The sequence below is a fragment of the Lactuca serriola genome, chromosome 6, assembly GCF_051521515.1.
Source record: "Lactuca serriola cultivar US96UC23 chromosome 6, Lser_US96UC23_V15, whole genome shotgun sequence".
NCBI classification, from domain to species: Eukaryota; Viridiplantae; Streptophyta; class Magnoliopsida; order Asterales; family Asteraceae; genus Lactuca; species Lactuca serriola.
Window position 1 is genome coordinate 95,827,072 of NC_136413.1, and position 72,089 is coordinate 95,899,160.

The 72,089-nt window shown below is 37.0% G+C and overlaps 2 protein-coding genes across 2 annotated transcripts; one reads left to right on the plus strand and one right to left on the minus strand.

Moving 5' to 3' along the window:
• Positions 1-17,821: 17,821 nt before the first annotated feature.
• LOC145060026 (uncharacterized) lies at positions 17,822-19,635 on the minus strand. The gene is made up of 3 exons (XM_079007763.1): positions 19,626-19,635; positions 19,480-19,530; positions 17,822-18,609 (listed from the first exon to the last, which is right to left on the minus strand). Exons 1-3 carry the CDS (start codon positions 19,633-19,635, stop codon positions 17,822-17,824), a joined length of 849 nt encoding a protein of 282 aa, XP_078863889.1.
• Positions 19,636-19,863: 228 nt separating this feature from the next.
• Positions 19,864-24,586, plus strand: HCAR (coenzyme F420 hydrogenase family / dehydrogenase, beta subunit family). Its single transcript, XM_079004236.1, has 18 exons — positions 19,864-20,021; positions 20,100-20,196; positions 20,372-20,456; positions 20,524-20,635; positions 20,919-21,003; positions 21,409-21,450; positions 21,592-21,722; positions 21,900-21,962; positions 22,117-22,214; positions 22,363-22,398; positions 22,495-22,556; positions 22,669-22,696; positions 22,914-22,993; positions 23,311-23,380; positions 23,788-23,845; positions 23,972-24,036; positions 24,128-24,222; positions 24,302-24,586. Exons 1-18 carry the CDS (start codon positions 19,949-19,951, stop codon positions 24,390-24,392), a joined length of 1,371 nt encoding a protein of 456 aa, XP_078860362.1. The 5' UTR covers positions 19,864-19,948; the 3' UTR covers positions 24,393-24,586.
• Positions 24,587-72,089: the final 47,503 nt, after the last annotated feature.

Sequence of the window (72,089 nt, forward strand, 5' to 3'; positions counted from 1 at the left end):
GTCCGTACATCAAAGAAAAGTTGAACCATTGTTCTAGATGTGTTTTAATTTAGAGTATCTTGTGGGTTACCGTATTTATCTCACTACTTAATCTATCCGAGCGTCGTATGGTCAATCCAAACAATCCTAACTAAATCCACACTGTCAAATCCTTCGTGCCTACCAGCATATTGAATACAGATTCTAGACAATTCAGATTCAGCCCTTTACACATGTTTTAGATTTCCCGTTATCACATTCTTGATATCACTTCCCAACAGACACCTACTAAAGAAAAACTATAAAAGATTGTCTTTAAAATGAATCAGGTTAAGATAAACTCAAGAGTATAGAGAAGAAAACGCAAACCGTAATTCACCAATTGAATTTTCATTCAGAAAGTCTGAGAACAGCACGTATAATCTCAGAACAGATCCGAAAATTCTTCATGTCGTTAAGCACAAACCCCATGAGTGATACCTTCCTTTCTTCCTTTCCCGTAAAGGACACATGCTCTCAAACAAAGTTCTGAGTGTTGCACAGTAGAGAGATGTGTCCTATCATGTGCCTAGAACAACTACTACCAACAAACTGAAGTCCGATGATATACCTCCATAGCTGCTCCGACACCGAGCGAGATCAGTTGGTCTTTGGAACCCATTCCATTTTGAAACTAGGTTGACCTTTTTCATCCTTACACGGTACTCTCTACCATGACATATCATGTTTATCACAAACAGAAGATGAAGAAATATTAGAGTCATTAGGTGATTTGGGAGATTGATCCTTCGGAACCCATTTGTAGTTGGGCTTAACCCATTTCTTTTTTGATATGATGGGTAGCTTGGTACTTGCTTTTGAGTTTGATGTCGGCCGTTGATATGGCTTTGATCTAACTGGTCTTGGCTTCACTGGAGCATCTCTTGGAATGGGATTCTTGGCCAACATTCCCTTCTTGCCCTTTGGATTCGGATTCTTGTGGGTTTGATTATTGGCCTTCTGCGAGTTCCAGTCAATATTGTCTGAACGTGACCTTGAGGGGTTTCTTTTGGACTATCTCCCTCTTGGCGCGTTTTGCAATCCTTGTGCGTAGTAGGGAACGTATGCGTGATTTGGACAGTTTCGAGCAATGTGATCAGGTGTTCTAGAGTGAAAACAAGTCTTTTTGTTCACTGAGAAATTGTTTCTTCCTGCCCCTGGTGGCGTGTCCATGCCTTGTCTCTTGTTGTTCCTATAAGCACAATTACAACAAGTCGTCGGTTTCGCTTGTTTTGGTGGCTTGTATTTCTCAACAGCAGGTTTAGAAGTAACTGAGTTAGAAGCAATAGATTCAGAGTTCAAGGAAACATTTGTTTGTTCAATAGTATTCTCCTTGTTCTTATCTTCTGCTACTTTACCTGCACAGGAAGTAGAAACATCAGTATTCTTCACCTCAACACCCTCAGTTGGCCCTGATTGTTTAGTCTTAACAGATGCTGGAGCAGGGGTTTCGCCATACTAAGCAGACATTTCTTCTTCATTGGTCTCAAGGGGTGGGTTATAGTTGTCATTAAAAGGCGGTGGAACACTGTGACACCCTAGACCCTTGTTTTGATTATCTTTGAATTTTAATTGCTTCTCAATCATCGAGGCAACTACCTCACTTGACACATCGTATTTTCTAAAATTAAAATCTGCATTTTCAAATTTGTTTTTGAATGTGTCAAGCTCGGCAGTCACAGAAGCAAGTTGTCTCTTAATATAGTCATAATTTTCACATTTATTGCTAAATTCCTCTTGAAGTTTTCTAAAATCCTTAGTTTTGGCCTCTAGTTGAGCTTTTAAGGGTTTTTGACCTTTCCTTAGAGTATAGCCTTCATATTTAAGGTCCTCATTTTCCCTTTTTAGCAAATCAATTTGTTCACGAAGAAATTTAATCGTAGATTCACAAGATGGAGTACATGAAACTTCATTTACCGGAATGGATGATGAACTCATTTTTTATAATTTTATTATATATATATATATATATATATATATATATATATATATATATATATATATTATTTTATTTTATATATTTTGTTTGAATTGCCCTTTGACTTAAAAACTGAGAAATTCAACCTTAAAAATCAAATTTAAAAAGTCATACTAAAAAGTCAAACTCAAAAAGTCAAACTTAAAAGTCAAACCGAAAAGCTAAATTTGAAATTTTGAAACATAAATGAAAAAGTCAAAGTTTAAAGTCAAAAGTCAAACTAGAAAAGTCAAAGTAAAAAGTCAAAATTAAAAGACAAATTAAAAAATAAATTTTTGGGTTGAAAGTGGAAATTAAAAATAAAAGAAATTGATTTTTGGGGTTAAAATAGTCAAATTTCGAATGTTGGAACCAACAAGGACTTGTGTTAAATTAGTTTTCGAAGAAGAGAAACAAAGTGTCCGCTAGTCGAGTTGGTAAAGAGTTGTGTTGATCAACGAGAGGTCCCGGGTTCAATCCCCGACACCCTCAATTGCTCTTTACTTTTTTAATATGAAGCTACGATGCGAGGATGTCACATGTGATGCTGGCTGCACACCGAGGCCGCACACCAAGCCCCGCACACCGAGGACTGCACACTCCGCGGCCATACACCTTCAACTGGAAGCACACCTTCACCAGATTTGCGAAGAAAAATGACGTTTTTCACTATTTTTGCTCCAAAACTCGATCAAAAACTAGTTTTTATGAAAAATGCAAAGAACAAACCCCATTTATTTTGCCCCGATCTATCCAAAAATGAAAAAATCCTTTCAATATAAGATCAAATAAGCTCCATAGCTGACAAAATTGACTGATACAATCCAAACCCTGATACCAGTTGTAAGTCCCTAAAATGCTTGAGTATCAATCAGATCCGTTTGATAGTGCGGAATCCCAATCAAACAGATGATGTCGGATCAAAATAAAAGAGAAGGAGAAGAAGAAGATGATGATCTTGTATTATTTGATGATTATAATGTAGATCCAAATACAAGATTCACACACACTCACTTCTTCTCTCTAACTTTCTCTCTTTACAATATGCTCTCCTCTCATATTCTTCTAGCCGTACACTCACATGACTCCTCACCGTATATATATGAGACACCAGCCTTACACTCGTGTACGACCGTACACAGGTGTGCAGCTGTACACAAGTACGGCCGTACACAACCACCAAATTACATATTACATTATAGAAAAATATTTTGCTAGAAAAGCAAAGTATAAACCAATATTTTGACCCAACAAAAGAGGAATCGTGAATTGTTGAGATGGTTAAATCAAGAAAATGAATCATACTTCATTCCAAATCAAGTCTTAAAGTCATACTCCAAGATTGCGCCTTGAGTGACATAATCTTAAGAAAGGTTTATAACACTTATCAAATGTAGAGTAAAATGTTTTCTACTCCTGTACATTTGAAATTGGTAAGTTGTGATGTTTTAGATAAAACAAAGACCAACTAAGGCCAATTGTGTGAAGTATTTGTCTTGATAAGAATCCATACTAACTCTTGAATATTTGTTTCTTAGGGAATGGTTCTTCACAAGAGAATTTTATATGTCAAGAGGTCAGTGGGAGTCTTAAAGATCTTGAAAATTTTCAAGAACAAATCAAGAATAAAACCTGTTGTTTATCACTAGCACACGACTTGAGGTTTATAGCCTATCGTGTTGACATATTCTTGTTTCTATGCCCATTACAGTTAAAGTTGACTATGCATGTGAGTTTTATAAGTTCTCAGTTGTTTGCATAGATATTTGGAATCAATCGTAGGCTCTTGTGCTTCCAGGTGGTAAGAAGTTAAGGTTGAGCAAGTTCAGTCCATATGAGTTTTGATTTGTCACTAACCTTGTCTTGTGATTATGGTTATGACAAATTCACATGGATAAGAACACATACACCATAAAATCTAAGTGCCATAAGGTTTCTCTCCAATTCATGAAAATGATGGTGAGGAAATGCTTTTGCTAAATAGATTTTACGTAGATAGCAATTGTGATATTTGCATTCTCAAAGTCGTTAGTGGAATGTGTGTGGTTAACCGTTACACTGAAATGGATTTGTGAGAAATGGAAAAGGTCTAAACAATTGAGATTATGATTATGTCATCCCTTTTCATAGTTCTACAAATTATTTAGACACACATGTGAGCTATCTAAGAAAAGGTTTATTATTTTTGATAGAGTCTTATCAAAGCATCTCATATCAGAAATCTGAACTTTGGTAAGAAGTCAATAAAGTATTGATTTCGAGAAGTCAAGCTGTTTTCTGAATACATTTCAACGCTAGTGGGAGCATAATTGTTATGCTAGTAATTATTAGGCTAGTGGGAGCATAATCAATTATTATAAGTGTTACAAGTTAGCAATATTAATTATAGAAAACAAAAGTTTCAATTGGGAAAAGTTGTTCTGCTATAATTAAGGGAGAGGAAATTATACTTCATTTCAATTCTAAACGCTTAGATTGAGATTTTAATCATCTTTAGTCAAGGATATATATGGATTTTAGGTTGGAATGGTTCAACATAAGGAAATTCTATATATATTGCGTTCTCGAAATTCGGTTATTATTACAACATACCTCTTCATAGTCGAATTATGCAAACATGGAAAATACAAAATATTGTAGCAAAAGACTGGTCTAGGATCATGTCTTTATGTGAGACATCATGAATCATGTCTCATATGCTTTGGGTATAGGATCGATTACATGTGCTATAATATTTATCCTATCTAAATTTTCCAATTGCCTAGGGCATTAAGAGGGGAAAAGGTCTAGAATTGGATATGACTAAAATGATTAAGCAATTGTCGACGACAATCTAAGGTTTACCAAAGATTGGTTGCTCATGGACAGTTAGAAGTATGGTGTTAGTTTTGGAATGACCATATTGACATATTCTGAAAGGAGTCAACTCTTGTTCAGAAGTTATAGTCAAAATGGGAATGTGGAAATGTTTCCATAGGTGGAAGTTATTCATTAAATATGTGTAAGATTAGAAAACTTAATGCAAGAAGGATATTCAAAGAAATGTACTTTGAATTTGAGACTTCTTTTCCGTGGAATTGATCTCCATTGGAATACTTTGTAAATTTATGTTGTCAAGCCTTTGTGATTTTGTGCATAGTCATTACAAGAGGATCAATACATATAAGTTTAGAATGTAACAAATTTCGGTAAATGGCAGGAATTTGGAATTCTTACATTTATGATAAGGATTTGGGATTGTGAAATGGGAATCATTGGAATTATGTTCAATTAATCTATTTCACAAAGTAAGGATCATAGACAAACATAGTGTGCATACTTGGAGTATGGCATAGCTATTGTTTGGACAAACATAGTGTGCATGCATGGAGCATCGCATGACTATTGTTTTTTATTCAAATATAAAGTTGATTATTTGAAACATTATACAATGAATAATGATTAATAAATATGGTGTTTAAATAAAAGGTGTTTTATTTATTCTCAAAAGTGGTTGGGGCCATATAGGATTAGTATTATTCTTGTGTTTCACTTTGCATGTTTTGGCTTCCCGAATAACTAGGTTATTCAGACTCTCCATAGTCACTCATACTTTTGAAGTAGGTATTGAGGCAAGACTATCATGAATGGGTTTGTAGTTTGTCTAGGTGGCCTAGACATAGCTGAAGTATTCATGAATGCTCCTAGAATAAGATTTAAGTATTAGATTAAGCCCACACTCATTTGACTCACTTAATGGATTTTATCACGAGTGATCATGAGACGATAATATCTTATATTTTTCAAAAGGAGACGTGTGAGTTGTAGTTACGCATCGATTGCACATTGACATATGAAAATGCAACCAGTAACTTGGTTGTTATAAAACATATCATTGTGTGTAATTTGATGAGTAAGTACAATCGAACATTTGGGTAGAATTTTATCCATTCCTTTTACCCTTGGAGGGACAAAAATGATATTTGTAGGCCCCTCGAGGATTTAGTGATGACAAACGTAAGTGCTCGGCTGGGCCTGGACTGATATTATTTGTTTAATTAGTCAGTCGTCATAAATCAGAAATCGGGACACAACAGATGGACAGAGAGAATGATTATAATCCATGTCTCAGTCCATATAATACCTAGAATAGAGGAATATATGATCCCTTATCTAATGGACATGTCATTGACTAGGTCAGAGTTCGACAGTGGCTTTTAAGAGCTATTATTGCTAGCCGAGATTTTAGAGTCATATTTGCAATAATAGTTTTAGACTTATCCTAATGGGAGACTGTTGGATTAGATGTCTAAGCCCATAACTATTGTTGGTATATACTCGAGCCAAGAGTAGCATGGTCCATTTGGGTTGCATAACACCATGACAGTTTGTTAGGATGGACTCTTGAGGGAAGGTTATATATGATTTATTAAAATATTATAAGTTCTAATATATTAATATCAAATCATACGTTTTAATTAGTATTGATCAAGAATTAATTTGGAATTAATTTAGTGATCAAAAAAGACTAATTAAATCTATAGGGACTAATTATGGTAATTAGTTATATTTATATGTATTGGGCTTATGATCCATGTTGGACCAAGTTTATGTATGGATACATACAGAGTTGGGACACATGAACCACGGATCATAAAATTCATGGATATGGATACGGGTTATACCCATGACCCTTGGAATCCAACATATAAATATGTTAGTTCATGACCAGAAACGTGTGCTTTTTCTTAGAGAAACATTGAGGTGTTTTCGTGCATGGAATTCTCTCTTAAGAGTCGCCTTTGTTCTAGGTGACTTGTGATTCCCTTTGAGGTGCAACACTCGGGGCACTAAGTTTTTAAAGGCCAAAGTCTTTCTAGCAACACCAAATACATCATGACTTCAAGCCATTTAAAGGTATGTTACTCTAACTAGTATCTTGTATTAATCATGAAAAATGGCATGCTAGATATTGTCTTAATACCTTAGAAACACCTTTGCATGTATAATTAGTGAAAACATAGATCCAAGGTATTTAGGGTTGTATGTGCACCGTAGGATGTTGTAGAATACTAAAACCCATCACATGCTAGTACTGATTAGTCAGTGATATGATGGCATGTGTAGGATATGCTCTACTATGGTTACTCAATGCTCGAATGATGCTTGCTTTGTGCTTTTAGGAGTTGTATCTATCTTTAACTAACTAGTAAATGAATACGCTAAGTTACATATTACGAGGACTAAATAATTTCAGAAGGTTAGGTTTATCCTTATTTCGCAACTCTTGGCTGAGTCCAACTTTTGTAGGGAGAGACCTCTCATTCGAAGAATTATCTGGTCTTAGTAATATGTAATGGTATTCGCGAGCTAGTTAGGGGAGATAGCAGGTGTTGGATTAATGTCTAAGTCCATAACTATAATTGGTAAGACTTGACCCGACCCGACATTGTCCATTTGGGTTGCATGGCATCATGCACTTGGATAGACTATAATGAGAGAAATAACACTTAAGGTTGATTAATATATTATAAGTTCTAATATATTAATAGGATTATTTAATTAGTATTGATCAAGAATTAATCTAGAATTAATTAAGTGATCAAAAGAAGACTAATTAAATATATGGGTTGATTGTCTAAATCATCCATACTTGTATAGTCGGCTAATGCTCCGTGGATAATCAAGTTGGGCTAAAACCCATAGGATGGTCCATGGATGCTCAATGGTGTATTTGAACCCATGGATCCAAGGAAATGGAAGACCATGACAATTAGGGTTTACCCTAATTGTAACAACTATATAAAATCATATTCTTTGGGAAAAACCGGCCACTATGAATAATAAGAAAGGGCTAGCCGATTTTAGGAGTGTTCAAGTTTCTCTCAAGTTATTCCAAGTGTATTTTGTGTTTTGTGAACCATTTGAGGTGTCACACTTGAGGCACTAGGCACTCAAGCTTCATGAAGACAATCTACATCAAAGAGGTGTGTATTCTATCTTGTTATATTCATTATTTTGTATGCTAGATTAGGATAATACCTTGGATGTTAATAATTGCATGTATAATAGAGAAAACATAGATCCAAGGTATTTAGGGTTGCATGTACACTTAGGAGTGTTAGAATGCTCAAAACCCAATAGTGGTATCAGAGACTAGGCTTGTTTTCTTGTTATACTTGCAAAACTCCTTAAAAAATCAAAGTTGTTTGCTGTCTGGGCATCAGACTAGGCGAGTCCATCAGGAGACTCGGCGAGTCCATGCCTAAAAAGTGATCAAAACGATCCAACTCGCCGAGTTGGTTCATGTACTCGACGAGTTGGACCCCCGGACAGCATATATTCAACTTTTTTGGTTGGAATTGGACTAGGAACATTACCCTAAGATGTTTTTAGACTTATAAACTTGTTTTTGATGTGGTAATGTTCATGCTAATCCAATTTCAAAGATAATTGTCAATAGATTCATGTTTTGTATTAGTTTAAGGTTTAGACTAGTTACATGAAAAAGTTTGATTTGAATTATCTTGTTCTTATGAGTTGCTTAGCTTAATAGGAAGTTATGTGAAATTGTTGTTTTCAATCCAAATTAATCTAAGAGTTGATTCTAAAATGTGTTTTTGTAACTTGTCCTCAAGTTATATGAAAAGTCACATTTAAGTTTCATAAAACTCATAAAAGTTGGCAATGGTTACAAAAAATGAAGAGTCGTGTCCTTAAGTTATGGAGGTTCAAGAGTCACTTCATTAAGTAATAAAATGTGTAACCTTAATTAGCTCCATAAGTTACAAAATAAGAAAAGTTACATTCTTTAATAATTTAAAGTCTTCCATAACTTGTCCTCAAGTTATGGAACTTGAATAGTTTTTGGATTAAAACTACTTTAAACACATAAGTTATGGAATTAATTAGTTTTGAATAGTTTCAAAACTTGCCCTCAAGTTTTGGAATTTGAAAAGTTTTCACTTATGAATAATTTAATTCCAAGTTAGCCCTTAGAATTTTAAAAGTTAAAATTCAACCCTTATACTTTATAATATTATAAGTTAATAATATATATATATATATATATATATATATATATATATATATATATGTATAAGAGTAAAGTCAGTCTTACCGTTAGTAGGCCTCATTCATGAAGCCGGTCTATAAGGGGGTATAAGGTTACTGCCTATAAAATGACAGTTTAATGGGTGTCCACTCGCACCTACCGCTTCCTTGACTGGTGGAGGGTCGTAAGCCGAACGGGTAGGACAAGGACTATAATTCTCCCTTCATTAAAAGTATTAATGATAAATACTATCAGGTGGATGCGAGCCTGAATTATGTCGAGAGACCAGTGGCCATCAGAGATCGGAGGATCAGGGTTTTGAGGAACAAGAAGGTACCTCTAGTGTTAGTTCAGTGGCAACACCGGAAGGGATCAGAGATGACCTAGGAGCCGGAGCGAGAGATGCGTGAGCAGCATCCGGAGCTATTTGCAGAGCGAGACTTCGAGGGCGAAGTCTAGTTATAGTGGGGGAGAATTGTAACAGCCCGAATTACCAGGTATCTTCTAATCATCTAATTTTTGGTGTTTTGTGAGGGGACTCGGCGAGTTGGAGCTCAAACTCGCCGAGTAGGATCGCGGTTTTAGACGCGGGTTCGCGCCTGGACTTGGCGAGTCCAGGGAATGGACTCGGCGAGTCCGCGCTGTTTAATGAAACCCTAATTTCCCGGTCCTAAGCCCTATTTAAAGGACCTTATGTCCCTTCATTGCGGCTACCTGGATCTTGAGAGCACCTAAGCAACTGAGGGTTTTGTGAGTGAGATAAGAAGCCTTTGTTCACCAAATTTGTGTGTTTTTGCAAGAAAGGGAGAGGAAAGTCAAGCTAGAAGAGTTGGGGAGCTTGAATCTACTTTCATTTCATCAGAAGAGGCTTCTTGAGGTATTATTCGGAGCTTATTCTCGTGTTATTGTTGATATGGTCAAATCTAGGGTTTCTTCTTGCCTTATTTGCCTTGTATTTGAAGTGTGAGAGCTCCCATGGGGATATGGTGCTTAGATCTGGAACTTAGTAGGTCCAGAGAGTCCCTAATGTCATGCTTTATGTCCTTCCATTTGGGTTAGAGACTAGGGTTGCCATCCTAGAGGTCATTTCTCCTAAAAGAGCCTTGTAAGTGTTGCATGGTAACCAAGATACGAACTTTACGTGATGTATGAGCTTAGGAGGGCCAGATCTATGAGTTGTTGAAGCAGATCTGACCTCAGAAGAAAGTATGAGTTAATGCATGGCATGGACTTGCCGAGTCTGAAGAACAGACTCGGCGAGTAGGATGAAGATTTCCCTTAAACACTCAGCGAGTGGTCCTACTGAGTTATGGGTTAACTCAGTGAGTCAGGGAGAGTTGGAGAGGGTTGTCAGGTGAACTGAGTCGAGCTGGAACTCGCCGAGTTGTTCTTGAGACTCGGCGAGTTGAGTCGTGGTGGCCCCGCGATTCTTGCCAGGTGGAACTCGTCGAGTCAGGGGCGTACTCGACGTGTCAAAAGAGAATCCTAGAGAGTTGGTAAAAGCGTGTAGACTCGCTGAGTCGCTTTAGCGCACTCGCCGAGTCCGGTCAAAGTTGACCATTGACCGTTGACCAGAGTTGACCAGTGTTGACTTGATAGGGGTAGTCAACCTTAGTGGTAGAAGTGTTAATTAGAGATGTGTTGTGTTATAGGATGACTTTAGCTCGGGGGATCGAGCACGAGTGATTTCCTGGATTCGCAAGTTATCGAGATATACGAGGTGAGTCTTCTCACTATACTTTACCTTACGTAGGTAATCAGAGTTATGATACAGTTCTTGTATGCTATGTATGTGTTATGTGTTGCATTGCATTATTTCGATATGATTTATGCTGTGCATGTTACAGAGTTAGAACCTGAGGGTTCGCAGAGCTTGGGTGCACGGACCCACAGAGTTATAGCCTCGAGTGGCTAATGTTTGTTATATGTGGTATTTTGGGGAACTCACTAAGCTTTGTGCTTACAATGTTAGTGTTGTTTGTTTCAGGTACTAGTGATGACCGTGGGAAGGCGCCGACTTGATCTGTACACACGCATGGGATTTTTTTTATGATATATGATCTTGGGGTTTTGTATGATGTGAATTGGCATTTTTAAACATGATGTTTTATGGAAATTAAATGAAAAATGTTTTTATATTATGCGAAAAATTATTTTGAAATTCTTGGTGTTACACGTACCCTTATTACTACGTTGTAGAAACATGTTTACTGTAGCTTCAATTTGTACAAAATGCATCTCATGTGCCATCAACTTCTTGTTCCATTCAAGAACCTCATTTTTCAATTCTATAATAATTTGTCCGTTGATGGTATAGTAATTGGTGGTAGTGGTGGGTCAGATGAACCTTTGGCAACATCTGGTCGTGGCTTCTTTTGTGGAGGATCATATGTGCCAGATGAATGAATGCGGTAACTACAGTAGGGTGTTGAATCCATGCGGAGCTAAAAGACCACCAATTAACATGGCTCTTATTTGTTGTCAGATCCAACTTCGTTGTAAGTCTATTATCATGCTAACAAAATTGTATAATTATAAATAATCATAAACTATATATATATATATATATATATATATATATATATATATATATATATATATATAGGTGAAAATTATAAATTATATAAATAATCATACCTCATCAACAATAAGAAACTTCTCGCAATGCTTCGCTTATAACTGTTTCAGTTTCGACAATCCAAAAGCCCGAGGGATCACATTCAGTTGTTGAGTACAAACAAACTACTCACATAAAAATCCATATATGAAGGAATCATGTATTAGAATATTAACAAATAAAATACGTTAAAGTGATAATCATGTATTTTACCTTAAATGTGTAAACAAATCCACTTAAGGTATACGACAATTTTTTGGTGTCGCTGTATGTATATGCTTCTCAACCTTATTGAATACAATGCATAACTAAGAATACAATTGATCCCAAATTCCACCCCCCCCCCCCCCCCCCCCCGCCGCCATATATCTACGACATAAAAAATGCATAATTAATTTAAAAAAAAAACATTAGTAATAATAATTATAAATTAACGACATGATACTTGTTGAATTCATCAATGTTGGATACCAAAGCCAAAATCTTATCTTTCACAGGCTGACAAGACAACCAACTATTGAAACCATTATCTAGGAAATATAGAAGACATACACGGACCGCATCTTCGTTCGATACCTCATGAAACGATCCTTCAAACACATCAACGAAATCTTTTAATTTGACGGAGTCATTATTCTTAACCATAGGAAATACATTGGAAGTCAGTGACGAGACAAAATTCTTTCTTACCAAAAGTCAGCCCGTACCCCTCGATCTCAAAAACTAATTCCTCTACTTCGCTTCGAGGACCTGTCATAACTTCTGTGAAAAAACATGTAATGTATAAGTAAAGGACCCCCTCTACTCTCGTATGAATATCTAACCATCTACAAAAACAAGTCTTTCGGAAACATAGCCTCACGTGGTGGTCTCTTCCTGAGTTTCGCAAGAATATCCGCATCAATTACAGGTTTGCAAGATAGTGTAATTGATGCATCAAAAATTTTGTTATGCTACAAATAAAACCAAACAGATTAATTTTAAGGTAATTCAGAAGTGTAAACGGTGTCCAAAACGAAATGCCATGAACATTCCAAAATTGTTCTGCACATTTGGAACATGTTTTTCGTGTTCTGGAATGGTTCTTCACATTCTGGACATGTTCGAAATTGCTTTTGTGTAGTTCTGGAGTACCACATTTTTAGGTATAATAGCCTAAGATACTAACTAAACTAGTGTTGGGTTGATCATAACACTAAATTAGGCCATCTACAACATAGTTCAGAACATGTTCTTAATGTTACAGATTTAATCTGTTACACCAATAGTATTGAAATTAAACAAATACAAACGTAGGACTGAAGAACTTACCTGTAAAAATTCAAAATCATTGGAATCATGTGCCATATATTCGTTGATTATTTAGTATGAAATATGTAGAAGGGCCAAATTGTGTCAAAATGGGTTTTGTACTTTGTGCTCCTGAATGTGTTGGAATAAAATCCGAAATAAGGTTTTGTAGTTTGTGCTCCATAACAAGTCGGAATGGGCCGGACCATATTCACATAATCAGAGATGGTATCTAAGGTGTTGTTTGTTTTTTAAGAGGTAAAATGTTTGCAGTCTGCAGACCACATCTGCAAACATCTATAGAAGAAAAAGTGGATCAAACGTCTGTAGTATTTAAGAAGAAGACTGCTTATTTTTTAAACTCTACAGACTATAGAAAAAACTATTTATAAACATAAAAGTCTATTTCATTGATTATAGTTTTATAGTACTGGAATAAAATTTATACAACCAAAAATTCTATTCAATCATAACATTGTACCTCAAAAACATTTCTTATTAAATCATTATACTTCAAATTTGACCCAATTAAGCAAGTAGTTATGCATTGCTATTGTTGGGTTATGCACATTATATACGAAAATAAACCAAACATTTGTACACTAAAACCATTTATTTAATTGGAAATTTAAATTTTAGTCAATCCACACACTAATGGAGAAAGATATACATCAATTATGGTTAATGCTTTTTTCAAGGAATAATACAACAAACAAATAAACAAGTTGATGACGGCTACAATCATTCTTGAGGAAGAAGCAGAGGGGAAATGGTGTGAATATTTATAAGAACTTATGTAGTGTCTGGTCTGCTCGGCGCAAACAAAAGCAGCCAAGAAGAGCTTTTGAGAAAGAACAAACAACACCTAAAATGACCCATTTTGGATAAAATAATTATTTTTAAAAAAATAAATAAAATCAAATTGGTCATTTTTTATAAAAACCAACACAAAAATGGTTAATTTACTTAATTTCCCAACTAAAAAACTGTCGAAGTAGCTTGTTAAGAGAAGTGATGTTAAAGTGTCAAAGTTTCAAACTAATTGGTAAGTGGTAATAAAGCTAGGAGGAGTGGACTCACCAAGCTGCTCGCTAAGCACTCGCTATGGACAAGGAACACTGACCCTAACACTTGTTAAGGGACTTGCTAAGGCTTGAGGGAGTGGCCTCGCCACCCCTCGCCAAAACACTTGTTAGCCATTTCTATACTACTCCTTAAGAGTCGCTAGAGGACTCGCTAGTAATGTATCGCTAGGGAGGTAGCAAGAAGAAAGAGAAGGAAAATGTTGGTTGTGATTGGCTGTGGTTATTTTCTTTTATTTTTTTTTCAAAATAAAATTTAGACAAAATTGCAAAAATGGTCCCTGTGGTATGCATTTTTTTGGGGTTTTGGTCCAAACCACGAGTTTTTTGGTTTCGTGGTCCTTTTGGACTGGTTTGTTTGTGAAAATGGTCCCTGCACTTAACTCCATTTAAAAGGAATCTGTTAACACCCTCATGTGCCTTCCACATGAGGGTATTTCCATCCTTTTACTTATAGGGACCATTTTTGCATAAGAAAAAATAAAACCGCCTTTATATATCATTTTCTATTTCTAGCTTCTTCCCTAACGACTGTTCTTCCCCAACGTTCTTCACTGTTCTTCTACAACGACTATTTTCTTCCATTTGTCCGTCCTGGCATGCAATTGAACAATGGTGGTTTATTTTTGTGGAAAGCTCTCTTTGGTGAAAACGTCTTGGACACCATTGAATCCCGGAAGGAGGTTTTATGCGTGCCCTACTAAGGATTCTATTTATGGGTTTATCGGGTGGGTTGACCTGCCTATGTGTGCTAGGAGTAAAACCATCATATCTTGTCTTCTAAGAAACATCAATACGTTAGAGGGGAGGTGTAATGGGCTGGTAAGAAGTATCAACATGTTACATGAACAATGCAATGAACTTTTAAGCAGGAACAACATGTTGGAGGTAAGGTGTGATGCATTGAAGGATGAAGGTTTCAAGATGAAGATGTATTTATGTGCAAGTTGGTTTATGTTTGTGATTGTTACCTTTAGTATTTGGTCTACGTAAGGGATAGGGTTAGACAAATGCGGGGTTTTTTGTTGATCAAGTGATGCAGGGTAATGAATTCCAATGTATTGGTATAAAAATGGTATCATTTTGTTGTAAGTTGACATCATCATGTTTGTAATGAATTCCAATGTTGTTAATGATATAAATGATATTTTAGTGTGAAAATGTGTATCAGTAGTCAAATATAAGCACATAAATATGTGACAACTAGTAAATTTAGAGTCAAGTAAAGTCTAGATAGTAACCATGTACAAATGAATATTCAATGTAATCTCGATGCAAATGATTCTTGTAATTCAAAAATGGCAATGTTATATGAGTACATGTATGCATACACTAAGAATCATGTTCGTAATAAACTCGTAGAAGCTCAAATTAGATCAAATAGCTAAACATTAATCAAAGAGGGACATTGCTTTAAGGTTTTCGGCCAAGAAAACCTCTTGACCGAAAACCCTTCTATTGGAGACTTAGGAACCGAAAACACCCCCATGGGCCACCTTAAGGCTGAAAACCCTCCCATGCATGGTCTAAAAATCGAAAACCCCTCTCCCATGCAAGCCAAAAACCGAATACCACCCCACCTTGGCTAGTGGATTCGGTTAGGGTACAAGACCCAAAAAGTTGACTTAGGTGATTTGATTCTTCAAGCTTTACATCTCTTTGACAATCAAATAACAATGCAAGGCAAACAAATATTCTCCAAACATCCATACTACACACCCTAATACCCCTCATGCAACAAGAACCCTCTCTTTCCTCTCTCTCTATAAGTACCTTGGCTGAGAGGCCATTTGCCCCACTTCAAAGGCTTCAATTTCTTCACTCTCCATTCTTCTCTCAAAGGCAAGCTAGAGACCCCAAAGAAATTCCTTTCTTCTTCAAATTTTTGAGCTTTAGGTAAGTTATTTCATGAACTTCAAGCTTTTCTATGTGATTTTATGTTGGATTTCACCATGTTTACACACATTTTCGTGTGTTAAACTCACTAGGATACTAGCATCCCCAATAAGCTCTTCAAGTTCATCATCTCCATCTTAGGCTCGAAATCTCCTTCAATCCACTTCAAATCATCCACAAAACCAACCCAATGTGAGCTTCATACCCCCATTTTTGAGTTTTTCATGCTTTTATGGGAGGATACACACAAGGATAACAAAAACATATATATATATATATATATATATATATATATATATATATATATAAGTCAAAATATGTTTGTCCTTTGGACACTTGCATGTCTCATTCTTACTACTTGAAATTTGTATAAATATTTGTATAAAAATGTTAAAGTCACCATTTCTTTTTATAAAAATCGTGACCAGTGAGGTTGGGATGGTAAAGTTGACAAGCATAAACTATTTGTGATACAAATATTAACCGGTAAAATATGAGAAGGACAAAACAACAAATTTAGGTAATTTTTGCTAAAAATAGCTTTTCTAGTAAAAGTGTCATATTTTTAGTCATTACTGTTTTAGTGGGTTAAACCCAAGAATATTATGTTTTAAGAACATATATTACCACTAGACAAGATCTCAACTCGATATTTATATAAAATTTATATAAATAGTTTACACAAAAAGCATACAAGGCTAACTATAAATGGTATAGTTTGGGTGTCATAAAACACATGTCATAAATTTTCAATAGTGTAACTAATTCATTATTCAAGGAAAGGGGAGTCATAGTTCACGTAAATCTGTTAATGCTTTAGTGAGAAATTCTCTTCACCGTACCTACCTAGCGTACACTTTAAGTCCAGCATTATAACCAGAGTCTACTAGAGGGAGAGCGAGATAGTTATGTATAGATCTATACGGGATTGACAACCCCACACCTAAGCTGTTCACTACAACTAGACGGGCTAGTCTAGGGTGACAAATATCTACCAATTCTGATGCCTGAAGAACGTCGTACATGCATAACAGTCACATCAATCATGGTTATAATAACTCACATAGGGATTAACAATACTATCTTGGTTTACGAGAAGCTTACACTTCATCGATTTTATAAAAATATAAAACTAGATACTACTTTTTAGTACACTATTTCTTACATTTCTGGTCTTAGGGTTTAATATCACAGTTCACATATAAGAAAATATTGGATTTTCTATAAACATACATACTTATTCACTCCACAGGGATAAAGATACAAAGGACATTCATAAATTTTTAGTCTTGGTTATTAGACTAATAACATATTTTATAGAAAATATCAGATTTTCTGGAAACATACAAAATTATTTTAAACAAAGCAGTTACAAACCCTTTTCATAAAAAAATGCTTATGAACTCACCAACATTATTGTTAACGATTTTCAAAATCACTTATATTCTCAGGGAACCAGTAACAAGTATTCACCTCTTTTGAGATCAAGTGTTGTTGCATTATGGAATTTTACTTTTCAGTCATTATTGTGTAACTTTTGAACAAACACAGTATGTAAACTAAGTAAGCTTGTATTCTTAATGTATACTGTTTGGGTTGCTATGTTTCATTTATATACAACTGTTGTGATACTATACAATGACGTCATCCGCCCCCAGATGTTTCCGCCGTCCTGGTTCGGGAGTGTGACAAAATAGAACCAAAATGTAACAATAGTACATTACCAAAATACGTGTCATAATTTGACCAAAATGCACATTTTATTAACCACATGAGTGGAACCAAAAACAATTACCAAATTAAGCATACAAGTGTTTGTGCACCATACATAACCACATTATCAAACCATAACTAAAAGTATTAAAAAAACAAACAGTTTTTAACAACAAACAACTAAATAGTCATTGCACCACAACAAACAACCAAAATCACTTCTTGGACTGATTCCCACCTTGCCCTTTACAGGTCCTAAAGTTGTGTCCCTTATTCTTGCATTTTCTACAAGTAACATTGATATGCTTCCTTGATAGCTTCTGCACTCCATCATTTGTTGGTCCTTGGGAATCTTGTCCTTGCATCTCATTGACTCCATCACCTTGACTTGCCTTCTGCCTTTTGCTTAACCTTTCACCCTCACTTTGTCTTCTTTTTTTCTTAGGCCTTCCCACCTGAGTGCGATGTGGAATAGGGATTTGCTTTGTTGGACAATTACTTTTAGGCCACATGGGTCTCCTTTTAATTGGCTTCACCTTAAATGAATAAGATTTTTGCCATGTCTCTAGCCAATACACCTTGTGTACCCACTTGTAAATGTCAAGCTCAGCCTCAGGGTCTTTGCTCATTTCATTTAGAGTTGCTATTGCATGCCTGCAAGGTATTCCCATTAATTCCCACTTTCTACAAACGCAGGTTTGGTTCCTAACATCCACCACATGCTGATCTTGCAAAGCTCCAATGACTTGATACTTGTTTGCCCCATTCCACCTAGCAATATATTGCGAATCACCTTTTTTCCTTGCATCTAGGATGTCTGTTGCTGTAGGTGTTGATGAACCTTTAGCCTTATTCATTGCTTTCATGACATTACATATCCTCTTCATTAGATACTCCCTAATAAACTCAAAACATGAAATTACAGGTTTGTCCCTGCCTTTCTCTATCTTCCCATTAAACACTTCCCATATGTTGGAAATCAACACATCAGAAACTGCTCTTCCTACACATTACAATAACATACAATTAATGCTAATAAATAACTAAAACACATAATCATGACCATAACAGTGGGAACGACACAGATAGCAGTGGGAGGCGCAACTGTTGCATATGTTAGAGATAGGCAAGAGAAGGAACGTAGCTGGGAAGGAGAAGATGAAGGAAAAAATTAGGGCAAATAAGTTTGTACATTCTAGTCATCGTCTATTTTCTGTGGACCAAATCAGACCTTGATGACCGAATAAGAGGCAAAATATGAGGTAATCAAACACGTTGACCCGGACCGAATAAGATCTTACTGGATCAATAAAAAGTATATAAAACAGATCCTTATTCTTACTTCTTTAAAGGAAACATATGACTGAATCAGACCTTATTTTCTATGGACCGAATACGAGGTAAAATATGAGGTAATCAAACTCATTGACCTGGACCGAATCAGATATTACTGGACCAATAAAAAGTATATCAAACATACCCTTATTCTTACTTCTTCAAAGGGAACATATGACCGAATAGATCTTATTTTTTGTGGATCGAATAAGAGGCAAAATATGAGGTAATCAAATGCACCGACTTGGAGTGAGTCAGATCTTACTGGACCAGTAAAAGATATATCTAAAAGACCATTATTCTTGCTTCTAGATGTATATCAAACATGCCCTTGTTCTTACTTCTTTAAGAATCTGCTAGAGCTTCTTTAAGAATCTGCTGCTCGTATATATATTGGTCTTATATATATATGAAAAAAAAAATGGAAAAATAAATGTTACTTCAAATAATTTATATAAGTGTTGTTTGTTTTTTTGAAGCCAAAATATCTGCAGTCTGCGGACAACATCTGCAAGCCTCTGCGGCAGTAGAGGTAGACCAAATGTCTGCAATCTGTAATAAGAAGACTGCTTGTTTTTAACGTCTGCAGCTGTTGAAATAAATTGATTTTTCAAACTTAATTTTATTTCATAAACATTAATAATGCATTTTTAGCAAAAAAAAAAAAAAGAAAAAAAATTGCACGGTGACCCATTTTTTTTTTGGTATAGGTTAAAATGAAATCTGAAAACCTTTAAAGATAATGACTCATGTCTGTGTAGAGGAAGATGTCACAACATTTTTTGATCTAACCCTTTCCAAAAAACAAACATATTGTGAGAGCACATGTCTGGGCGCCTGCAGACAAAAATGATTGAGCAGATTTAAAAAAAAAAAAAAAAAAAACAAACAAACAGCCCTGTTGAAACGACGCGTGCTGGTACAGATATTAGTTTCTCTCCAAACAACATATATATGTGGCGGAAAACAACTCACTCTTAAACTCAGCTTCAATCTACACTACACCCATGGCTATTTTCAGTGCAAGACTCTGCTCGTTGCCCTTACAGCCATCTATAATTTCAGCTTCATCTTCTAAAGGTTCAATCTGTCTGTTGATCTTTCACTGAAAACAGTTTCGGAATTCTAATATGTTGTTTTCAATCATGATAACTACAGATACAAATGGGAGTTCAGTAAAATTGAGAGACGATTGGAGGCAACGATCCAAACCTATACCTCCTGGAGGCACATACCCAGCTAAAGATCAGTGCAGGTTCTTTTTACAATCCTTTTCCATCTTATTTATATTAATCTCCTACATTTCCTTCTGTACTTGTCTAATATTCTTATTTTTGAGCAGCGATTTAGTTTGATGATATCTTCGTTCCTAAACGTACTAATTAGGGTTTCTGTTGAAGCGTTGGATTACAAATTTCTTGTTCTTGCAGTAAGTGTGGATTGTGTGATTCTTACTACATTGCTCATGTGAAGAATGCCTGTGCTTTCTTGGGAGATGGAATGTCAAGGATTGAAGTGAGTTTATAATATTTTCTGTGCTCTCAGTCCTTTCCGATTAAACCCTTATTGCTCTTCGGTTCAGGGGCTAGAACAAGTGGTTCATGGCCGAGGTCGGAATGTTGATTCATTAGATGAAACATATTTTGGTGTTCATGAAGAGCTACTTTATGCTCGTAAAACAACGCCTGTAGAAGGTCATATTTTTGTCTTTAAACTTGTGTTTGGTTTATATGGGGTGTCTATATACTATACCTCATTAACATTCATAAATTATTAACACGTTCTGATATGGAAATCATATTATCTTTATATCCAGATATTGATTATTCTTTTAGCTTTTATCCTGTTATCCAAACACACTCTCCATTCCTTTTTTTTTTTTTTTTTTAAATACATAAAACACCGTTTTCACGTATTTTATGAAGTTGTTCAATCTTGAATCCTGAAAACTGAAAAGACCTGAATTTATGATGCTAGGAGCTCAATGGACAGGGATAGTCACAACTATTGCAATTGAAATGTTGAAATCAGGCATGGTTGAAGCTGTAATTTGTGTCCAGAGGTAATAATTTTATGGCTAAATGCAAAAAATAACAACATAATTTCATTTATCTGCGTATTATAGCATCCTATTTCCATTTCTCTCTATCAAACATTGTACTTTCTTTTTCTTATCAACACATTATACTTTTTACAGCATTGTACTTTCAGTCTTTTTTTTTTCTTATTAGGATTTAGGACATTATACTTTGAAAAATCAACTCAATTATAGCAATGGAAATTGCTTTGTATTTGTATGATATTGCTGTAATGGGGTAGATTTCTCAAAGTACAATGCTGTAATAGGAAGTAATGAAAGTAGGATGCTATAACAAACAAACAATTAAAAGTGCATAACTATTTTTTATATCGTTTTGTGGTAAACTGCAACAACTTTTATGTTGAATTCTTGTTCGATTCATGTCAGTGATCCAGACGACAGACTGTCCCCAAGACCTGTTTTGGCAAGGTACCGAAGATACTCATCCTTTTTTTTTTTTTTTTTTTTTTTTTTTTTTTTTTTTTTAAATTTTAGAGCTTCTAAAAACATAATTTCTCGCCTTTTTTTTAATAGTCTTAATACTTTTTGTTTTTTGTTTTTTTGATGTAGGACACCTGAGGAAGTTCTAGCAGCAAAAGGGGTAAAACCGACATTGTCTCCTAACCTTAATACACTTGCTATGGTTGAGGCAGCAGGTGTAAAGCGTCTGCTGTTCTGTGGTGTTGGATGCCAAGTACAAGGTATATATATATATATATATATATATATATATATATATATATATATATATATATATATATATATATATATATATATATATGATATGAGGTTTTGTGTATTATTGTGTTATGATATGGTAATATTTTTCGTTCTTGTGACTTTACTATTTTAATGCAGATTAGTTTGTTAATCTGCAGCACTACGATCAGTTGAGAAATATTTGAACTTGGACAAGCTTTATGTGCTGGGGACTAATTGTGGTAACTTGTACCTTCTCTTCTCATAACCTCTTTTTTTATGTTATAATAGTCTGTTAAGTGTTAATGGAATGAATTTTACAATTTATTAAATCATGAAATTCATATGTGCAAAATAAGTAAATAAAATACCATTTAATTTTTTTTTGGGTTGTAGTGGATAATGGAACACGAGATGGTCTAGATAAGTTTCTACGAGCTGCTAGCACAGATCCAGATACAGTTCTTCATTATGAGTTTATGCAAGATTATAAGGTATTTAACACTTTATTTCAACATATTATTATTTACTTATCATAAAAATATTAACTTTTGTTATATATATATATATATATATATATATATATATATATATATATATATATATATATATATATATATATATGTCTTTTCATGTTGGTAGGTCCATTTGAAGCATTTAGATGGTCATATAGAAGAGGTACCATGGCCAATAACCTTAACCTTCTCCACTTTCCTTTTTCCATTATCTTTAAACTCCAATTACCATTTTTTTTTTAAATTTTAACTAAAACAGGTTCCCTATTTCTCTCTGCCAGCAAATGAGTTGGTTGATGTTATAGCACCATCGTGCTACAGGTACCCTCCATCCCTCTCCATGTTTTTTTTTTTTTTTTTTTTTAAATTTTTATATAAGTTTCTTTAATCTTCAAAGAGGCCACTAGAATAACTTATTCTTTTCATTTTTCAGTTGTTTCGACTACACAAATGCAGTAGCTGTAAGTCTTTCCCCTGTCATTAAATTTAAATCTCCTTCTATTATGACATGACAAGCTGTACTATGTTTGTCCAGTGTGACTGGGACTCAGACTGATGTCAATGAGACAAAGACTGCAACTTTTTGTCTGACCCAAAAATGTGGGATAGAGACTTTCTTTCTCAATTTTTTGTTTGTGCAAAAGACATAAATGCCCTCCAAAATAACCTTAAATTCAGGATTTGGTGGTGGGGTACATGGGGGTACCAAAATATTCTGGAGTCAGCATGACACAACATCCACAATATATTACAGTGAGGTGAAGAACGAGGCTCCCCTTTTTATATATTCTCTAAATTTCATTATACGTACGAATTTTTTTTTTCTTATTTTGTGTTATAAAAAACCTACCCAATAATAGCATTGTATTTTCTTACATGGGCATTATACTTTGAAAAACCTATCCAGTTACAGCAGTGAAAATCGTTATATGACATTGCTATATTGGGTAGATTTTTCACTGTATGATGCTGTAATAAGAAGAAAGGTATGTAAGGTTATGTAATAAACAAATCAATGTAAGTACGTTGCTATTTCAGGCATTTAATCCTTACCTTTTGACCATTCAAATTGCAGAAATGAACGTGGAAGAGAAATGCTGAACTTGGTCAAGGATCTAGTGGAGATCACCCCTACAATAAGTGGAGTAAAATCCTAATCTTTAGTTTTCCTCATATTAGATACAAGTCATCTGTATAAGGGATAATGATATAAAAGCCCTTAAGTTTGACAAAAATGTGCGAATTTATTCTTTTTTGGATTTTAGGTTCACTAATACCGGATACTTGCAACCTTTTTTTTTTTTTTTTTTTTTTTTTTCAAGTTTACCCTTTTTGCAGATTTATCCGGTAAAACCGAACATTTCTACCAAATGTAAATGCTTTAATGAACCACAAATATACAAAATGGTAAAATTGAAAAAAAAAATGTTGGAAGTATCTGGTATTAGTGAAGCTAAAATCCAAAAAAGGGTAAATCCGCATATTTCTGTCAAACGTAAGGGCTTTTATGTCCTTATCCCTTAATATAACTTACCACAATTGTTTACTTCAGGGTGAGAGACGTCCTTTTGTTATGGAAACCGTGAAGGCAGACGATAATGCTAAACTCGGTAATTATTATTTGATCTTAATGCAAGAAATAGCAAAATACTTTCATTTTCTTTTTTTCTATCATTAATCTCAATCTTCGAATCCAAGCATGATTTTTTTTTGTTATGTATTGATTTCATTTTCAGGAAAGGGTCCTGCTCAGCCTGCTCCAAAGTTTATAGGAAACATTATTGCATTTATACTAAATCTAGTAAGAGTTCATCATATATTATTACAAAAAAAAAAAAAAAAAAAAAAAAAAAAAACAGGATAAAGATTCTAACTCTTTAAGTCATTTTCAGATTGGGCCAAAAGGTCTTGAATTTGCTCGCTATTCCCTCGATTATCATACTATCAGAAACTATTTATATGTGAACCGGACATGGGGTAAAGAAAGGTATGTTTTGGAGTCTTTATTTATTTATTTATAAAATTAGTCATGAGTTGGATTTAATTTGATAATCTAATGAACTCAGAGCTGCAAGACACATGCCATCATATGCAAAGAAACTTGTGGCTATGTATAATGAGAAAGGTGAGATTGATGAGATCCTTTCAAACAAGTGATGAAATTTGTTCATGTTTTTTTTTATGAGATTGATGAAATGTGTTAAAAGTATATGATATGTTGAAGATTGGTATTTGGGAACAGAATGTCAAAAGAGATTGAGATGGGCCATGTGTGTTTGCATTAAATGTAGAGAGTATGGGGACTCATGTGGTTTGTCTTTGTCATTGTGTATGTATGTATTGAATGATAAGATACTTGGACTGTGAGGATGTGGTTAGGATAGAAACCGTCCAATAGGGGCATGATAAGTAGAATAAACGAAATGAATTGACCTTCGATTTCAATGCATGGAAACCACAATATGCATTTTAAAAACCTATTTTCATTGTTACAAAATTTCTTTTTTAATGCTTCTAAGGTTAAAAAAGTTTGATAACTCTAACCTTGGCTTTTGATCGTTTCTTATGGTGTTCTTATAGCCTCATTCTTAGAAGGTTGAACCTTGGACCGTGTTGTAAAAAAAATTAATTGAACCCCTTAAAAATACCGAAGTTCTTAGTAAAATCAAAATTAGAAACGTGTAGTCATGTATATAACCTTGAACCAATGTCGTGTTTGTTGGTGATGTTAGTGTTATCAATATATTTTAGGTAGTTATTATTAACATCGAGATAAGTTGAACTTTATTTACTCATCAAAACTGGAGGTGTGGGGTGAATGCTATGAGTGATAAACGCGAACTAAGGAATACGAGAGAAGGGGGGGGGGGGGGGGGGGTTCCGGGGGTAGCGGCCTTAGGTATAGGGTTCCAAGAGGCAGCGCCCCTTGAGGTGTCCAAGTTGCGGGGCTCAAAACCGCGTTGTGAATCCTAAACGTATTTCTATAACATGTAAGGGTCCAAAATTATATTTGCGAAAACTAGTTATGACATCATGATGATGTAACAGGCGGTTATGTCTTATAACCACCATTGTAACCACTTATTTTGGTGTCATTTTGTGTATTTTTTTATTCATATTAGGCTTGTAATTTGAATTGATTTTGTTCTTGGATTATCCTACATATGAATTCGTATACCTCGAGAAACATGGATGAATTACATATTTCTGAAAGTGTTCAAAAGATGATCCTATAAATTATCCAAACATATATTGTTATTTTGATACCCTATTTCTAACATTCGAAATCTGTAATTTTCAAACGAATAATTATGGCAAAATAGGTAAGAGATATGAGTTCTGTAAGAAAAATCCCATGTGTATCAATACAGTCATCCCAAATCAGAGTATCAAAATACGAAAATCATAAAATCTACAAGCCGAAGTGTATAGTCAAGGTTTGAGCTTTCTGCGGTTGTATGAAGTACCTAAAACTCATTTCATCCACAACTATAAGTACAAAGTTTAGTGAGTCTTTTCCAATATATACATACAACACAACTATCAGCAACCCTAGAGATCACCAACAATCCCGATGGTCTAACAGCATGCCCTGTGGATTTACAACATGTTTCAGGGGCTATTAGCAACCTTATGGATTTTCAACAATCTAGAAGTTATCAACAATTCAATTTAACTCACATATAACACTAATCAACAATTAAGATCCAACTGGTTACATACATAAATACCACACAAGAAAAAGCAGTGAGAAGACTCACTTTGCAAATAGTAGCTAGGAATACAACAACTCTCTCACACACAGGGTAGACATGAGCAAGAAGACGCCTAATAGTAGTAAAGAATACCCTCTCAATCTACACACTTAAAACCCTAGTTTGACCCAAAAGTCAACAATAGTCAAAGTCAACTGGCAACCCTTCTATGCCCTGCATACAAACTGCTCTATGCATGGCGTAGAGTTTAGGTGGTTATGAGCCAAAACCAAGCTACGCCTAGCATAGCAAGAATTACACCCTGCGTACTGGTCTGAATGCCAAAAGTTACATTAAGCTCTTAATACCAAAAGTTAGCTCTTCAAACTTTAGGATATGACTCAAAGGGACGACTTAATGGATAATGTCTCTGACTTTATCCATTTGCATGCCATAAATGAGCCATAAACCAAACCCTAAGTACATGAAGTGCACTAATGCTCAAGATCCCTTGTATGGGGTAGATAGAAGTGATAAATCTCTCAAATCTATGATTCAGCAACCCCCAAAACAACAAGTGATGGTATTCAAATGGTTTGGAGTAGATCATACTCATAGGAACCAAAGTTATGGGACAAAAAACATACACAATGCATAACGAACTAGATCTAGTATGAGATATTGCCAAGATGGGAACTTTATACCTATTAGAGGTGGAAAACAAGATGAATGATCTAGATCTACAAGGCTTGGAGCTTCTAGATGCTTCTCCATAGGCCTTCTCCTTCAAGGGTGCACACAAGAACACTTTAAAATCTTAAGGTTCTCACAAAAATGGCTACGGTTTCGAAGGGATTGGATGGGAGGATGGAGGATTGGTATGAAGAGGCACTCAAGAGGGTTAGAGCCTTTAAATAGGCTCATAACCCCAAAAATTAGGGTTTTTGATCCTACATACTATGTGTTGTGTAACTAGACTTACGCCCAAAGTACGTCCTTAAATACTTGTATGAAGTCTTTCTCATACGCTGAACGTAGGAGGTCATCATGCCCCCCGTGTAGGACTGAAAAATACACTCCAAAAATAATCCAAAGAAAATCATACTAGTGGGTACGGGTGTTACAAATCTCCCTGACTAGAATCAAATTTCGCCCCCGAAGTCCTCAATCTAGAATAAAGCAGGATAGTTGGTACGCATCTCGTCCTCGGGCTCCCAAGTCCACTCAGAACCTTTCCGGTGCTGCCATCGCACCTTCACCAAGCCCACCACCTTATTTAGCAAAGTCTTCGTCTTCATGTCGATAATCGCTACCAGCCGCTTAACATAATTTAGGAGGTCATCAACCTAAATATCATCTAAAGGTACTACGAATGTCTCGTCTGCCACACACTTCCGCAACCGGGACATATGGAAGGTAATATGAATCCCACTGAGCTCATCTGGTAAATCCAAGCGGTAGGCTACCTTGCCTACGTTAGCTACTACATGGAATGGAACAATAAACCTGGGACCCAACTTGCACTGCTTTCTGAATCGGATGACACCTTTCCAAGGAGACACCTTCAGAAGTATCATTTCCCCGACCTGAAATTACAACTCAGATTGGCGTCGTCAGCGCAGCTGTTCTGGCGACTCTAGGCTGTCTGAAGTCTCTTCCTAACCTGCTGAATCAGCTACGTCGTCTTGAGCACTATCTCCGTGCTCCCCATGACCCTCTAACTAACTTATCCCCAAAAAATCGGGGTCCAACACTTCCTCCTATAGAGGAGCTCAAAGGGAGGCAGAACAATGCTGGCGTGATAGATGTTGTTGTATGAAAACTCAACCAAAGGGAGGTAAGAGTCCCAAATCCCACTGAAATCCAAGAAGCAAGACCTCATCATATCCTCAAGCTTCTAAATGGTCCAATCGCTCTGTCCGTCCATCTGTGGATGATAGGCGGTGCTAAAGTGCAACTGGGTACCCAACTCCTCATGAAACCTCTTCCAGAATCTAGATTCTGGAAGTGAAGAGAACATCCCGATCTGAAACAATCGAAGTAAGGACACCATGGTGAGAAACTACCTCTCAAACATAAATTTCGGCTAACTTCTTAGTCGAAGAACCCTCTCGAATAGCCAAAAAGCGATCACTATTGGTCAATCAATTGATAATCACTCATATAGCATCTAATCCCTTTGCAGTCTTTGGTAACTTCGTGATAAAATCCATGGATATTTGTTCCCATTTCTATAATGTGACCTCCAGAGGCTGGAATTTGCCATGAGGGCATTGATGTTCGGCCTTGACCTTCCGATAGGTCAATCACCGCTCCACGAACCAAACTATATCCCTTTTCATACATGACCACCAATAACTATGTCTCAGATCGTGATACATCTTCATCGCGCCCGGGTGAATAGAAAATTTTGAGTTGTGTGCCTCGTCCATCAAAATCTATTGGATCCCACCCGAATAAGGCACCCAAATCCTGCCATGCACCATCGACAATCCCCGACTATCATAATCAAAAACTAATATCTGATCGACCGCCTGCTCACTTGTGACAACCCGAAATTTCTATCTTGTACAACCATTCAATTCAATCAAAGTCAGAATCGTTTCTGCTATCTTTTAGCATTGTTTAAGGTCTATTTGAGTGTTCTAAGCCTAGTACATTCAATTTTTGGGTTAAGGGATGAGTTATCTTATGTTCATCGTATTACATTCTGTCACACCACAAAACCGGAACGGCGGAAACATTCTGGGGTGGATGACGTCATGTCAAGTATCACAACATATGCAGTATAGTAATCAAAGTACAACAACCATTGCATTAATAGTAATAGTTTTACATGGTTTACATTACATAGAAACATCAAAGTAATACAAGTAATAATATAGTTACAGCTCGACACTAAACTGTCTTCAACAAAAGCTCCTGAGATGTACTTGTCTATTGCTGACCTGAGAATACAAGTTATTTGAAAGCGAGTATCAGCATTTTTACAAATGCTGGTGAGTTCATAAGTATTTAGTGTCATTTTATTCAATTAACTTTATAAAAAGTAGTAGTTTAGAATCAACAGTGTATTAGAGTCGTTTCCAGAAAATCCTATATTTTCTAATTAAAAGTAGTCTTCTACCAAGACCCGACAGTGTTATGTTTTTAAAGAGTAATGTTCCCTGAAATACTATCATTACCAAAATACGGTATTTGATTTTTAAAGAAAGCAGGAGATTATCGCTAGTAAAATACAAGGAAAAATAACATGTGCCTCAACAGAATATACTGCTGACTAAGGCAAAGAAATCATAGACTCCAGGAGAGTATCAAATGAACGACACGCCTGGCCCAGTCTAACAAAAGGAGACACAGACCCCACGATATCAACTGTACGATACGGCTAGCAAGGTCTAAAACAAAGAGACACAGACCCCAGACAGTATCAAATGAAAGATACAGCTAGCAAGGTCTAAAACAGTGAATACAGACCCCATACAATATCAAATGAAAGATACAGCTAGCAAGGTCTAAAACAGTGTAATTATAAGAATGTGTTTCCAGCATACAGTGTTAAACATCGTTACCTTAAGGCCATGAATTATAAGGTAAACATGGAGACACTCGTAACCATACTAACCGACACTAGAGTACTTGACGCCCTGCAAGCGTCAGTGTAAATATGACATTTGTCACCCCTTGGCTTGGTAGGCCGTGGACTGTAGCTAGCAGTTAGGGTGCGGGGGTGTCAATCCCGTATAGAGCTATACACACAATGTCCGCTCTCCCTACAAGAGACTCTGGTTACCATCTCGACGACGGGGAGATCCGTGTCTTGAAGATGTATCTCGAACAGTGAATTCTGATGTAATTGCTGGACTAGCAGTAGAGACTCATAACTGAACCGATCGATGTAAACCTATATGTCTATACATGTATACATAATATATAATTAATGATCAAACGACCTTCGGACGGATATCCGATCCCACCAGACTACATCCCAACGAGGAAAAGGAAATAGGGCGAACTAGCCTTCCTAAGTCCTTTAAACATTATTTATATAACTATACAAGTACAGACATACATTTAACTAAGTAGAAACATTTAACGAAGCTGAAGTGTTTAACGAAGTAGAAGTGTTTCACGAAGTAGAAGCGTTAACAAGTAGAAGCGTATCGTGAAGTAGAAGCGTTAACAAGTAGAAGCGTATCGTGAAGTAGAAGCGCATCGTGAAGTAGAAGCGTTAATAAGTAGAAGCGTATTACGAAGTAAAAGCGTATCACGAAGTAAAAGCGTTAACAAAGTAGTAGCATTTAACTAAGTAGAAGTATAACGAAGCAGTAGTATCTAACAAAGTAGGAGTATAAAAACATGGAAGGAAACTTCTTTGGAAAACCTTTATACTTAAGAAAATCATGACTTGGTATTCTTTTGTATAATAAGTTTGAAAACCTTTAGAAATCCTTTCATAAACAAGTTTTGAATGAAACTTTGATAAAACATTATGGGTAAAGAAAACCTTTGTTTAAAATACTGTTGTAACTGAATCCTAAGTAAAACATACAGCGCGAGAGTCAATTTGAGGAAAGATTTGAACAAGTAAAGACGTTTTGGAAAACCATTTACAGTATCATACTTGGTAAAACAGTTGACAGTGTAATAAATCCTTGTGCATGCGGGTTATCAATCACATGTGATTGATATGATAACTGACATGTTTTAACTTGTATCCCCCCATAAAATCATATAAAACGTTTAAAAGGTTAATTCGGGGGTATGAACTCACCTGTTGTAAGCAGATCGAACGAAAGTGCCGGTTGGGTGCTCGGTGTCAAGTAAAGACTTGAACACACTTAGTGACCTATTAACATATGATGACATATGTTTACATACAATTAGTAAATATAATACCAATTTAACATGTATATGCATCCTAAAATGCGGAAAACACTTTGGTCAAGTGCTAGGAGTGTCCCGGGTAACATCTAAGGGTGTGTATGGCCTAGATAGGGAGTTTATTCTTCAAGAGTAAACTCTTTATAGAGTTTACGGCCCTAAGACCTTCTCCCCATGAGTTTACGGCCGTAAACTCATGGATGGTGTGTTCTTTGATGCATTAAGGTCTTATAACACTTCAAGTGTGACATGTTTTTGTATGCTTTGGTGCATATAATGAAGGAAAATAAGGTTCTATGCACTCAAGGAAGTTCATGGAAGCTCTTGGGGGTGTTTGAGCGGTAGTTTAACACTTAAACAAGTGATTATGGTCCATGCATATGGATTTACGGTCTAAGGATGTTATTAGACTGTAAACTCATGTTTACTCCCCATTTGGTCCGATTTTGGTGTTCTAAGTCCTTTCGGGTAAGCCTCTAAGCAATTGCTAAACATGAGAAGTGGTTTGGAAGGGTTTTTGAGCATTAAAACCCTATTATGGGTGTTTACGGTCCATGAAGGTGTTCTTGGACTTTAAACTCATGTTCTTGAGGTTTTTGGATGATTAAGTCACGAATTTGCAAGCTAGGTAAGTTAGATAATAAGCTAGGAAGGTTTACTTACCGATTTGAGGCTCGAAGGGGCGATTTTTGACCAAAACTCGTTTGTAGAAAGAGAAAGTAGAGAGAGAGAGAGAGAGAGTCTAAGGTGGGAAAAGGCTTCTAAGGAGTGTCCACCCAACCTTATATAGGTCTTGGGTGTTGTACCCGATATACGACTACCCGATACTTATGTTTAACAAGGTTTAAAATTTTACCCGGTTAAATGGCCGCAAATAAAAATAAACTTTTTCCAAATAAATGGAAAGATAATTTACGTGTTTTTATTTTCGCTTGACGAATATTAATTAAAATATTCTAACGGGTTTAAGCCCGGTCAAAAATATTTTTGGGATAAATTTGACTAATTTTTGACGTAATTAAATTTCGACGTTAAAACTAACGGAAATTTTTGGGTTGTCACACATTCGAGCTAAGAACTCCTTCAAGAGGAGTGTATGGCCGCACACATGAGTTTACGGCCATACCGTCAAAGTGGCCATGAACTTATGCCCATATATAAGCCAATCCTTCTTTTTCCCTCACTTTTCACACTTCCAAGTCAAGAAATCCGATTCTCTCTCAACTATGATCAAGCATTTCATCTTGATCTTCAAAAATGTAAGTATTTCTTCCATTTATTAGTTGATACATTGCTTTATCTAGTGAAGATCCATGATTTCATCCATGAAATTATCTCTTTTGGTTAGATCTTCAAATATTCATCACTTTCACCAAGAACACCTACTTGTTCTTGGGTTGTGAACTCCATAGAAACCCTCAAAAGTGTGAGTATCTCTTCTACCTTCTAGTTAAGCTTGAGAAACACTTGATTCCTAGCCTTGAATCATCATATAATGCAAGAACTCCAAGGGTGTACGACCGTACACCCCTCTTGTGGCCTTAAACCCTTGTTTAGTGCATGTCTTGGCCGAAATCTCATCTTATGTCCCAACATAGGATCTTGAAACACTTAATGGATGCTAGAAAGGGCCATACACACCCTTTTTGCATGTTTCTTCCATGAGTGTACGGCTGTACACTCCATGACCATACACTCAATGGCCGTACACCACATTGACCGTACGCATCTTGGCCATACACACCCTAGTGTAGCCGTAAACCCCTTTGATGCAATCATATGTGATTGTAACACTTCAATCTAAGTGTTTCCTAGTCCCGAAGGTGGTTCCCTAGCATAATTAGTTGGTATATACACTAATTATATACATATATGTATCATTATATGCTTAATAGGATCCGTTTGTGCTTAAGACTGCACTTGACACTCAACTTCCTATATCGATCTTACATTCGTATCACTCACTACTGGTGAGTTCATACCCCTTAACTTATCTTTTAAATGATTTTTAAATGCTTTTATGGGGGGGGGATACAAGTTGAAAACATTATAGTTATTATATCAATCACATGTTATTAATAACTATAAAACAAGTGGATTTTTTTTATACTTCAAACTGTTTATCAAACAAACTCTTCAAAACATTTTCTAAACTGACATCAAGTCATCTGTAACCATTCAAATGGTTAAAATTCCTTTTTATGTTAAAACTCTTTTATATGCTAAACTCTTTTATATGCTAAACTCTTTATTAAACTCTTTTAAATTTATATATTGTCAAAATCATGTCTATATAGTTATAGTTATATAAATAAGGTTGAAAGGGCTTAGGACTGATAACTTACCTTATTTCCTGTTCCTTGTTTGGTTGTGGACTTAGGGTATTTGTTTGTTTGCCAGAGTGTCGCTTGAATCTTAGTTATATATTATGTATATGTGTATAGATATAAAAGTTCTTACATCAGTTCAATACCTTTGGGTAGCAAAGGTGTGCAAACATAATCAGTCATTCAAACAACATTACTAGTAAACTAAAATAGGTATAGTTTAGGGAATTACTACTCACTATTTCTGGTACAATGAAACATACAAGAGTCAGTTCATTCATGAGTCAATACAAACATACTATAATGAGAAATAGAAAGAGCATACTATAATGAGAAATAGAGAGGAACATACTATAAACTAGAACAGAGAGTACATACAATACACTAGAACATACTATACAAACACAAGAATACTATAACATTAATGCGAGCCACTACTTCAAGGCATGGCAATATACTGCTATGTCAAGTTTTGCAACCAGAGTCTCCTGGAGGGAGAGCATAAATTTGTGTATAGATCTATACGGGATTGACCATCCTACACCTTGCTGCTAGCTATAGTGGGACCTGCAGGTCTACGGGTGACGAATGTTATACCAGTTCGATATCTTCGAACATCATGTTTTACTAGTCAATCAACTATGGTTACAACTATATCACATTTTACCTTAATTAAAACAATTTTTTAAGGTAGTTAGTACAACGGTAGTTGCTATATACAAATACTACAGGTACATCTTTATTACTTTCCCATTACATTCAAATTGTGATCTTCTCACATAAATGGTAATGTAAACTATATTTTGGTAAATGATAGTCAGTATTTGGGAAAACACTCACTTTTACACAAGTACAAACACACATAACAGTCGTGTCTTGGTAGAGGAAAACATTTCAGTTAAAGTAGAAAATATAGGATTTTCTAGGAGATACAAACAATTGCAAACAAACATTCACAAACACTTTCATTAAACATACACAACAACTGACACTAAATACTTATGAACTCACAAGCTTAAATGCCAATCTACTCTTTCAAAATAACTTGTATTCTCAGGTCACTAGTAGACAGGTACACTGGACCAGGTTTTGAGAAGACAGAGCATATACAAGACTCTTCTTTTATTTTGATTCATATTTTGGTTTCTTACAAACTACACACAGAACACACTTGTATTAAATTATACTATTAATGCAATGGATGATGTTGTTGCTTGATTACTATTATGCATTGATTTGATACTGTACATGACGTCCTCCGCCCCCGAATGTTTCCGCCGTTCCGGTTTTGGGGTGTGACATCACTCTTCCGATTCTCCTCCCTGATGGCCTCCGACTGTTGAATCCTAATCATCTCCAAAACTAGATTCATAACTATCATCCTCAAACATATATCCTGTATCAAAGTACTAACCTGTAACGCCCGTAGATGAGGGCTAGTCAATTAAGAGACGATCAACATCAAAAGTGATTTTTGATAAAAGATTATTTAGAATGAATAATCTTAACTAGGTTGTAGTGGTCGTGACAAGGATTCCATATAGATAAAGAATGCCGAAATACGAGTTATAACGAAGAAGTTATGACTTGTCGAAGTTTCGCGACGGAACCGGTACGACATTGTGTGACGTAAATAGTGAATTGACGATAGAGTAATATTTAACCTTAGCGATCTAAATGAAAGTCGTAGAATACGTTAAACCGAGAGCGTGCATAAAAAGAACGTCTAAATCTGACTTTATATGAGGAAGTTATGATTTTTCGAAGTTTCGACTTAGCGGTATGCAGCCCGAAACTTGAATTTTAGATCAAGTGATTTTTAGCTGAAACATTCTAAACGACAAGCGAAGATCTCGTTAATAGTAGTTCAACGGTAAAAAGACAGATGAAAACGGACATCGGATGAAGAAGTTATGAATTTTTAACGGACTTTTCCTATCTCGGTCTGTTAAAAATATAATAATAAAAATAAATCAAAATTAGCCCATGGAGTCTAAATGAAAGTTGTAGAGCATAGTCTCATCTACGCGTGGATATAAAGAACGTCGAAAACAAAGCTCGTATGCAGAAGATATGAATTTTTAAAGTTTTTAAATAAAAAAAATAGAAAAATCCGAAGCTTATCCGATGGGAACGCCTCGCATTCGCAATACCCGTCCACGGATTGGCCACGTCGCCCTCTAGTCGCATAGCCCATCAATTCCGAAGCTCGGTAAGCAATAACGCATCGGAACGCATTGCTTCGTCCAAGGAACGCGCTGCATTTGTTCAAGGAACGCGCTGCATTCGGGGGCTAGACTCCTCCTATAAATAGGATGCGAGTCCAGCCGTGTAAGGTTGCTACTTTCATTCCTTTCACCCCCTTAAACTTTCTTTTACTTGGCTAGTTATACCCCCGAAGCCCTGATATCATCCCGACACCCGAAACAAGTCCCGACGCTTCGAAGATCCCGAGAAAAAGAGTTTTTGAGCCGAAACTCTGTCCGCAAGAAGCTCGATTTTGGTGAAAACATCCCGGTTTCATCTGAAACGATTGTTTTAAGAGACGAGGTGTTGTCCGATCATCGTCTTATCAAGTGAGTGTGTAGTCACTTTCTTCTAACACATAAAAATGAAGTATTTGCTATGAAATACATGCTATGTGTTTATATATTATTTGTTTATTTGAGATGAGTGTGGAATGGATGTTTTATATAGTTTTAAATGAGTTAAACTGTATATGTATTTTATATCTACAGATATGTTGGGTAGAACATGGGTAGATGCGATAGTTGGTGTGTGATAAAAGATGAGTTGGATAATGAGATAAGAGGTGATATAGATCTTGAGATGAGGGTGACAGGCGAAAAATGAGTGAAACCTTTACCCAAATGATGGCCCCGTCATTCAGCAGAGTAGGGATGACAACCACAGACTATTCTAGACAATCCAGTGGAACACTAGCAGACTCGCAACTTGTAGGTGTTATGGACTTGATGTTCACCGTTGTACTCTAAAAACCCATTGATATGTATTGCTAGAGGAGTCTCATAACCACTACTGTCAATAAACGAGATAAACCCCGACGACTATGGAGTTAGCGCTTGGTAACTACGGATATAATGTCGATTGAGAAAATTCTGTCAACAATGGATTTCATACCGATTCCTTAGGATAATCCTTAGGAATAAATGAACGTGGAATAGTTGATTCTTAGGGAAGATCCTTAAGGTTAAAGAAGATAATGCGGATGGGTAATTAGGTTGATTGTTTGATGATTAAATATAATAATTATATTATTGTGGGTTGAAAACCCTATATGCTCACCAGGCTCCCAAGCCTGACCCACTCAGTTTTCTTTGTATCACAGGTAGTGGCACAAGAGCATAAGTCGGTTGACATGACGAGAGATTTTGGATTATAGATCAGTAGTTATAAATAACTGTTGTAAGGTCTATTTTATACTGATTATGCTTTTGGTCTATATCGGAACATGACATCCCCATATTTTTTTATTTAATAAATATACGTTTCTTTTAAGACATGTTTTGATAAATTCTTATCATATTTTGTTTTGGGAACAAATGCCGCAACTCTTTTAATCAAAGGATTACTCTGATTTTATAAAACAAAGCATAAACAAATCAGTCTTTTCTGGCCGTGAAAATGGGGATGTCACAGTTGGTATCAAAGCATTGGTTTAAGCGAACTAGGAATTTGTAGGATTTCTAGACTTAAACTTAGAATGCTAAGTGAAGATTGTGAGATGAGTGTCATCCATATTTTTGATACGAGCACTAGTATATTTTAGGAAAGAAGCCTAAAATGCTTTTATGTGCTAAATGCTATATGTTTGCCATATATGATATTGTTTGTTCAGATCTATGGTCTGTTGTTGACCGGATCTGGAAACCTTATGTGTTTAGGATTCTAAGCGTACGACTACAATATTAGAACTATCATGTAAATGTTTCAGAGTGATAAGGATGATTTGAAAATCTATCGTGAATGAGGATCTAAATACAACTAATTTGGTGTATAGATCAAAATGGCAAGCATGCAAAATGGATTGGGAAATGATAATCCGCAGCCTGAGCCACACATGATTGGGAGTGCACCAGAACTAACAGCTGCACCTAAGCCAATCACGATGGCGGGAGTATACGCAATGGTGCGAATGATGTTGGATCATCAGATTAAAGAAACAAGGCGTTTACTTCAACAAAGTAAGGACGAACATACTGCGCCATTACACCAGGAACCTACTCTTGGGACAACTATTGAGGTTGCTAGGTCAGTCGAAGAAGTGATCAACGATAGTATCGCCAACAAGGTTGAAGTTGGCAAGAAGAGGAAATTGGAGGGGTCTTCAAGGTCTGAAAAGAGCAACATGTTCTCGAAGTTTAGAAAAAGAGGAGGTAAAGAAAAATGGTGCGGTAAATGCAAAAACAAAAACTCTATAAAAAGTGGTGAGAAGGTGACATGCTTTAAGTGTGGAAAGCATGGTCATTACACCGACGAATGTCCATTCAACGAAAGGGTATGTTACGAATGTAATGAGGAAGGGCACTTCAAGCAGGATTGCGCAAAGAGGGAAGAAGCTACAAAGCCAAATGTACCAATGAAACATTATGAGAGATGCAACGAAGAGGTGACTTGCTACAAATGTGGAAAGACAGGGCATTATGCCATCAAGTGTGTATCCAAAGAGAGGGTGTGCTATGAATGCCGAGAAGAAGGGCATTTATCTAGGGACTGCTTGAAGAAGAATGAAGGAGCAAGACCAAATGCACTGCCACAACCAAGGGCAGGAGCATTTTAAATGATCCTTGACGAAGCAGACAATAACGCGAGGAATCAAGGATGAGGATTTTACATCCAAAGATCACGTTATGGTGTAGCAGTGTGAATAGTAACTTATGGTGTAGCCTATTAGAGGCATATTATAGGGAGAACTTGAACTTTTGTGTAATAGTTTCTAGGAATAATATAAACCCTGGTTTTGTTATTTGATGTATTGAATGACACCTATCAGAAGATATCGAAGGTGGTATCTTGCCTTTAGTCTATGTCTGATAAAATAACAGTGCGTTTAAGGGAGTACGGTACGTATGAAGTACACCTTCGATTGACTAGATGATGGAACGGTTGGCATAATTCTTGAAGTTGTTCCATCGTCTGGAATTTCCATCACCAACCGAGTTGAATTAGAATTGATGATTGAAGATACGCATGGAAGAAGTCCTAGTAGAATCTAGGAAAAAATTTATAATTAATTGGACACATTCGTATGTGTTAAATTGTTTTGTGATTTTAGGACATGGGGACTACGAGACAATACTTGGGACGAGTACGAGTAGGTGTGAATAGTGGTAGAGATCTATACTACTGGAAGCACACGTTTCACGCTTGGATCAGGGAAAGTCACAAGGTTACCAAGAAGCTAGTGATTGGTCTCGTTTTATTCAAGTATGTCGTTACCATTGTTTCGGTAATGACTAATGAGATGATTGTTATTCCGACCCTAGTGGTCATATCAAATTGAGTCTGACTACGATGAATTTGTTACGAGGTTCATAGAACCAAGTTCGATGTAACATCTGACCTAAGTCAGAAGATTGAAATCAATGTGATCGATAACATTTCGCTTGTTGTTAAGGAAGCTTGTAGCTAGAAATGCTACATGCAAAAATGTGATTATATCACATTAGAATATGAAGGAAGGTGTATTCCCTTATGGAATTTGACTCTAAGAGACTTGAGTCTAAGTGTTGCATCATACGATGAGAGGTCATTAGAACACGACCCATCGATCTGTTACAATAGATAAAGGAAAGTACTTATCCTAAGAAGAAGAAGGAGTCCTCAATAAGGATTTATTTTGTAACTCGTAGGTTACAATTGAAAGTCCAACATTGTACGAAGAGCAGGTGCAAGATTGAGCATCGCCTGCGGTCAAGAAGTCCAAGAGTTAGATACTCAATCGAAGAAACATAGAAGTTATGATTATTACCTAGGATGAAAAGTTAACGTATAGAATCATTATACAACTCCTATTTCCGTTGATGATTCCGGGACATAATCATCCTAAGGGGGATATAATTGTAATGTCCGTAGATCAGTGCTAGTCAATTAAGAGATGATAAGCATCAAAAGTGATTTTTGATAAAAAAGATTATTTAGAGTAAATAATCTTAACTAGGTTGTAGTGGTCGTGACAAGGATTCCGGATATATAAAGAATACTGAAATCCGAGTTATAACGAAGAAGTTATGACCTGTCGAAGTTTCGCGACAGAACCTGTATGTCACTATGTGACGTAAATAGTGAATTAATGATAAAGCGATATTTAGCCTTAGCGATCTAAACGAAAGTTGTAGAATACGTTAAACCGAGAGCATGCATAAAAAGAACGTCTAAATCTGACTTCGTATGAGGAAGTTATGATTTTTCGAAGTTTCGACTTAGAGGTATGCAACCCGAAACTTGAATTTTAGATCAAGTGATTTTAGCCGAAACATTCTAAACGAGAAGCGAAGATCTCGTTAATAGTAGTTCAACGGTAAAAAGACAGATGAAAACGAACATCGGATGAAGAAGTTATGAATTTTTAACAGACTTTTCTTGTCCCGGCCTGTTAAAAATATAATAATAAAAATAAAGTCAAAATTATCCAACAAAGTTGTAGAGCATAGTCTCACCTACGCGTGGATATAAAGAACGTCGAAAACGGAGCTCGTATGCAGAAGATATGATTTCTTGAAGTTTTTAAATAAAAATAAATAGAAAATTCCGAAGCTTATCCGATGGGAACGCCCCACGTTCGCAATACCCGGCCACGGATTGGCCACGTCGCCCTCTAGTCGCATAGCCCATCACTTCCAAAGCTCGATAAGTACTGACGCATCGGAACTCGCTGCGTTCGGGGGCCAGACTCCTCCTATAAATAGGATGCGAGTCCAGCCGTGTAAGGTTGCTACTTTCTTTCCTTTCACCCCTTAAAATTTCTTTTACTTGGCAAGTTATACCCCTGAAGCCCCGATATCATCCCGACAACCGAAGCAAGTCCCGACGCTTCGAAGATCCCGAGAAAAAGAGTTTTCGAGCCGAAACTTTGTCCGCAAGAAGCTCGATTTTGGCGAATACATCCCCGTTTCATCGGAAACGATTGTTTTAAGAGATGAGGTGTTGTCTGATCATCGTCTTATCAAGTGAGTGTGTAGTCACTTTCTTCTAACACATAAACATGAAGTATTTTCTATGAAATACGTGCTATGTGTTTATATATTGTTTGTTTATTTGAGATGAGTGTGGAATGGATGTTTTATATAGTTTTAAATGAGTTAAACTATATATGTATTTTATATATACAGATATGTTGGGTAGAACATGGGTAAATGAGATAGTTGGTGTGTGATAAAAGATGAGTTGGATAATGAGATAAAAGGTGATATAGATCTTGAGATGAGAGTGACATGCAAAAAATGAGTGAAACCTTTACCCAAACGATAGCCCCGTCATTCAGCAGAGTAGGGATGACAACCACAGACTATTCTAGACAATCCAGTGGAACACTAGCAGACTCGCAACTTGTAGGTGTTATGGACTTGATGTTCACCGTTGTACTCTAAAATCCCATTGATATGTATTGTTAGAGGAGTCTCGGAACCAATACTGTCAATAAACGAGATAAACCCCGACGACTATGGAGTTAGCGCTTGGTAACTACAAATATAGTGTCTATTGAGAAAATCCTGTCAACGATGGATTTCTTACCGATTCCTTAGGATAATCCTTAGGAATAAATGAACGAGGAATAGTTGATGCTTAGGGTAGATCCTTAAGGTTAAAGAAGATAACAGGGATGGGTAATTAGGTTGATTGCTTGATGATTAAATATAATAATTATATTATTGTGGGTTGAAAACCCTATATCCTCACCAGGCTCCCAAGGCTGACCCACTCAGTTTTCTTTGCACCACAAGTAGTGGCACAAGAGCATAATTCGGTTGACATGACGAGAGATTTTCAATTATAGATCAGTAGTTATAAATAACTGTTGTAAGGTCTATTTTATACTGTTTATGCTTTTGGTCTGTATCGAAACATGACTTCCCGAGATTTTGTTATTTAATAAAAATATGTTTCTTTTAAGAAATGTGTTGATAAATTCTTATCATTTTTTATTTTGGGAACAAATTCCACAACTCTTTTAATCAAAGCATTACTCTGATTTTATAAAACAAAGCATAAACAAATCGGTCTTTTCTGGCCGTGAAAATGGGGATGTCACATAACCGCCGTGTGACTCAGTGCATCGGCCACCATGTTGTCCTTACCTGGATGGTACAAAATCTCACAGTCGTAGTCCTTCACCATGTTAAGACCGCTGTCGTACACGATTTAAACAAATAAAAATATGAATTAACTGCTATATTGCACTAGCAGGTAGTACAGGTAAGCAGGGTCGGATCCTTAGGGACACGTCCTAAAGTTAACACCTCTTTGTGTAAGGTGTGAACTAATTCTTGACGAGTGCAATAAACATAAAAAAAGGGGGGGGGGGTTATTTTTGAAAATTAAACTAATAGAACTCAAAAATGATAAGAGAATGAATAAATTTAAAGTAGAGAAAATTCAAACAAGAGAAAGTAATTCCAATTTCGCGGTGACTCCCCTAATTATATAATTAACCTTCAAAACAATATTTGACTATGCATTTGTTTAAACTGGTACTAAAGCTCATTAACATGCTCTATTGACCTCTATTACAATAATCATTTTATCAAAATAAGTTCTTTGAATTAAACCTAACTTTTTACTAAATTAGCCAAACAAGCTCTTGATTAACAAAAAAATGTTGCATTAGACATAATGTAATTTCCCTGTAAAGTTCAATACGTCTCATAAGCTCGGAGGCGTTAAAACTTGTTTGATCATTTCATATTAGAGTTAACCCTAAATGCAGAATTAATCTAATATATGCCACTTATTACCAATTAATCTAGACAATTACGAATCTAAACAATTGGATGACTAGAATGAGTAACAAACAATTTAAGTGGCCAACAGAAATTGAAATCAAGATCAAACAGTCAATTTAACATAGAATTGATGAAACTGAATAGTAATCATAGCCAAACATAGTGCCTAATGATTAATCATACGAAAAGGGTATGTCTTGCGAAACTGAAATCTGAGTTTTTAGCCTGACATGGCTAAAAACGGATTACAAACAGTAGAAAATAGAGTCTAAAGAATAAATCTTACTAAACTACGAATAGAAATTGAATTGTCTCCTTTAGATCTACGTTCTTCACTTGAAACCGTATGAAAAGCACCTTAGAATCGCCTGGAATTACCAAATTAGGGTTATTGGATGAGTAGGGGGCTGTATTTATATATCTAGCTGTCAAATCGCCATACCTGCGATCGCATAGGGCATACCTACGATCACATGTGTCACCCAAAATGTGTCACCCAAAATGTGTCACAAGCATTTTTAATGAAGTATGTTGCCATTTTGATGCAATTTGACCAACTTGCGATCGCAAAGGCACAAACTGCGATCACATGTATCTCTTTTTCTAGTCTGATGAATTTTTTTGGCACGAAAAAACCACGAAGTGAAGCTGCAACCAAACTTGCGATCGCAAAGGCATACCTGCGATCGCAGGGAGACAAGGTGCGATCTTATGTTTGGACTTTCGACACTTTTGATCATCGTTCCTCCTTCCAAGCAGTTCTTGATCATTTCCCGACATCCTTCCTCGATCTAGACTCCAGTTAAGCTCCAAAGCATCCACTAACGCATCCCGAACTCGCGCAATCATCCATGTGCCCCATATGGCCCTGAAAAGTCATAACAAACGTGAGCAGTACGGGAATTCTACAAAATAATCATGAAACATGAAATACATAAGAATAATCAGGAGTTAGTTAGCCTTTTATAACGAAATACGTAGGAAATTATGCTAAAAGATGCATATAAAATGCGTCTAACAAACCTCCCCAAGCTTAGACCTTACTTGTCATCGTGTAAGGAAATGATAACTTTGGAAATGGAATAGAGGCTAAGGGAAATAAAGGAATAACCTAGGCACACTGACAACTTAAAAATCAAACCCTAAATAAGAAGAACTACCAAAGCTAAACATAAAATATGCATGTAAAAATAAAGAAAATGAACAATGAACATAAATAATATGAAAATGAGAAACAAACAACTAGAATGAAAACATGCTTCTTTTTTTCTTTAACTTTTTATATTTTATATACAATTTTTTATACGATCAGACTTTACATCGATAATGGGCTCCAATCACTAACACCAAAGCAACCATCCCACTATCTTTCATGTATCACAGAATCCCAAAGTGAGGAAGACCACAAAATGGTGTAACCCAATAATCCAACTCTAGTTTTATTTAAACTTTATACCTTAATTAGCTTTATGAGGGAAAATAACACAGTCCGAATCTCATGTCCTTAAGACTAGATGATCAAGAATCAGAATCGACGCATCATTAAGAACCCGCATGACCAAATCAGATTTCACCGAAGCAGCAAGGGCCAACCCCCGTACGAGCCCGAGCTCCATGCTTTCACTTTTTCGAGAGCCACAATTATCATATCACACACTTCTTTAATCGCTAGATGTAACTTTGGAACGACTTCTAACTTGATTGAACTTTGATTTGTATTTCGTTTGGAGCTTGAATTCTTCAATCTCTTTATATATATATATATATATATATATATATATATATATATATATATATTTATATATTTGGAATTTCTTGAAATTTCTTCAATTGAGCGCTTGAAAATCTTGATTTGGGTACTAGATATAACGTTATACCCTTTCTTCATTCTTGACTATGTGGATCTGATACTTAAGCTCTCTGTTACCGCAAGGGGTAACGCGTGTCAACAAATAGGGCCATGTTCTGTGGGTTCAGAGTTGCCGATAAAGATTCTTTTTAAACATTCAGAAGCAAATGATCCTAAAGCTGTTATTACCGCCCAAAAAACGTTTCGGTACGCCATTTTTTTATTATTATCTAAGGCCGGGGTCTCGAATCACGGTGTCTTGGGTTCCCTAGTTATGACAGCTGATTCTACACTTCCAATAACAATCAAGTCGCTTCAGATTTTTTTTTCATTTTTAATTCTCAATATCCCACTTCATGGAGTTATCGTATGTAAAGAGTGTCATTATCTCGTATATTATTTTTTTATTTTTTTTATTATTTTTATTTTTTTTATTATTTTTAATTTTTTTTAAATAAAAATGACAAAATAAAAACTTTTTAGGGAGGAGTGGAAGACGACTACTCTGACGGGGGTGCATAGCGACGTAAGAAATCGTCGCGAAAATCGGTGAAATCGTCACACAGACCTAAGAGCTCGTCACGATAGTCTGTAAACTGAGAGCTATAAAGCTGATAATCTACGCGGAGACTAGTCATAGTCTGCTGAAGAGAAGCAATATCCTGACGGAGGTCAAGATAATGCTGCTAAGTGAAGGGGGTGTTAGGGTGAGGGTGAGATGGCTAGGTGGGTGGGGGCGGATCCTGAAAGTCAGTCTGCATGGGATCAGGATGGCTATAGTAGATCGGTGTGGCGTCCGTGTAATCTGGGTGCATAGTAGACAAAGATGGTCGATCAGAATGGAGACGCGGGGCCTGCTGTGACCTACATGGGCGAAGAGGCGGTGGAAGGTTTGACGGAAGAAACCACACAGTCTCGCTAATGGGGTCAGCGAGGGCGATGTCATCAGGACCAATGACCTTGAAGTAAGTGGATCGGCCCTGCATCCAAAGATATACACCAGGGGCGGAACGTAACATGTGCATGGTCTGAAAGTTTTGCAGGGTCAAACGGAAGGATTCACCCGTAAAGAAGGTGTACTTCGGGGGAGACTGCTCTACGAGGGTGCGAGAAATGACGGTGATCAGACCACCACAACGAATGGCACTGCTGGTGCGAAGGTTTAAAATTATGTGGAATCTTTTGATGTTTAAATCACCAAAATGAGGGCGGTACAATCCGGTGACCATGCACCATAATATAAAAATCTCAGCTTTGTCGGTTTTCATAGTCTCAACCTGTGCGTAAAGAATATTGCAAATAATTTTCAAAGCGATTTTTAGGACTGGACGGACAATGCTAGTCTGAACGGTTTGGGATGAATCGTAAAATTCCAAACCGGTAATGGATTGCCGAAAATCGCGCACGTCGAAAGCAGGGGCAGGCTGTGCTAAGTTGGTGGCGGAGGTATGAAAGAAAGTACATAACTGGTCCACGTGAACAGAGTGAGGGGTGCTAAAAATGAGAAAAGCAAAGTTTCCCTCATGGTTGACCTCACTAGGTGTATCTAGGAACTCTCGGGTCAATAAAGGACAAGTACCAAAATCTGCACCTAAAAGACGCTCCCAACCAATGTTGGCGAATAAAGCATGAACATCATCATAAATATGGAGTTCCCGCATCAATGCGCGGCTGGGGGACCAGACCTGCGGTAGAATTTGTCATTCCTTAAGCCACTGAATACAGTCTAAGGCAGCGTGGGAGCCTAAATCTAAGCTAACATTGTCCACTTGGACGGTGTACGACGGGTCTAGAGCGTCTCCCTATCTGTGTGAACAAGAGGGTCTAGGGGCATTTTTCAAGTCATATGTGGGACAAGGTAGGCACAATTTCCAGGTAAAAAAAATAATCAAGCAAAAATAATTATATCTAACTACTCCCAAAGCGGATATGCAAGCCTGCACAAATATATGAGAAAAACAAAAGAGTTTAGTTTCAGAACGAATATATCTGACTGTGCGATGAGCAGCAGTATATTTTTCGTGCCAGAAAAAATTTTGATTTTTGAAATTTCATTCGGATGAACCTTTTATGAATTGCATCCCGAGCAAACGTTTCAACTTTTCGTGGCTTGCGGATTGCTAACGGAGCGTAGATCTTATTTTCTTGATTTGGAGGAAGAATGAGCGATTTGAGTGATTTTTGGTGAAAGAACTCAAAAACTAATGGAATCCAGAGAGAATTTTTGAAGTGTGGTGGTTACAAATGAGACCCGCGACCAGTATTTATTGAAAAAACCAAACCTGCGACCGCAAAGGGAGGACATGTGATTGCAGGTTTTTAAAAAATGACCGTTTGGCGTTATTTTAAAGGCAAGCTAACGGTAAAAGGAAAAACATTGATACATGTGATCGCAGATGGAGGACCTGCGATTGCAGGTTTTTAAAAATTTGTGCAATCGATCATTTTGACGTTAAAAGGTGTGGCATATGTAATAAAATCAATACATGCGATCGCATGTATGAAACCTGCGATCGCAGGTTGTGCTAAAATTCCCGAATCCCTTTTTTTTAATGGCCGAGGGTTTAATTGAGGTAAAAATTTGATACATGCGATCGCATAGGGCATACCTGCGATCACATGTACTTTTTTTTTTTCAAAAATCGTAGCAAAAATACCTTGATGAGCTTCTGCGACCAAAAAAAACATACCCTACGATCGCATAGACTGGACTTGCGATCGCAGGTTCCACCAAAACTGCATTTTCAACTTTTTTCAAATTCTCTCTGTTCCTTCTTATTTTAAAAACACGATTTAGTTAAAATGGGATGACCTAAGTAGCTAAAAACACACAAAAGTTAAAAAGAAGTTGCAAAAAACAAAACTAAAACAAACGCTCGGGTTGCCTCCCGGTAAGCTACCCGTTTTTACCGTCGTTGGCTCGACGTTGATACTTGGTTTCCTCAAGTGCGGTAAGTCGGGACCTCGACTACCTCCACTTCTTTATTTGTAACTTGAAACCCTTCATAAAATGGTTTGAGATGATGACCATTTACCTTAAAAATCTTTCCTATTTGTCCACTCTTAATTTCTATGGCACCATGATCAAACACGTTAGTAACAACAAAAGGTCCCACCCAACGAGAACTCAATTTACTGGAAATAATTTTGAAACGAGAGTGATATAAGAGTACCTTTTGACCAATACTGAATACCTCTCGTGAGATCATCTTGTAGTGAAAAGCTTTTGTCTTCTCCTTATAGATCGCTTCGTTCTCGTAAGCATTGTTTCAGATTTCTTCTAACTCTTGAGTATCCAATCTTCTTTTCTTACCAATTTCATCCATAATCATGTTCAACTTTTTGATAGCCCAATATGCTCAATGCTCCAGTTCAACCGGTAATCGACAAGGTTTTGCTCACTGTTTTTTAGTTCAGAAGAAAAGGTATGAAGCTCTTTGATCTTTAATTTGATGCTGATAGATATTTGTAAAGTATCTTGGACATATGAAATTGTGTTAAAAAACTTATGTCCTTTACTTCACCATTTAATGCATTCCCATGCCTTCCTGACACATCCATGTGACTTTACACCTTTTATCCTATACCTTTTACCTGTACACTTAAAACTTTTACCTTTAACCCATGCCTTGTCGCTTACTGTTTGCCTTTCTCTCTCATACTTCCAGTCACTTTTTAGCTTTCCCAACACTCCTGTAACATCCGGATTTCTAGGTACATTATTTATTCATTTATTTTGGAGATTTTGGAGGGACTCGGCGAGTTGATGCTTAGACTCGCCGAGTAGAGTCACGAATTCCATCTGGGTTAATGACAGGACTCGGCGAGTCGACTAGTGGACTCGGCGAGTTCGTGCTGTTTAATGAAACCCTAATCCTCAGGGGTTGAGGTCTATTTAAAGGGGCTTATAGCCACCTATTGCGGCTACCAAACCCATGAGTGAAACCCTAAGCGATCTAGAGCGTTTGTGAGGAAGGAGAGACCATTTTTGATCCTTGTGTGGGTGTTTTTGCAAGAAGAAGGTGACCAAGGCAAGAGGGAGCTGAATAGGGCGCTATTCTGTTGATTTCAGAGCCTAAGAACTTCATATTGAGCTATATATTCGATCCTTCTTCACTTTTGGGTGTTAATCCTTGAGAGTTAGGGTTTCTATCCCATTTAGAGTGTGAATGATGGTGCAATTGGCCCCTTCTTGTGTTGAGTCTTCAGATCTGCATCTAAAGAGGTCTAGAGACGTGAACTCCCTGATCTTTATGGGGTGACACTGCGTAATATGAGCTTAGGGTGACATATTGAGGCCATTTCTTCAAATAGAGCCATTGGATCTTTGCATAGGCATCAAGATCCAAACTTTATGTGTTTATATTGCTTATGGAGGCTAGATCTATGGGTTAGAGGAACGGATCTGATCTCCGGAGGTCATTTGAGCTTGAGCATGGCATGAACTCGCCGAGTCCCAAGAACAGACTCGACGAGTAGGGCTAGGGTTTCCCATAGTTCACTCAGTGAGTAACTTGCCGAGTTGGGGGAATGACTCGGTGAGTCAGAGGGAAATAGAGGATTAGAGTTCAAGTCGGAACTCGCTGAGTTCATAATGGGACTCAACGAGTTAAGTCGGGTGGCCCCGCGATTCATGCCAGGTGTAACCCGTCGATCAGGGGAAAGACTCGACGTGTCATGCGAGACTAGAAGGGTAGTGGACACGCGTAGACTCACCGAGTCACCCAAGTGCACTCGGAGAGTCGGGTCAAAGTTTGACCGTTGACTTTGTTGACTTTGAGGGTTTGGTCAACAATTGGGTCTTTATGTCAAGAGAGGGGTAAAATGGTCTTTTACCCTTCTGAGGATGCCAAAAGAGGGTTGAGTCTAGTCTCGAGAGTTATATTTATGAGAGTATTTACTTTATGTGATTAGGCGGAGGCTAGACCATATTTCTACCGAGTCAGAGAATTACCGAGACATCTGAGGTGATTCTTCTCACTATACATTACCTAGAGTGGTAACAGAGTTATGTGCTAGTGTATTGTATGCTACTTATGTGTTATTGTGATATGTGATATGCATGATTCAGAATTTCCATAGTTAGGACCAGTGGGTCCATAGAGTTAGGGCTAAAGGGGCCCATAGAGAGAGAGTTGGGACTGGAGGGTCCCACTGAGACACACTGACCAGAGGGTCAGCAGAGTTATAGCCTTGAGTGGCTAATGTATGTTAGTGTGGTATTTTGGGGAACTCACTAAGCTTCGTGCTTATAGTGTTTTGTGTTATGTGTTTCAGGTACTAGTGAGGAGCGCGGGAAGGCGCCGACATGATTTGTACACACACATGGAGTTTTATGTATTTCGATCTTGGGAAATGTTTTGTGGAACAAAGATATGATACAATGAGAGTTTATTAATAATTGTGAATGAACAATGTGTTTTAAAAATGTGAAAAATTGCTTTAAACTTTACGTTGTTACAACTCCAATTTTCCCCATTTTCTTTAGAAATCATTGCCACAGATTGACATGATGATAGGTTATAAGTATAACTACATCCTATGTGATCATGCAACTCAAAATGCTTTGGATCTAAGTTTTTCACTAGTTGAACATGAATTTGAATACCAAAGCAATAAACGCTAGACCTAGAATATAATTTTCATAAATCATATAACAAAAGGGTTCTGAGCTTACCTTGCTTGTTATGTAGTAATAACAAGAACTCCTAGTAAATCCTTCACACTTGAAAACTTAGTGCCTCAAATGTTGCACCTCTAATGGATCACAAACACCACTAGCAAGAAGATGAGAAGGAGAGAGAAGGACACTCTTAGAATTTCAGCTAGGGTTCTTTGGATGCAAGCATTGGCTGAAAATCCTAAGCCTAGAAGTTCCTTATATAGCTGAGGACTGCTAGGGTTTCTGGAGTAAACCCTAATTTCCTACTTAAGGCTCAAGCAGCCCATGAACCTCCCACTAAGAAGCCTTGGTTGAAATCTATAGGGCCTCCCTATAGAATTTCGTCCACTCCTAATTAAGGAGTCCATAAGCCTAGTTTCACAACTATCAATTATTTGCAAAACAACCCCTGTTATTTTAATTAGTTCCTTTAATCCTAAAATTAATTCCAAATTAATTTCTAGTTAAATACTATGTAAATAGCATGATTTCTAATTAATTTATTATGTTCATTATACATTAATAAATCATATTATTATTCCTAATAATAAATTCAACCTCTCTCTCCAAGATTCATCATGTCAAGTTGCTAGGGTGAAGGCAACCCAAAAGGACCATGCTACTATCAAACCAAGTACATACCAATTATAGTTATGGGCTTATACACCTAATCCAACAGTCTCCCACTTGGATAAGTCTAATAACTATAGTTGCAAGTATGACTTCAAAATTTGACCAACAATCGTAGCTTTGAAAAGTCGCTTTCGAACTCTGACCTATTTAGTTGTGTGTCCTTAAGATAAGGGATCATATAATCCAAGTTCTACAAGATATCATGTGGACAAAGACATGGAACAGAATCATTCTCATTTTCCAATAGTTTGTTTCCTGATTTCTGATTCGTATGATGAAGAACTTAATTGAATACATCAAATTAGTCCTGACCGGGCACGACACATAAGTCAGCACCAAATCATCGAGGGGCCCAAGATATCGCTTTTACCCCTTGGTATTAAAGGAACAGATAAACTTTGAATTATATGCTTGTACTGTTTACTCATCAAATCATACACAAAAATAGGTTTTATAACATCAAGTTACTGATGTGTTTACACATTATCCATGCATAACTAACTCGTAAACAACAACTCATATATCTCGGTTTAAAGACTATACGATATTATCATCTCACAATTACTCATGATAAATTCCGTGAAGTAATTCAAATGAGAGTGGTTTTAATCCATTACCCAAATCCCCATTTCCGGAGTACTCATGAACGTTGCAACAAAACATTGCTATATATAAACACTTAGACAATCCACAAGCCAATTCATGACAGTCTTAATTCACTACTTACTTCCAAAGTCTGATCGATTGTGGATAATTTGCATAATCCAATTATTCTGGAAGTAAAACGTGCAAGGTTGAAACATAAAATAAACAATTGACAAAAAATAGTAAACAATACATATATATATATATATATATATATATATATATATATATATATATATAAATCTCCATTATATAATCATCTAATGTCAATTACATTTATATTGTTACAAGTGTCTAAATATCTATCTAATCACTAAAACTAATATCGTCCTTCAGAACAATGCTCCTTGCATGTTCAACGTGCTTAATCCTACTCAGACCCTTTTAGTAAGGGAGCTGCAGGATTCTCTTCTGACGATACCCTCTTAACGACGAAGAGTCCTTCTTCTACCCGATGTCTGATGAAATGGTATTTTTTGTCGATATGTCAGGATCTTCCATGATCCCTTGTTTCCTTGGTCAAGGCAACTGCTCCTTCATTATCGCAAAAAATCTACATGGGCTCCTTTATGGATGGCACACCTCCAAGGTCTCCAATGAAGTTCTTCAACCATATAGCTTCCTTTGGCGCTTCACTTGCGGCTATATACTTTGACTCACATGTTGAATCAGCCACAGTCTCCTGCTTGGAACTTTTCCAAGTTACTGCTCCACTATTGAGTGTAAACACCCAACCAGACTGAGAACAAAATTTGTCTCGGTCTGTCTAAAAACTGGAGTCACTATAACCTGTAACTCTCAAGTCATCACTGCCACCAAGAATAAGGACCTAGTCCTTAGTCCATCGTAGAAACTTATGAATGTTCTTGACTGCTATCCAGTGAGCTTTACCCTGGTTCCCTGGATATCAGCTGACCACGCTCAAAGCGAAAGCCACATCATGGTGAGTACATGTCATAGCATACATGATCGAGCCAACTGCAAAAGCATATGGAACTCGACTCATTTTTTCCATCTCGGCATCAGTACTCGGACTCCGAGTCTTACTCAACTTGATATTGCTTTGGATAGGTAACTCTCCCTTCTTGGAATTCTCCATGCTAAAATGCTTTAGCACTTTATCCAAGTAAGTACTTTGACTAAGTCCAATTAGTCTTCTACTCCTATTTCTCAAAATCCTTATTCACAGAATATAAGCAGCCTCTCCTAGATCCTTCATAGCGAAACACTTTCCAAGCCAGGACTTAACTTCCTTCAAGGTTGGAACGTCATTTCCTATGAGCAATATGTCGTCAACATATAGTACTAGAACGCTAACTATACTCCCACTAGCTTTGACATACACACATGACTCATCCTCACTCCTAGAGAAGTCAAACACTTTGACCTTATCATCAAATCAAAGATTCCATCTGTGAGAAGCTAGCTTCAATCCATAAATTGATTTCTCAAGCTTACACACTTTATTAGGGTATTTAGTATCCACAATACCCTCTGGCTGACATATGTAAATATCTTCAATGAATTTTCCATTAAGGAAAGCGGTTTTGACATCCATCAGCCATATTTCATAATCATGAAATGCATCTATGGCTAACGTAACCCTAATAGATTTGATCTTGGCCACTACTGAGAAGGTCTCATCATAGTCAATTACCATGTTGTTTAGGTAAAGCCCTTCGCAACCAGTTGTGCCTTGAACATGTGCACCTTTCCATCCATGTCGGTTTTCTTCTTGAAGACTCATTTACACTCAACTGTCTTGCGACCTCGTACATTGTCAACTAACTTCCAAACTTGATTGTCATACATGGACTGAATCTTGTTGTCCATTGCCTCTTTCTATTTAGTTGACTCAGGGCCTGCCATGGCTTCCTTGTAGTTAGCAGGTTCATCCAAATTTATTAGTATACTATCACTAATTGACGTATCACTTTCGGTTGTTATATGGAAACCATACAACATAGGCGGAACACTAACCCTACTAGAATGCCTAAGAGGTAATGATTTGTCAATTGGTTCAACAGGAATTTCATCCTCGGGTGGAGTGCTAGTGTTATAGGTTCCTTCATCGCTTGACTCTTGAATTTCTTCAAGATCAACTATACTCCCATTGTCCTCTTTGAATATGAGTTCCCTCTCGCGGAAAACTCCACCTCGTGCTACAAAGACCACGTTCTCAGTAGGTTTGTAGAACAAGTATCCAAAGGACATTTATGGGTAGCCAATGAAAATACACCACTCACTTCGAGGTTCAAGCTTGTCGTGTGTCTCTCATCTAACGAAAGCTTTACAACCCTAAACCTTGATATGTGCCAACGAGGGAACCTTCCCTGTCCACATCTCGTGAGGTATTTTGGCAACCTTCTTTATCAAGAATAGATTAAGGATATGGGCGGCAGTCTCTATGGCATACCCCCAGAACGATATCGGAAGTGAAGCTCGACTCATCATGGAATGAACCATGTCCAACAAGGTTCGGTTACACCTCTCAGCCACACCATTAAGCTGTGGTATCCTAGGAGGTGATCCTTGTGTGGGTGTTTTTGCAAGAAGAAGGTGACCAAGGCAAGAGAGTGCTGAAGAGGGCGCTATTCTATGGATTTCAGAGCCTACGAACTTCATGTTGAGGTATATATTCGATCCTTCTTTAGTTTTGGGTGTTAATCCTTGAGAGTTAGGGTTTCTAGCCCATTTAGAGTGTGAATGATGGTGCAATTGGTCCCGTCTTGAGTTGAGGCTTCGGATATGGATCCAAAGAGGTCCAGAGACCTTAACTCCCTGATCTTTATGGGGTGACATTGGGTAATATGAGCTTAGGGTGACATATTGAGGCCATTTCTTCAAATAGAGCCATTGGATCTTTGCATGGGCATCAAGATCCAGACTTTATGTGTTTATATTGCTTAAGGAGGCCAAATCTATGGGTTAGAGGAACGGATCTGATGAGATTTGTAATCGAGTTTAAGATCAATTCAAGTATGAATTCAGAAAGAAGAATAACGATGAACACGAGAGTAAATATAATATTTGTTCAGCTCATATTATGCTTTTGATTTTACAGAGTACAAAGAATAATCTGTAAAAGACTGAGTGAAAAGTTATCCTACTCACTTAGTACAGACCCCTATTTATAGGAGAACAAAAGCATAACAATACTAAGGACTAGACATTAAGACTACTCTTTATAATGCCTTAGTATAAATAACATTACATCCGAAGACCCTTCTTACGAAGACAAAATAAACTTCGTAACAATCTAACTGACACTTCGACTATTACAACATTTAAGCCCTAACAATCTCCCCCTTTGGAATAAAGTTCGAAGTCCTCAAGATGTCAGTGATTGAACGGCATACATCAGCACTCTTCGGATTTCCATGTACCAAGAGATAACTTTCTTTATCTCTTTCATGTCTCCTTCCGAGTTTTTCTTGCAATGATTCATACGAACAGTTAAGTTCGTATATTGTGAATTTGTGTATCTCTCTACTTCAGAAGTTTGAAATAAGAACCTTTTAGCTCTTCCAGCTTTGTCTTTTCCTACAAAAACAATCCCCCATGGCTTTAAACATATTTCACCGTCTTCGTACTTTTTCAACTCATTCTGCTTCTTCGAAGGTGCCATTGGCGCAGTTATGTCGAAGCCTTTAACAGTAGCAAGTTCGACATCAGTTTGAGCTAAGCACTCAAAATAATTCTCCAAAAATATTTTTATGTGCCTACACCCAAGACTGAAAACATCAGGTTCTGTTTCTTGGAGATAAGAAAATGACTTGTCTTTAAGCATCCAGGCAATGTTGATGAGATCATAAGTGTTCATCAAAGGAAAGTCTGCCACAGTAAATTCTCGTAACTTTCCACTTGCTCTTGACACAATGTACTTCAGATTTTGAAACTTCCCTTCGAAAATGACATCCCTGTTTATAGATATCACCTTCTTGATCTTCTCCAAAAACCATACTTCTTCTTGAGCCTTTGCTAATACAGCATGAAATCTTATCTTCATCTTCTTTCCCTCTTCAATTTCCATTGTTTTTGTTTCAGCCTTGAACTGTGGCATAACGAACATCATTTCATTGACTGGAAAGTCAAGTTGACCAAAATCTGTGTTCGTCACCACAAAGCTCTTCTTTGGAACCTTTTCAAAAGAATACATGTGATCAAACATCACCCTAGATTCTATTGTTTCGTAATTGAAAACTTTCGAAGGATCACCCTTATCAACATTCGAACCATCCAAAGCTCTTTGTCTCATTATACTTTGAACATGCCTCATTCTCTCAACCTCAGCTGCCACCTCAGGTTTCTTCTCTTTATTAGACTTCTCAACCATAACTCCTTTTCCCTTGTCTTTAACATTTGAAGGAGCTATATTCTTTGACGAAGAGACATCACTCTGTTTCTCCATTACAATACCTTTTCATATAGGTTTTGAAATTGGAACTGGTGTAGTCACAGTCGACATGACTGGAGCAGCTGAAACAATAATTGGCTTTACAACCACTTTCGAAGGATACACTTTTCCTACTACCTTCGTATCTTCAGTTGTCTTCACATGTTCCCCAGCTTTTGTATGACCAACCTTTTCTCCCCCTTGCACCCCTGTGACAGCAGGTGGGGCATCTGATATGTTTGGTAAAAGACTTGATATACGAAGTAATGGAGCAAGGTGTTTGTGTAAGATGGCTTCGAAATGTGTAAGTTTCTGAGAAAGAAATTCTTGAGAAACAATTGGAGAGGTAGATTTCGAAGACAGGTCTTGGAGTTCTTTCAACAATTTGACCAACTCTCCAAAATTTTGTTCTTCTTTGGCAGAAAGAGAGATCATCTGAGGATTCATCTGCTCGAACATTTTAACACATTGAACAACCGCATCACAAATAATGTCGAACTTCTGATGTGCTGATTCATACCCTTGCTGAATATTCTGAACCTCCTTCGTCATGTCTTCACAAAGTTCGCGAATTTTCATGTTAACATCTTCACGTACCTTCTTAACTTCTTGTACGAAGAGCACATGACGCTCCTTCGTAACAATCTTCAAATCCTTCACCTCCTTCATAAAATCAGACCTCAGGGAATTGATTCGATTCTCTGTAGAACTATCATTCTGATCAGTATTCTCAAGAACTCGTCTTTCAGAATCACGAATTAATCCTGATGCCTTCGAAATAACCCTGCCTTCCATTTTCTTCATTATGGAATCAACTTCCATGATGGTAACGCCAACACTTCCCACATCTGCTTGAGATTGCCAGATAGAATTCAATTTCGAATTCAAAATCTTGAACTGCTTCATGGTCATCAGCATATGATCAGGAAAATCTTCTTCTGCTTGATCAAAAGGAAGAGCTTCGAACGTTCCTCCAAAGCCTTCGTTATCAGTTTCATCATCAACAGCCATGGTTTCAGCAATAGGTGAGGATGGATTGGGTGGATCAGTTGATTGAGTTGAGAAGATAGTGGTAAATGGTTGATCCATAATTGATTGAAATGTTGGAGAATCAGTTGTGGATGTAACCTGAGGTAAAGAAGTCAGTTCAATAAGCTTCACATCAGCAGGCTTCGAAATATCAGTAAACTGACTGATATCTACTTCTTTAGGAATTTCATCTTCGGGTGTCTCAGGAACTTGATCTACTTCTTCGATTCGTTGGGTTTTCTTCAAAATTTTTTCCATATCTTCAGCCCTTCGTTTCTTAGAAGATGGAGACACCGGAGCTGGAATTTCTCTAACTATGAACCCTTGATGTGTAACCTGTGTTTTCTTCACCAACTGAGATTTTCTCTTGATTTTGATACGTCGAAAAACACCTATCTTCGAAGGAATCATTTCTTTTGATGGAGACGCTTCGATTACTGGTGTATCAACCACGGAGGTTAAAATTGGAGACACCTCTTCGACAGTACCAGATGTAGCTATTGGCTCTTGATTCTTTGGTTCTGCTTTCACCCCTTTTTCCGAAGACCCACCCTCTGTCTTCTTCGATTTCTTCGACTTCTTCTTCTCTTCTTCTTGTAACATACCAGTAACGACGGTTGTGTCAATGGATTGCAAATATGACACCAACACTTCATTCGTTGGATCCACCTTCTTGAGCATTGCATCCGGAATGCGAGCAATTGTTGTAAAGATAGCCGGATCATCATACACCTCCTTCGGACTACCATACATGTGAAAAACCGCTTTTTCTTCGTATTCCGGAACTTTGATTTTCTCCTTCTGATAGACATATTGTGACATCCCCATTTTCACGGCCAGAAAAGACCGATTTTATTTATGCTTTGTTTTATAAAATCAGAGTAATCTTTTAAAGATAACGGTTGCGGAATTTGTTCCCAAAACAAGATATGATAAAAACATATCAAAACATTTCTCAAAGAGAATGTATTTTCATTTAAATAATAAAACCTCAGGATGTCATGTTCCGATATAGACACATAAGCATAAACAGAACATACATTCATTTACTCTAGTAATTTACATCTCCTTTAATCTCTCAGTGCAAAGCAGCTTCATATCGATACCTGTGATACAATTAAACTGAGTGGGTCAGGCTTGGGAGCCTGGTGAGCATATAGGGTTTTCATCCCACAATGTTATATCATATAAATATATATATATATATATATATATATATATATATATATATATATATATATATATATATATAGAACATCCAAAATTATATAATTTCACCATATAAAAGCAACTCTTATCCCACCCCATCGATCCTCACAACAACACGATCTAAACTCTCGTATCTAAACTTTTCCTCTTTATCTGATCCCTACTCACAGATCTAAACTAATCTCTCCACCTGATCCATACTCTCGGACCTAAAACTAACCTTTTGGTCTAATCCATACTCCCGGATCTAAACTAATCTCTTGGTCGGATCCATACTCCCGGATCTAAAACTGTGCCCAATCCATACTCCCGGACTAGGGACAATTAACTATGTCTTAATCCATACTCCCGGATTAATAACAAGTTTACCTATTGGTCTGATCCATACTCCCAGATCTAAAACTGTGCCCAATCCATACTCCCGGACTAGGGACAATTAACTATGTCTTAATCCATACTCCCGAATTAATAACAAGTTTACCTATTGGTCTGATCCATACTCCTGGATCTAAAACTGTGCCCATCCATACTCCCGGACTAGGGACAATTAACTTAGTCTTAATCTATACTCCCGGACTAATAGCAAGTTTATCTCTTTACCTGATCCATACTCACAGATCTAAACTAACCTCTTAATCTGATCCCTACTCACGGATCTAAACTAACCTCTTGATCTGATCCCTACTCACGGATCTAAACTAACCTCTTGATCTGATCCCTACTCACGAATCTCATCTACCCATGTCCTACCCAACATATTTGTAGATATAAAATACATATATAGTTTAACTCATTAAAAATCTATATAGTTCATCCATTCCACTAATACCTCAATTAAACAACAATATATAAACACATAGCACGTATTTCGTAGCAAATACTTCATACTTATGTGTTAGAAGAAAGTAACCACACACTCACACATATAAATCACAATATACTTAATACACTCAAACCATACTTGTATTATTATCGTGTTCATGAAAGGTAGTATACACTCACTTGATCAGAAGATGATCGGACAGCACTACGACTTGCAGAAGTAGTAATCCTCAGCAGATCTGGAAGATCTCTTCAAAAATCGAACTTCTCGCGGGCAGAGCTTCGGCTCGGGAACCGCACTTCTCGGGATCTTCGGGATCTTGGGACTTGCCTCGGGGCTCGAGAACAATACCGGGGTATTTCTGGCATGCAAATCGATGCAAAACGGGAGAGAGAAGAGAGAAAATAGCAACCCTCAACGTCTGGCCCTTCAAATCTATTTATAGGGCAAATTTGGCCCTTGCCACGTCGTGGCAACCTTGTTCCACGTCGTGGGCTTGGTCGTCACTGCATGCGTCATCCCAAGTTGCATCTGGGGGCCTTCCGGAGGTGTCAGGACACTTGCCACGTCGTGGCAACCTTGTTCCACGTCGTGGGCTCTGACAGTTTTGGGGTTTCGCACCCCGAACTTCAGAAATTCATAACTTTCGCATACGAACTCCGTTTTCGACGTTCTTTATATCTCCGCGAAGGTGAGATTATGCTCTACAACTCTCGTTTAGACTCCATTGGTTAATTTTGAATTGATTTTTAATATATTATAAGTATATTACTTATATAGTATTTTTAGTAGGCCGGGACACGAAAACTTCGTTCGAAATTCATAACTCCTTCATCTGAACTCCGTTTTCGTCTGTCTTTTTATTGTTGGACTACTATCGAAGAAATCTTCGACTCTCGTTTAGATTACTAAGGATAGATATCTATCTACCTTAAATTCACTATTTACGTCGCGCTGGGTCGCGCTAGGTCGTGTCGGTTTTGTCGCGAAACTTCGACAGGTCATAACTTCTTCGTTATAACTCGGATTTTGGCGTTCTTTATATGCACGGAAACCTTGTGACATATACTACAACTTGGTTAAGATTAATCCTTCTAAATAATCTTCCATCAAAAAGTCATTTTTGACGCTTATCGTCTCTAAATTGGCTAGCCCTGATCTACGGGTGTTACACATATTGTACTATCAGACTCCAATATCGTGCACAAGAAATCCCCTGCTTAGCACTCGTCTTCGAAATGCTAGTTAAGAACTCTGTCCATAATTGTTCAGAGTAATCTACTTGCAGATCGTAATACAATCCAGCTACCATTGCATACACCTCCATCCTTCCTTTATCAAGACCCACCGTTCTTCCAGTAAGACATCGAAGGAAGATGCCAAACAAAAAATTCCATATTGTAGGTAACCCCGACTTCTTGAAATCACTGATACGCGTCAATGGAGGTTGATGGCCCATCTCGTTGAACATGAACACCACTTGAGAAGAAGAAAATTCATCATAAGGACCAGAATTTGGAATTCCTAAAATCTTGCAAAATAAACGCTTGGAGACCCTAATTCTCGTATCATTCACCATTGTGAATTCCACACAACCTGTCTCCTTGTTGTATGATGCAGTAGAACCCACCTTTGATAGCCAAGACATCAGAGCAGCAAAGGAATCAAACATTGCTTTAGACATAACTGAATTCTGTAAAGCAACCACAAGCATTTGAAGTTCCTCCAGATACTTTGACAAATCCGATTCTACTTGGTAGTTGGAACCCTGGATCTTTAGAATCGGAACGCTAATTATTTCGTCTGTGGTTGGTGATGAAGTAGTCGCCATTGTTGATGATTAGAGCAAAGAACGTTTGAAGAAGTTGAATTGCAAAGAGAATTTTGTGTTACAGAAGGTTTGATCGCCTAAAGTGTTATTGATTTCCGATTTGCCCTTTTATATGTAACCCTAGAATTTTGAATTTGAAGCGGGATACAATAAATGCTTGCTGACATGGAACCTTGAAATACGGAATGTACTCATCAAAAAGTAACAATCGTAACTGTCAACACGCCTTACACGCTTATCATACACCATGCGTCATCAAGAAACAAGACTGTTTGATATTCCCCAAAAGAATTGTAACCGTCGGATGCCTTCAGAATAGAGGTCAGGCTCTTTCACTTTGAGGTTTAAAAAGCGAAGTCATATGCCAGGATTTCGAAATCGTCAGTTTAAGTTGGTGTTACTCAAACCTCAAGGATTTCGTGTGTGCTGTGTTCCAAAAGAAATTAGATGAGAAACAAAGAAATTTTTTTTTGAAAACTTGTGATGTCAAAAATTTATTTTGACACAAAAACAGTTTAATCTTAGGCAAAGATATCTTCGAAAATTATCAAGAGAGATAATTAACAGCTTGTTTGGTTTCCCGTGATTTACAATCGATAACTTGTAGAGAAGTTTCGAAGGGTTTCTTTTATAGGTCAAATGGGTGGCTTCGAAAATTTCGTTACATATCAACCTTAACATAAGGTGAGAAATTGTAAACAAAATTAGTTGTATAACCAATTTAGTCAGTGACAACTTGGTTGCGAATGATATTCAAAGTAACTAGAATTTTGAAAATATACTCACACAGAAATCATATTCATAAAAAAATTTATGCTGGATCTTGTTGGGAACAAACATCGTAGTTTTCGAATGTTTGATTAAGATCACTCAAAAGAAATGAATATGATTTTGAGTATAAAAGGTACTGAAACAAATGCTTCGTATGATCTGGAACATGGTTCCCCGTCAATTCCTTAAGGTTTATGATATTTTGGGTTTCACTTCCATCACGGACTCATGATGTTAGATCATAAACACAGACTTGTGATTTGTCTAGGTTTTGATTGGTTTGATCAAAGACCTCAAGGACAAATCGCTTCGAAAATTTGGAATGTAAGAATTGCTTGGTATAAAAAGATTGGATAAGAATCGAAGTGTACCTCTGTTATAATGGACAAAACAGAAAACTCTTAACTCATTTGAGAAGAGTAAAGTAGCTCTTGTTGATTTATGCAAATACAAGCCTTGTTGGGAAGAAATTTTCATGAGATAATTTCATCAAGGCTTTCATTTCCCATACATAGAATCATACGAGGCTTGAGACAACATGCAGCAGCATGCTTCTAGGGACATCCTAACTAATCCAAAGTGTATCGAGATCATACCTTTCCATAGAAACCAAACACATGAATCCTTCGTATTTGAAACTTGACAAAACTCACAATACACATGTTAAAACCAAAGAGAACAAAAAAATATTTTTGGTATTTTTGAAAATTTTCAAAAAAAAAATTAAAAAATTAAAAACAAACCGAAACAAAATCTTTTTGGATTTTTAATTTTTCAATAAAAGAAAATAATTTTGATTTTTCAGGTTTTTCATATAAAAAAAATTAAACAAACTAAAAGTCTAACCTTAGTTGAAATGTGTACAAATACGAAGCATTCGAATCGTTGACTTGAACAGTAATCACTGATTATGTATTTCAACAAGGAATAAAGCTTCCGAATGCGAAGCGTTCGAAGCGTTGACCATGAACAGTAACCTCTGATTATGTACTTCAACAAGAAATAAATCTTCCGAATGCGAAGCGTTCGAAGCGTTGACCATGAACAGTAACCTCTGAACACTGAATCACCCTTTCCGTCCATACACCAAATGATTCAGACCCATCACTCTTCGCTTTTATCACATAGAAGTGAATTTGCATTAATCATACCCAATCCTTCTAAGATACGAAGTAATGATTTTTCATCCAATGCCTTTGTAAAAATATCTGCCAATTGTTCTGTTGTTTTCACAAAATGAACTTCAATATTTCCATCTTCAACATGATCTTTGATGAAATGATATCGAAGAGCAATGTGCTTAGTTTTCGAATGCTGCACAGGATTATGACAAATTCTTATTGCACTTTGTGAATCACAATATAAAGGAATCTTTTTCATATTAATTGCATAATCTCTTAATTGACTTTGAATCCAAATTATTTGTGATGTACACGCAGCTGCAGCAACATATTCAGCTTCAGCTGTAGATATCGAAACACATGTTTGCTTCTTCGATTGCCAACTGACCAATTTTCCATCTAATAATTGACACCCACCAGTTGTGCTTTTACGATCAAGACTGCATCCTCCAAGATCCGCATCCGAATAAGCTTTTACAAAGAACCCTGTTTTCGAAGGATACCACAAACCTAACGAAGTAGTGCCTTTCAAATATCGAAAAATATTCTTCACTGCGGTTAGATGTGGTTCACGTGGATTCGATTGATACCTTGCACAATTACAAACAGAAAACATAATATCAGGTCTACTTGCAGTTAAATACAATAAAGACCCAATCATGCTTCGATACAGAGTAATATCAACATCAGATTTATCTAACGAAGGAGTTAGCTTTATGCCCGTTTCCATTAGTATTCGTAACCTTGTGCTATTCATCATTCGAAACTTTTCTAACAAATTCTTCGTATATTTCTCCCGATTAACGAAAATGCCTTCCCTGTTTTGACGAATATTCAAACCCAAAAAGTTATTAATTTTGCCCATCATACTCATTTCAAATTTGCTTTTCATCAGGTCTTTGAATTCTTTAGATAAAGCAGGGTCAGTTGAGCCAAAAATTATATCAACATAAATTTGAACAAGCATTAGATGATTTCCAATTTTCTTTCGAAATAAAGTGGGATCAACTGATCCTTGTTTAAATTTAGATTGTTTCAAAAATGATGTTAGAGTTGCATACCATGCTCTTGGTGCTTGTTTTAACCCATATACAGCTTTATCTAAAATATAAACATGATCAGGATCTTCTATGTTTATAAAACCTGGTGGTTGTTCAACATATACCGTTTCTTCGAGTTCTCCATTTAAGAATGCACATTTTACATCCATTTGATAGACATCGAAATCTTTATGAGCTGCAAAAGCCAGAAAAATACGAACAGCCTCGAGTCTTGCGACAGGGGCAAATGTTTCTTCGTAATCAATTCCTTCTTGTTGAGAATATCCTTTAACAACAAGTCTAGCCTTATTTCGAATAATGTTTCCATCTTTGTCAGTTTTGTTTTTATAAATCCATTTGAGTCCAACAATTGACACATCAACAGGTTTTGGAATTAATCTCCAAACCTTGTTTCTTTCGAATTCAGATAATTCAGCTTGCATAGCAACAACCCAATCAGAGTGTTCCATTGCAACCTTAAATGTCTTTGGTTCGATTTTGGAAATAAAAACATTAAACATGCATAACTCTGGATGATTATTCAATACCTCATTTCGTGCATGAAGTTGTGCCCTTGTCATTATACCTGCTTGTGGATCGCCAAGAATTTGATCTTTTGGATGATTTCTTGTCCATTTATCCAATGGTGGATAATTAGGATCAAAATCCAAAGGTTCATCTTCGAACATAACATCTGTTTCTGATCCATTTATGGAAATTGAATCTTCAGCATCATCAAAATGTTCTTCTTCAAGAATTGGATCCTTCTTAATTATGGGCTCCCCCTCGATGATTGACTCCGTTTCGATATTTTGCTCTGGTTCAATGATCGACTCTTCTTCAATAATTGGCTCCCCCTCAATATTAACATTTATTGACATGTTATCACTTTCACTATAACGCTCCCCCTCAACAAAACTATTTGAGTCCAATTGCTCCCCCTCCACTGGATCATCAGATTGTTCATTTGTGTTTAGATTCAAAATCGAAATTGAATCATTGTCATGCTTCGAATTTTCTGATGTTTGATTATCGGTTGCATTTCTTTCTGCATCAATTGCTTGATCTGAAATACCAAAAATCGATTCATAATTAACATCATCCATTTCAATTGAATCATCTATATTTGAAGAATTTTGCAAAATAGGATAATTCGCAAATTGATGATTAGACTTTTTAATGTAATGATCATCAAATGTCAAATTAAAAGTTTCTTCCACTTTGCGAGTTTGCTTATTTAACACTCTATAAGCAACGGAATTGTGTGAATACCCCAAGAAAATTCCTTCATCAACTTTTGTTTGAAACTTCGAAAGATTATCCTTAAGATTCATTATGAAACACCTACATCCAAAAACATGAAAAAATTTGACATTAGGTTTTCGATTATTGATTATTTCATAAGGAGTAACATTAAACCGTCTATGAATGAATGATCGATTTTGAGTAAAACAAGCAGTTGAAACAGATTCAGCCCAAAGATATTGAGGTAAATTCGAATAAGCCAACATTGTTCTTGCAGCTTCGCATAATGATCGATTTCTTCTCTCAACTACACCATTTTGTTGTGGTGTATAAGGAGATGAAAAATTGTGCGAAATTTCTTTTTCCACCAGAAATGAATCAAAAAGACGATTTTTGAATTCGGTTCCATGATCACTTTTAATTTTTCGAACTGACTTCTTCAATGAAACCTCCATTTTCTTGATAAAATCAATCATCATTTGTGGAACTTCGGATTTTAACCTGAGAAAATAAACCCACGTAAATCTTGAAAAATCATCTACAATTACTAAAATGTACCTTTTCTTGTTAAGAGTAGCTACTGTTGAAGGACCACATAAATCAATATGCAGGAGTTCGAGAGGTTCAACAATCTTTGAATCTATTGTGATAGGATGACCTTGTTTGTGTTGTTTTCCTACTTCACAAGCTGCACACAAACTGTCATTATCATATTTAAGAATGGGTAAACCTCTTACCAGATCTTGTCCGACAAGTTTGTTGATGTTTCGAAAATTGAGATGTGATAACCTCCTGTGCCATAACCAGCTAATATCAGCCGCAGCCTTCGAAAGTAAACACACAACAGGTTTGCCTACAATAGGAACAATATCCAATGTAAACATATCACCTTTTCGTTTTGACTTAAGTAAAACTTCCTTTGTCTCAACATTCGAAATGACACTGCCTTCTTCATTAAAAAGAACTTCATTTCCAGTGCCCACAACAAGTTGTGAAACACTTATCAATTGTGTTGTAAACCTTCAACAAATGCAACTCGGTTGACAGTGAAATTTCCATTCGTTATCTTTCCATAACCCTTGACTTTGCATTTGTGATTATTGCCAAAGTTAACCACTCCTCCATTTTCTAGGCTTCGAAAATCACGCAAGTTTTCCTTCTTCCCAGTCATGTGACGTGAGCAACCACTATCAATATACCACTTGTTATCATATTGCTCGTCACAAAGTACCTGCGATTATTGAAAAAATTTAGGTACCCAAGCCTTGTTGGGTCCATTCATATTAGGTTTGTTTTTCAATTGTAAAGTACAACCATTAACCCAATCACAAACTTTTGTTTTGAAACTGTCAATAAATTTAACATTTTCATTCGAAGGGTCAGATATATGAGTTTTTATTATTTTCAAATTTTCACTGATTATACCCTTCGCATTTTGAGTTTGTGATGTTTCACTTTTGGCTTTCGTGACCGGCTGCCAAACTTTAACTGAAATATTTGACTCATTGGATGACGAACTACCATTCGTTGAAGGATTAGCATACTTGTCATACACCTCATGTATCTGTTCTTTCAAAAACTTACTTGATTGATATATTTTTCCTTTTCCTTCCAACCAATGATCAATATTTCTTTTCGTTGTTATTCCCTTCGCATATGAGACTTTGTCAGCTTGTTTCTTCAAAGGTGTGACAACCCAAGTTGCCCCGTTACATTTCCCCGTTACCGTTAACGGAATATTCCACTGTATAAAAGTTCCGTTAATTAGAGGGCATCAATTTAATAAAAATTCCATTTGATTACCTTTAACATGCCGTTAAGTCGTAATAAAAGGAAATAAAAACACAGGACACACATTTTCATTCAATTGGAAAATGTCAAGTATTAATATTACGACCCCTAAATCGGGTGCGACCAAAAGCCCCGTTTAACGGCACTATCGGGTAAAATTTCACTGAGCCCTGACTGTGATACCTATATATGGATGAGTGGAGTCCATTGGATACTTTTTACACTCTCTCTCTAAACTCTCTCTCTAGACCCGTTTTCGCCCCGAATTCGCAACCAAACGCTTCCATATTGTAAGTCCGCTTACCCTAGCTTATTCTAAGCGTATTGATTTATGTTTAAAGCCCAAAAACCATCCAAGAAGGCATAGGATAAGGAGTTTACGGCCCAAGAACATTCTAGGGCCGTAAACCCCTAAAAAGGTGCCAAATATGCCTTTAAACTTGACCATAAGCTTAGAAACTATTAGGGGTTATAGCCTAGGGGTGTTTAAACACTAAAATGCATGGATTTAGGACTCAAAGAAGAGTTTACAACCCAAGCACATGCTTAGGCCGTAAACTCCACAAGTCATGGTCCCAAATGTGCACCAAACTCATCCTAGGGCTTATTACATAATTTAGGGACTTATTCCTTTGAGTTTAGACCCTTGAAACACTCCAAAATGAATTAAAGAAAGGAGTTTACGGCCCAGACATAGTCAAGGCCGTAAACACCCTAATTCATGCCCAAAAATTGTAGTTTTTGCCCCCAAATGACCATAGGCTATTTCTATAAAATGCTAGAATGGAATTAAGGGATTAAACACAAGAAAAATGAGGGATTTCTTGGAGTTTACAGCCCAAGCATTATCTAGGCCGTAAACTCCCCAAAACCCCCTCAAATGTTGGTTTTAATCACCCAAAATGGCATCACACTTCATTAGAAATCACTAGAAAGACATTAGGGGCTTAAAACTTCACTAAACTCAAAGATTGAGAGTTTACGGCCGTAAACTCCCTTGGGAGAGTTCTTAGTCCGTAGACTCCTATAAAATACCCTTAGAGGCCTCAATTCCACTCATGCCTTTTGGGAAAAATGCTTAGAATAAATCAAGGAACAAGCTAGAAGCATCAAACACCCAAGAATAGAACCTTGGGAGTTTACGGCCGTAAACTCCCTTAGGTTGGGCCGTAAACTCCTTTTTTGGTCCATATTGATGCTTTAAACCCCTTTACACACTTGATATGTGAGTATAGCAAAGTCCCACAGCTGATAGGAGACCCTTAGCACCCTTAAATGCTACCCGGGACCCCAAACACTCAACCAAAAGTGTTTTCCACTCCTTTGAGTGTGTATAATTGTTTTATTAGTATATTATATGATAATTGTATGTGAACATATGTTATCATATGTTAAAATAGGTCCTTGTGTGTGTTCAAGTCCTTGCGTGACCCCGAACGCCCAAACGACACCTTCGTCGGACCTACTTACACCAGGTGAGTTCATACCCCTGAATGAACCTTTTAAATGCTTTTAAATATTTTATAGGGGGGGATTACAAGTTAAACATGCCAGTTATCATATCAATCACATGTGATTGATAACCCGCATGCACAAGATTTTACCACCATACACTGTTTTACCGAGTAGGACACTATAAATGGCTTTCAAAAAGGGTTTTTAAATTGTTCAAGTTCCTACTTTCATAGCTTACCAAAGATTCATTTTCAAACTGATTTATAAAAGATTTCTAAAGGTTTTCACACCTATTTTGTCTAAGAATACAAATGCGATTTTTCCTGAGTAATAAAGTCTTCAAGGGTTTTCATGAATACTTTTAATTATTAGATACCGCTGCTTCGCTTATACTTATTTTATACTCCTACTCTGTAATGCTTTCGCTTATACCTGAAGTCACTTATACCTGATAACGCTTATACTTATTCACCCTCTTACTTAGTGATACGATCCTTTTTCGCTTATACTTGATAACAACTCTATTTCACTTATACTTGATACGCTTTCGCTTCACTTATTGTCGCCTCTACTTCATGATACGCTTATACTTGTGCGACACTTCTACTTCACTTGCGAACGCTTTTACTTCACTTATTAGGTGCTACTACTTCACAAGGACCACTTCTACTTAAAACACACTTAGTCATAATTAGATGTATGTCTGTGCTTATATAGGTATGTATAAGTAAGGATTGAAAGACTTAGGAAGGCTCGTCGGCCCTATTTCCTTTTCTTCGTTGAGATGTGGTCTGGTGGGATCGGGTAGCCGTCCGAAGGTCGTTTGGTCATTAGTTAAATACTATGTGTATGAGTATGGACATACAGTAAACTCTCTAGTCAAGTCAGTTAAGAGTCTCTACCTCTATTCTACACTTACTTTAGAAACACACTACCCACTGTTTGGAAGTCATTACCTCTAGTATATCACTTACATTAGAAACCCACTCCCCTCTAGAAGCACACTATCCTCTATTTGGGATGCATCTTCGGGACGCGGCCTTCTCCGTCGTCTAGTTGGTAACCAGAGTCTCCTGTAGGGAGAGCGGACATTATGTGTATAGGCCTATACATGATTGACAACCCCGCACCCTGACTGCTAGCTACAGTCCACGGCCCATCAAGCCAAGGGGTGACAAATGTCACATTATATAGATGCTTGTAGGGTGTCTCGAACTCTAGTCAGTATGGTTACGAGTATCCTGGGTTGCCTTATAATTCACGGCTTTAAGGTAACGGTATTTCGTCAGCAATTTACACTGTATGCTGATGTCACTTTTCAGATTCACACTGTTTTGACCTTGCTAGTTGTATCTTTCATTTGATACTGTCTGGGGTCTATAGTCTCTGTTTTGACCTTGCTAGCTATATCTTTCCTTTGATACTGTCTGGGGTCTATAGTCTCTGTTTTGACCTTGCTAGCTGTATCTTTCATTTGATACTGTCTGGGGTCTATAGTCTCTGTTTTGACCTTGCTAGCTGTATCTTTCATTTGATACTGTCTGGGGTCTATAGTCTCTGTTTTGACCTTGCTAGCTGTATCTTTCATTTGATACTGTCTGGGGTCTATAGTCTCTGTTTTGACCTTGTTAGCTGTATCTTTCATTTGATACTGTCTGGGGTCTATAGTCTCTGTTTTGACCTTGCTAGTTGTATCTTTCATTTGATACTGTCTGGGGTCTATAGTCTCTGTTTTAGACCTTACTAGCTGTACCTTCCACCTAGTACCTTCTGGGGTCTGTGTCTCCCCTTTGTTAGACTGAACCAGGCGTGTCGTTAGTTCGATACCCTCCTGGAGTCTATGATGCGTTGCCTTAGCCAGCAGTCCTCACTGCTGAGGCATATGTTATTCCCTGATGTCTCTTGCTTTCTTTAATAATCAAATTCAGTATTTTGGTAATAATAGCAATTAAGGGAAAATACCTCTTACCACAATACACTGAACAGTCTTGGTAGAAGGCTGCTTTATTTAAAGAAAATATAGGATTTTCTGGAAAGAACACTGATGCTCAGAAAACACTTAAACTACTACTTATCAAAGTTATTTGACTAAATGACATTAAATACTTATGAAGTCACCAACATTTGTAAAAATGCTGATACTCGCTTTTCAAATAACTTGTAATCTCAGGTCAGCAATTAGACAGGTACATCCCCGGAGCCGCTGATGAAGATGGCTTAAGTACTTTGCTGCATTTTATATATTTTGCTTGTATTACTTGATACTATGTAATGTAACCATGTAAAATTATTACCATTAATGAATTGTTTTGTTGTACTTTGATTACTATATGCATGTGTTGTGATACTTGACATGACGTCATCCACCCCAGGACGTTTCCGCCGTTCCGGTTTTGGGGTGTGACAGATTGGTATCAGAGCATTGTTTATAGTGAGCTAAGTATATCAATTCATAAAAGATATACAGCCTATAAATACAATGGGATAAAACACTCTGACCAAGAATTATACTTTAAAATATAACCATATTTTACCAAAGTATAATAACATCCAAAATCTAAACACTCGAACAAAAGTATCACAAGAAGAACAATAATAAAAGTCTTCGGATGTTGAGCACTACAGTCAAACCTGGGCAGTTATGTTATCGTAAGCTGGGATAAATGTAACCTGATCAACTACATTTATCCGAGATGCGATGAATGTGTGCTCGGGAGTGATAGTGGTGTGCAGCAGGTCTGAAACTTACCAACTAGGAATGCTAGAGCCAAACATAAAGTTAAAATACTATAGGAGTATTTTGGAACGCTAAAAGATCCACACTAATCCCAGAAGTCATATTCAGAAGATAAGAACACAAACAAGAGTTAAAATACCATATGGGTATTTTAGATTACATAAGCAACCTTGCGTGAATAACTAAAAAGATCCTTATCGATATACCTACAACTACAGAGGGTGTACTCCCAAGGTTATATATAATAAGGACCCCATAGGCTGAGAATGTGTGGTTTCGCTCTATTTCCTTTTCCTCGTTGGGATGTGGTTCTGGAGTAGTATCACATATTCGAAGGCCTATCAGGTCTAAGCTATATATGATTTGTATACCCTGTGTAATCGTAGCAGGACTCGATATGGATCATACAGTGAAATGTTAATAATCCCTTAGGATTCCTTAGACATTTCCATTCTCGCGCGAGCCCTGTAGAAAACCCTACCCACTCCAGTGCTTGACAGAAGAGTTAATTCCGACCCCGAGAAGATTCATTGAGAAGATTTCCTGTTCGGAAATGAATGAACTGGGTCGAGCCTATTGAATGCATCAAGTGCCCATATCCTCTTAGGGACAGTGGTGAGAGATTCGCCTAAACTTCGGAGATTCCCAGTCATCCATCATGAAGTGATGACACCCGCAGTTGGAATCAGAAGGAAGGCGGAATAGAAGTTCAATATGTCCATACGAGAAGAGAACCCTAGGAAACTACCCGGAGGAAACCAACGCCGATTCCAGTCAAAAACACGAGGCAGACCGAGGGAGCCAGTAAATGGAACCCGGGAATTGTCTTTTCCTCGTGTTCCTCACGCTAATACACCCTTAAAATAATATAAATTAGTGAGTTAGTGTCTACACTACTCACGCTATGTGTTAGGTAAATCATCGTTTCCCGTTGCCAGTTACACGAATAGGGCAGATCCCCGCATCTCTAATGAGAGAATTTTAGCCATCTGCCCTTGAGAGTCTCTCCTTCTGCAAGTTTCGTTCCGAACCGTTCTCATATCTCTCCAGGCCGGAGAGTGAAACTTATCCTAGTATAAAAAGTAACTTAGTAGGAACGACTCGCATCTTATGGCCTTTTTCCGATACTCATACTCCTACCTCGATTACCAGGACTACATCATAGGGATGTAGGTCAACATTCAAACAACCAGTACCCGAGGCACGGGAAAATTTAGGCCTGACCCATTTAGGACAGAAATGTCCAGGGTTAGCTATAGCTTCTTATCATCTTGTATTCTTTTCCATGTAGGAAAACCATGCCACCGAAGAAGCGCAATCAGCCCCCAAGCAAGAAACCTACTCTCTTATTCGATGAAGCTACGTTCCAAGCTACGGTCTCAGCAGCCGTAGCAGCTGTCATGGCTCACCTAAATGCTAACACCGCCAATGCTAGCAAGGGCCCTGTCGGGAATTCCGATCCTGACAATGGACAGCAACAACCAATACTTCCATGCCCAGTCTCCCAAGAACCTCAAACGAACCCACTAAAGAGAAAACTCAAGATGGAGGAAGGAAGTACCTCGGCCCAAGGACCCTCAGAAGGGCAACAAGCAGAAGCAACTCCTGCCAACCCTTCCCTCCCGACTTCAAGCAGACCATACCTAGGAGACCTTCCCCACTGCGACAAGTGCAGCTACCATCATCATGGTGTCTGTCGGGAACTTCACTGTCTTAGATGCAATAGGAAGGGGCACACCTCCCGTATC

Bases quoted from the DNA above. Each gene is read 5' to 3' on its own strand.
- LOC145060026 (XM_079007763.1), bottom strand. The intron at 18,610-19,479 runs GTCTACCTCTAC...TGTAATGTGTAG, and splicing joins TTACAGATTGCAGACATTTG to GAAGAGCAGTTTCTGATGTG.
- HCAR (XM_079004236.1), top strand. From the start codon at position 19,949: ATGGCTATTTTCAGTGCAAGACTCTGCTCGTTGCCCTTACAGCCATCT. The intron at 21,723-21,899 runs GTATATATATAT...GTTAATCTGCAG, and splicing joins TGTTGGATGCCAAGTACAAG to CACTACGATCAGTTGAGAAA. The intron at 21,963-22,116 runs GTAACTTGTACC...TTTGGGTTGTAG, and splicing joins TGTGCTGGGGACTAATTGTG to TGGATAATGGAACACGAGAT.